The sequence below is a fragment of the Parus major genome, chromosome 1 (assembly GCF_001522545.3).
Source record: "Parus major isolate Abel chromosome 1, Parus_major1.1, whole genome shotgun sequence".
NCBI lineage: Eukaryota > Metazoa > Chordata > Aves > Passeriformes > Paridae > Parus > Parus major.
The window spans coordinates 8595084-8667172 of record NC_031768.1 but is presented as its reverse complement, the minus strand read 5'-3'; the positions used below and the strand labels follow the sequence as shown (position 1 = coordinate 8667172).

The window sequence follows — 72089 nt, the reverse complement described above, 5'->3', positions numbered from 1 at the left end:
TATTTCAAATCAGATTTCAAGGACATGTTCTGACTGTTCTGTTAGCAAAAATTAGGAAAAAAAAAAGTGATCTTCTTTTTGATGTAGTGGATTTGGTAAATCTCCTTACTTATTAACTAAAAAGTAACTGAATGTAAAACGGCATAAGTTTTGTGACAATTTTCCTTGGAGAAACAAGAAATGTTGTCACTTACCCAATATGTTTGATAAAATACTGTTACTAACTATGAAGAGCATGGTAACACATCTCTTTTTGTTACAAAATTTTGATATTTTACTAGCCCTGAGTTGGCAAGGGCCACCTCAGCTGAAATGTAACAGTTGACAACACACAATATTGCTGGAGGGCTGGAAAGCAAAATAAAATGTGTTTGCACATAGTTGCCACTGAATGTTTATAAAAACTTGTTTCCCTTGGCGCCACAACAGATAAGAAAAGTGTTACAGTAAACCACCAAAGTTGCACTGGGGGAATGATGTGTAATAGCAAAGGGTTGGGAAAATGCAGCTGCTCCTTTTGAATGCCGCCAGTGGAATTGCTCCAGGTCCACCAAGTCCATTTCTTGGCAGGAAGCTGTACAGGAAATCTCTGAGCCCCCAAAGAGAAAACAGAAGCAGGAACTGTTCATAAAGCTTATTGGGTATCTAATTCTTTGGGACTGCACACAACAACAGCTAAAGACAAAACACTACATGGCTTTATAACAGATCTGTTTTTTCCACCTCCTGCTCTGAACACCTCATTACACAATGCAGTGGCATTAAAGAGAGTGCTGGGGTTGTCTTCAATAATTCTGAGAGCCCTTTCTTCTAACAGGTAAGCAGTCTTATCAGGGATACCTCAAAGAATCATAAAGTATCCTTAGCTGGAAGGAACCCACAAGTACAATAAAGTTCAACTCCTGGCCCTGAACAGAACAGCCCCAAGAGTCACACCATGTGTCTGAGAGCACTGTTCAAACAGCCCTTGGCCTCTGTCAGGGTGCTGTGACCACTGCCCTGGGGAGCTTGCTCCAGTGCCCAGCCACCCTCTGGGTGAAGAACCTTTTTCTAATATCCAACCTAAACCTCCCCTGACACAACTTCAGGCCATTCCCTGTAGTCCTGTCACAGAGCAGAGATCAGTGCCTGCCCCTCCTGTTCCCCACACGATGAAGCTGTAACTGCAGTGAGGTCTCCCCTCAGTCTCCTCCAGGCTGAACAGACCCAGTGCCCTCAGCCCCTCCTCACATGGTTTCTCCTCCTTCATCATCCTCACTGCCCTCCTTTGGATGCTTTCTAATATCTTTGTATCTTTCTTATATCATGGTGCCACAACAGGCATTACAAAAAGATGTCCAAACAGTCTGTGTAATTCAGGGCTTCTGAATATTATCCATCCCTGGAAAGTAGCCTGAGTTCACATATACAATATATGTATGTAAACTGCCCAATATAATACTTTTTGTTTGTTCCTGTACAACCTTATCTCCTATTTTTTCCAGTTTAGCAAGACTATTGTTCATTTGAATCCTATCTTCAAGCATACTTGCAATTTCTCCACATATTATCTAACAAGGTAATAAGTAATTTTTTTCCCATTTTATTGCTAAATGGACCAGGATGACAGACAAATACACCAGAGACTCTTTGGACAGAGAAATTTTGGTCACTGCTCTCCATGCTTCTCTTGCCCTTCTCTTTCACTAAATACTAGAGAAAAAATTTCCAGTCCTCCTCTATTCATTAACATGGTTACCTTTTCTGTTGTTTGCACTCTCTCTGCATATTGCTGCTCTATAACCTTTTGGTTAGATCCCTCACACACACCATTTTTTCATACTCATCTTCACTCATCTGACAGAGTTTCCTATTTCTGTACTATCATTTATTCTCTTTAAAAGCCCATGATTTTGTTAAGGTGGTTTCTTACCAGTTTTCTAGATCAATTGTGGAGATGCAAATTGTGGAATGTTTATCAGAACAGTTTGTAGCACTGACCATTGGATCCAGCTCCAGTGTAGTCATGAAAAAAGAATGACCTTTCTCAGGGTTGCTGGATATTGCAAATTAAAACAAGGTGAGAAGGGTGCATCTTTAGCTTGAAGATTAAACTACCTTTCCTCCTGCTCCTGACCACCCATCGGTTATTTGCTAATATGCTGTTAGCTATGTAGAAACAAGTTATAATGAAACTGCAATAATACCCCAGGGTGAGCCTATAAATCCCCCTGGCTAATCCAGAAACAATAGTTAAGACATTTCAAAACAGAGAATGATCACATGAAGGTCACTTGCTTTTGGCAGTGCTAAGTAGGATAAGCCAAAGGTGAGTGTTTACATCACTGATGCTGATACAGAAGCTCAATCCTTGTGATTCCATGCAGGCCTGAGTGCAGTCCATGGGAAGCCTCTCACGCCCTAACATGTTTCTAACACACATCATACAACTTGGTTCAAAACACAGGACCTGCCCCAGCCCACCACTGTTGTCCTCACCCTTCACAAAACTCACATTTACATGGAAGTGATCTGGAGAAAGATGCACAAACCAGCTGGTGCAGGAAGATAATGCTGGAGATCTTTTAGCTCAAAACTGCTCAGAGCAGGTTGCTCAAGGTCATGTCCAGACAGATTTTTAATATCACAAGGATTGAGCCTCCAGAGTTTCTCTGGGCAGCCTGTTTCAGTGTTTGACCCTCATTGCAAAGAAAAGATATTTCAGTCTACACCTTTGCCTTTTTTCCTGTTCCCAGGCACATTTGACAGGAGTCTGACTTTGTCTTCTATGGGAAAAACACCCCATAATTTTACCCATGGATAAGAACCCCCTGAACATTTGATTCTACATACTGGGCAGTCCCAGCTCTCCTAGCCTCTCCAGACCCTCAGCTGTCTCCATGGCCCTTCTCCAGGTGTGTCTCACCAGGGCTCAGCAGAGGGGTAGGATCACCCTCCACCAGCTGCTGTGGACACTCTGACTGACACAGACCAGGATGTTTTTCCACAAGGACACACGGCATGGTCAGCTTGTGGTCCATTCACCAGGACTCACGGATGCTTTTCTGCCAAGATGCTTTCCAGGAGGTCAGTTGTACAGGGTAATTCCTCCCCAGGGACAGGAATTGTCATTTCCCATTGTTCAGCTTTATCAGACTTCTGCTGACCCATCCCTCCTGCAAGGTCTCTCTGAATTGCAGGACACCCATCTGGTCTGTCAGTCATTCATCCCCAGAGACCTATTCTACCCAGAAAATAACTGGGGTCTTCTAATCATATCTCTCAATTAACTGAATTATAGCACAAGAGGGATTTGTCACCATTGTGTTGTGAGGAAATTCAAGATATCTACTTGAGGAATGTACAGAATAAATGTCTTTTAGACTTTTATTTACTATCAGAAAGCACAAAGGTCTGCATCTTATAAGATCATGTCAGTGGAATTCTGACAGCATGAAGTAACAAACCAAGTAAGTCAATTTCCAGTCATTTACATTTTTGTTGCCTTTTATACTTGGGATACTTGCTCTTTTTGTATGTGTGCCTTGTCACTAAATGTGTGTATCAGCTTTATATTGTCAACAGCAGAACAGACTTTAAGGTAAAAAAAAAGCATAGCAAGGGTTCTATTTAGTTGAGTTGTTCTGGAAAGACTACAAACCACAGAAAGGAAATCTAAGTTGCTTGTGATGTTACAGGGATGTTGAGATTGCTAGAACAGCTCTATTAAATGTAGCTGCTTATTTATTTTTTATATCAAATGGGCTTTCAAAAGCATTGCACAGTGTTATAAAGTAAAAAGTCACTCATTTATTTCCTACTCTTCTTCTCTTAAAAGTATGGAAATACATTCCAAAGTCATAGGGCAGGGTTTAGCAGTGTGAATCCAAATAATTTATTTCCACAAATACCATGGGAATTGGAATTTCTCTAACAGTTTTCAGTCTCTCTTTTAAGGATGGTATTACTTAATGAGCTATTTGTTTTTCTTCAAGATGTTAAGAATATTTGGAATATTTTCACATTTTTATTCAGTGAGAAAGAAAGCTACTTGCAATCCATGATTAGGAAATTGCTTATTTTGCTGCTCCAGCCAGGATCTGGGCACATAATCTTCAGTTCCAAGGTCTACAACTGTCTTAAATAACCTGCAGGTTCATGTCATACTGTGGTGGGAGTTTGTGGATGCTAATATGTAGGGAAGAACTGTACAGCTGAAAGACACAGTTTATTCTTAAATATTTCTATTATTTGCTTTTCTTTTTCCTGTTTGTTGTTTTTGTTTGGTTTTTTTTCAACACAGAAGAAATTATGAGATACAGAATTAATCAGGATCAAAAAATAATCATGTCAACTTTCCCAGGTGCCATATGGAGGCCACCAATCAAACTAAAATATACATTATAAGAACAATGGTATAGGACTTATAGACAGCCTGCTCTCCATATCAAAGTAACAGAACAGAAATACATTTGCAATTACTTTGTACTATTTGGCTCAGATCAATTGCACACTTGTGTGATCTACAGTGGTTCAAGTGACCACCTTCACAGATGCAAAATGGTGCCTTCTGAGCAATTCACAAAACAACTGGAACACACATCAAATCCTGTCAATGTTTTCAGAGGGAGTGGAGCAAAACATAAATTAATTTTTGAAGGAAAAAAGCAATTTAGATGTGAGCAGTCATTCAGAAAACTAAACACTCCTATGTTGCTTTGCTGGAATAATGAAGGATTACTAAAAAATCCAAAATATTTGAATTGAGTTAATGTATTACACAGTGGTATTTAAATGCACTTGAAAACACCCCAAGAGTGTAGAATTTGTGTGTGTGATGTTGAGCTCCCAAAGTGCAGCAGGAGATGCTTAGTGCAGCAGCAGCAGCATTGGGGTCATGATGAGACATTGAGAACATCACTCACCAGGGTCCAACTCCTCCTCTGACTAAAAGGTACCTTTGATGGGCTCTGAAAACCAGCTGATTTACCCTATGTGATTGAGAGGAGACTGCTTCAGTCCAGATCCCAAGGCAGAGGAACTGGACAAAGCAAATGAATATGCTGAAAATATCATGCAGTCTTTGTTCCCCACAGCAGTCAGCATTTCTTTGCATTCTTGCATTGAAACATCTGAAGTTTCAAAACTGGATGGCAAACTAGAATGAAGGGATAAAAGGAGGAAGGAAAATCTGTATTGTTTTCTAATCATCAGACTAACTCCTTCAGTGCTGAAGTTTTTCATGTGCCAGAAGAGAAAAAGTCACAGAGCAGGAAATACCAAGCAGTAAGGACATTGGATTGTGTGTGACACGGCACTTCAGAAGCCTCTTGGCTTTACATTTGTTTGCTTTGCTTGATGGCAAAGAAGCAATAAACCAGTTACATTCGTGTGAAAAGTGTGACATTCAGAGAAATGTTCTAGTGCAAGGTGTACATCAGCTGTGCAAACACAATGCACAGCATAGACGGGAAAACTCATATGTGAGTTTAAAAGGTTAAATAACTCATAATAATCCTTGGCAGTAAATCACACTTTATATTAATTTTCCCCTTTGCCCATTCCAAGCAAGTTCTGTATCTTTACTTATAATGTATTACTCATACAAAAAATAAGACTTTGTAAGGCACACTTCCTTTATACGTGTACTCTGTGCCTAAATTTAGGGTACATACAACAATATATTTTTCTAGAAAACAGTAGAGTATCACAGCTATTGTGCTGGGACACAATTCTGCTTCCTTCCATTTTTTAAACTTGTCACGTCTTCTACTGCAATAGCTTTTGAATTTTTATCTCTCTTCAGCCAAAATCCTTGTTTCTCCCACTCCTTGTCCTGGTCCTGGGTATCATAAAGATATTTTTTTCACCCCAGAAAAGTCTGGCTGAATTCTCACTTTTGTTTCTGTTTCATGTTAGGAGTAGACACACTGAAGGTACCCTGGAGTTAGAAGCAAATGTGTAATTGTCTATGACAATCTTTTCAAAAGGAAATGACCATTTACTCTTAGAGATGAAAGCAGATATGACCTAAAAAATATATTTTAATATTAGTTGTATTAAAATGATTTCTGTATCATGACAGAATTTGGGGAAGAAATGAGGTTTAGGACTATGAACACTGAGTGCCATTCAAATTCTCTAAATTGGAGAGAGATGTATTTGAAGAGTGGACTGTTAGATGGATAAGAAAGCGGTTGGACGGTTGCACCCAGAGAATAGTGATCAGTGGCTCAGAGTCCAAATGACATCAGTGACAAGAGGTGCTCATCAGGGTTCTGTTTTGGGGTCAGTGTTACTTGATGTCTTCATTAATGTCATAGACAAAGGCATTGAGAGTACCTTCAGCAACAGGATGTTAGGGCCTTCTGGTGGGTTTACTGCTGCTGTTCTCATGAATATTTAAGTACTTACATGAAGTAAGACATCTCCAAGAAGTGGGACCCAAATGTTACTCCTTATGTATGCAAAGTAGAAGAGCTGGGATTTGAATTAATTTTCAAAAATCCAAGGGAAGTACTTACACAGCAAAACTATTATCCATACTAATAGGCTTCTTTCTGTTCAGAAATTCCACCTTGGACAAATTAAGTAGTTTAAATTTTATTAAACTATATCCTTAAATATTGACAACAATAAGGTTCCCCAATGACTCAGCTCATACTCAGTACTCAACTATTGGTCTGTTTTCATGCCTCCACTCCTTTCAGCAGACTCAGTGCCAGTTTTCTCTCTTCCAATATGGCTGTGACATTTCTTGTCCTCTGTTCCCAGTGTTTTCTAACTTTTTCATTGCCCTTTTGAGCTTTTCGCCCTAAGCCTTCACAAACAAACTGTGCAATGCACCTGGAATCAAGGAAGAAAGTGCTGCATAATTATTAAGTTAAATATTGTCTCCTGACCCTTATAAAGAAACTTTTCATCTATTGCTTTTCCTGGTTATTTCCCAACCACTTGCTATTAAGATCTGGTTGAATACTGCATATTCAAACAACCAGTAGCAAATATTTGTAAATTATTACAGGAAAACTCCCTGCCTTCCAAAGAAAAGCAGATGTAAATTCAATTCTCTTGGAAACTCTGATGGTGTGTGCCTCTCTTCACGGTCACTGCTGATCATTTGTTGTCAGAGCCTCAACAAACTTTCAGTGAGCAGAGGTATTTTGTCTCCCACTGACTTAAGACATTGGAGTTTCTAGATAATTCTGTCAAAGAATTGTCAGACACATTAATGTAATTTCTTTTGTTTAAAACCTGATGGTCTCAGCGTTGGTTCTCAGCTGACCTATATGGAAGCAGTAACTTTTACTATAGGTCAAGATTCATTAAAGAAGCTGAGACATGGCCTGAACTATTGCAAACTGTGTCTCATCTTTCCATTCCCTCAGTTTCTCTGTGACTGTAGTGCTACCTCATTTCTTTTCTGCTCATTGTCAGTTGTCTCTTAATATAAAATAAAGTTTAAAAGATCTGGTATACACCATAGTAACCCACCAAAATTCTGAGCCACAAAAATTCATAGTCATATTCTTTATATTCATTGAATCTGAAGACAGAAGAGATGTAAACTTAAAAAAAAAAAAAAAGCCCACTACATATTTATAGGGAACTTCAATTCCATTTTCACAGAATAAATGGTATTTTACGCTTCACACCATTTAGACCTCAATCTCTCTTCTGGCAAGCCAAGCTGTTATTTTTTGTGGATTGTTCCTAAGTCATTTATAATCAGGCCGCAGCACCGCTGACAACAGCACCTTTGAAGTCAGATAGGGATTATTAATTTGCTTTGAATTTTCTGAGGAGCTTCATCTTCTTTCCATACACATCCATTAAAAGTTGTAGAGGCAAAAATGAAGGTCCCAGTCACAAACAAAATTAAGCTATCAAACTCTCTGGTTTCAAATTAATTCTGGGCAGTGGGGAAAGCCAACCAACCTTTACTTTTTAATGTGGAACATGACATTTTAGGGTTCCTGAAATGCACCTTCCAGAGAGTGAGGTCTGAGAGCACCCAAAGGCTCAGAACTCTGGGCAATGAACCCCATAGCTCCATGCAGCCACCGCCACCTTGGGGGCGCATGGAAAGGGAAAATCATTACTTGTGGCACAATTTTTAGCTCTTCATCAAAGAGCACAATTATCAGTCTGCGTGTGTCTGTCTGTCTGCGCGTGTGTCCTCCCTACAAGAAAAAACTGTGACTATCTATACAGGCTGGGTACTGTGAGGAATTTCTTCACAGAAAGGGTGACTAAACATTGGAACATGCTGCTCAGAGAGGTACTGAAGTCGCCGTCCCTGAAGGTGCTCATGGAAAGACTAGATGCGGCCACGGTCCGGTTGACACGGTCGTGTTCGGTCACAGCTTGGACTCGATGACCTCTGAGGTCTTTTCCGACCCAAATGATTCTGTAATTCCGGGATACCGATTCAAACTTTAAGACTGGGAACACCTTGGCGGGGAGACTGTCAGGCCACGGCGGCCGCGCCCGCGTTCCTGACAACCGGCGAGTGCTGAGCCCTGGGCTGCGACCGCGGGGAGATCACCCTGCCCCGGGGAGGGGGCCGATAGCCACCCTGCGGGGCCCCTGATCCCCGGGCCAGCTGTGAACACGGACACCGGGGCAATGGGCGACGGGGCACGGGCGGGGGCGGCGGGTCGCCCTCAGTCCCCCCCGCCTCACGTCCGCCCTCGGGCTGCTGGGCGCATGCGCGGAGGCTCCTCCTGCTCCGCCGAGCGCGCAGCGGGCGTTGGGGCAGCGCCGGCCGTGCTCCGCGCCCGGGCAGCGGCTGTGAGTGCGGGCTGGGGCGGTGAGTGCGAGCAGAGGTGCGGGGCTGGGGCGATGAGTGCGGGCAGAGGTGCGGGGCTGGGGCGGTGAGTGCGGGAAGAGGTGCGGGGCTGGGGCGGTGAGTGCGGGCAGTGCGGAATGAGGTACGGGCTGAGGCGGTGAGTGCGGGCAGCGCGGGGTGCGGGCGGGGGCCGCCGGCGGGAAGGGGCTGCCCGGCGCGGGGACGGCGGGAGCGGTGCCCTCAGGGAGCGCCTGGGGCGGGGGTCCCTCACGGGGACCCCTGAGGGGAGTGAGGGTGGAACGCTCCCCACTGACCTGAGCCTCTCGCCTCCCTCCGGCGGCCGGCAGCCACCCGGGAAACTCCTCTCCAAGGGTTTGTGCCATTTCCAGTAAGCTGGGGGTGAAAATGTGTGGAGTGTATTAAACAAAGGAAGAATCCAGCGGGATTTTTCTTTTGGAAGAGGTTAACGACTCTCTCCAAAGTAGGCAGCTGATACATTTTTCTCCGAAGTTTTAAAAAACACCATCCCCCAAAACAAACCCGCAGAGCACAGCCGCAGCCGTCCGAAGCTCTCGTATTTCTGTTAAAACTTTTTCCCTGTCGGCAGGGTCACCCAGAGGCCCCGTCTGCGCTGGAGCTGCGGCGGCCAGGACAGGCGGTGAGGCTGCGGGTGCTGGGATGGAAAAGATGTGTTTGTCGGGCTCATTCCCTCGTGTTTGGGAATGAGCCCGAGCCTCCCGGGCTCTGGGGGACTGCTCCTTAGCTCTGGTGCTGGCACGGGAACAATACATCCACATCCACAGGAAACAGGAGGGGCAGAGGGAGCCTCAGTGTTACCACAGTTGAAGCTGGGATTGAATGTTACATTGGTTGAGGAGTGAGAGAGCAGGCAGTGATTTGGCTTGTTTGGAACACAACAGAGGGGAATGGAGCCAGTGAGTAAAAGGAAGTGTAAGCACTTGAAAACACTTAAAAGAATTTCAAGTTTTCATAGAAAAGTTCGTGAATAGGGACAGTTATGCAGATGTTGGTGTTCTAGATTAAAATCAAGACCTTAAATTTATTCTTACTATTGAATGCCACTGAAAAAAAACCCCTAGTTATACTTTTTCTGTGCATTACTACCTCCCGTACCATCTTCTCCCCATGCTGGCACCACTGTTGATACAGGGGAGCGGGGGACGAGTGGCAAGGAGCATTACCCGCAGACTCAAAATGACCTTTTAAACACTTTTTCTGATTAACCTAGTTAGTAATCACATCTGCTTCCCTCCACTGCCGTATGCATGCTTATACTGGCACAAGGAAATGTGGTTGGGAAGGAAAGAGCTTTATTTAGTTGTACATAAATGAGTAGGTATGCATGTAGAATCCCTGTTTTTAATGTACATGTGTGTATTATGCACACAGACACACACCTGTGTAGAGGGATTATGCAGCTGGGAGGTTGAACATTCTAGCCCTTGTGTTGAGCAGAGGGTGTGCCATTGATAAAGCAGTTGTGGGGGAGGTTTACAAGTGCAAGAGGTGATGAGCAGTCTGAGGAGACTTACCTAGTAAAGGTGACTGTGATTGCAAGAGTAGTTCTTGCTGAACCAGGGGAGTGAGATTAGAAGCCAGAAAAGAGGGGGCAGGGAATTTGTGTGTTAGAGTACTGCATGGAAACAGGAGATTTTTGCTTATCTCTTCAATTTCAACCGTTTTACTTCAACCTCTTTTAGAATAGAAAACTTTATTTTCTAGTACAGATTAGGCTAGAACCTGGGATTCTGAGTAACTGTCTATTCTTGGAACTAGAAGATATCAGGAAATCCCTGGATGAAACTTGGATTATCCTTTTCTCACACAAGTTCATCTAGAAATTTGTGCCCACCTGGTGTACTCAAAACAGCAAAGCATTGCATCTGGTTGTATTACATGCAGGTGCTGATATTATAAGTTGGTGATACCAGTTTTCTTTTGAGAGAAGTGGATAGTTACGCACTGAGTAACTGTACTAACAGTGTCATTTCCAGAAACACAAATGGAGAACTGAAGTTTTGAAGTTAGCTTTAATTCAGTCTCTTCATACATCTAGATTGAACTACAGTTTTCTATTAAGTAATAACATATTGTTCCTTGAATAAAAAATCCTGTTGTGCACAGGCTATTAAAGAGATGAAGTATTTTGGTCTCATCCTCCTTACTTTGGTTGCGTGATGTTGAGACATTTACTCAGTGTGACTCAAATCAGCATCAAATTCAGCTTTGACTATGGAATTGCAAATTTCTTTGTATCTTCTGTTGTGCTTGTCGCCTTAGTATCTCAGTAGTCAACTAATTCCCCCTTTAATTGACAAAACTCTCCTAAGACAGTAAAATCATCCTCCCATTTCACATAAGGACTGAAAGATAAAACTATGGAGGCAAATGGTCCAGGTAGGATCTGATTTTTTTCAGGGTATTGAGTTTGGTTGTCCTCATTTATGTTAAGTGCACAGGTGCAAATAAATTGAATGTCTATTCTAAACCTATTCTGCTTTTGCAAATCAAGCAGTCAAATTTTGGGAGATGCAAAATAAAATGTATGTAGTTGGTGTCCACATTGGAACAGCATTTTTAGGTAATTTCTCTGGAGTCATGAATAAATTCTGTGGCAAAAATCAGGATAAAACATACTTCAGGACAGTGCTAACTTCAGACTACAGCAGTGTGAACCGTTTTTGTTTGCTCTGTCATTTTAAACAGTTCCCTTTTCCTGTGATCCTCTTGTCCATCACTTTGTTCTGCCTGCTGCTGTGACCTCCCTCACTTGATAGTGTAACCATTTCCATATTCTTTTGGTGAGGCAGATTACAGGATCGATCAGATTGAAAACAAAGACTTATCTGACTTGCTTTTGGCTCTTACTTGGCTCTTAGAAACAGCTGGATAGGCAGGGAACAAGAGATGTGCTTAGTAGCACTTACACCAGGTATGAGTACTGGGGAAAAACTAGCCCATTTTGCCCCTCTGCTTCCCTCTTCCATTATTCCAGTAAATCTTATGTGTCATTTCTTCCCATTTACTCAAAAAATTACACTAGATTCCTATAGGCAAGAATTCTAATTTTTTTGCACCATTCTGTTAAGAGCTTTTGCTTTCAGTTTGTCAGCTCAATCTTGAATTTTGTTGCTCATTTGCATCTTGCTTTTTCATGAATTCCCATCAGCTGTGATTCCAGGATGCTGTCTGGTCTGGCTGGTGTTTCTTTAATGGTTGTTTTGTTTCAGCCTCCAAAGACAATCTACTTTCTTGCCTTCACCATTGCTTCCTCTCCTCTTCCACATTATAAACAAAAGCACTTGCAGGGTGCAGTAGAGAACCCTACAGAGCTGGCAAGGGAGTGGCCTGAATGACCTAATCTCGTCTGTTCTCCTGCCAGCTGAGTTCAGATGTTGGTAACTATTTGACCTTTTAAAATCTAATCTGACCATACCCAGTTCTTTCCTTGTTTACCTTTACTTGTCTTACTGATTCTTTTTAAGTAAAATGTGATACACATTTGTGAAATCTGAAGTACACTTATATTCTTCTCTTGCTGACAATTTTGATGACACTGATTATCAAGTAATCTGTGTTTTAATCAAGGTTGCTGAATACTATTACTAGAATAGCTACATTTCAAAATCAAAGCCTGTCTTCATACTGACAGTTAAAAAAATTCCATGCTAACCACCTAAAATCACACCATGGATGTTGGCTTGCTAAGAAAGCACATCTGTTGAGAGTTCTTTTGTGCCTATTTCAGGCTGTTGCTTATTTTTAATAATACATAATCACTATGTAAAATAACTTTAAAGAAAAGTTAGGCATCTGTTCAGAACTACATTTATAAAATCAAACAAGAAATACATTTGCACAGCCCAGTATACTGGAGTTGGCATCCAGGGCTGACATGCATGCTGTGGTAGCACAAGTGTTGGCCATTTTCAAACCAGGAATGCTGCTTTGTGTAAGCAGATTATTTTTTTGACCATAGGTGTTTTTGGATGAGGGAGAGAGACTATCCTGCCGTTACAACTTAAAAGACTTTTGCGATCCCTCACATTTTACACATTTGCATTTTACTTGCTCAGTGAAGTGTTTCATTAAAAGTGTTTGAATCAGCCTTCTCTGTTGCTTCCGAAGTTACTTTTGAAAGCTGACATCTCATATTTGAAGACCACACACTTAACATACTTCCAGTTTTGCATCTTAGTGGTCATGAATATGTAGTGTATGAATATGATTACACCAAGCGTGGTCAAATTAAGTGACACTAAAATCCAGAGGCACCATGTGAAGTGTAGGACAGGAGTAATTTGTCGTACGTAAAACTTAATTCCAGTGAAGTATTCATTTTGTCACATGAAACTGCAGAAAACTGTATTTGCCAGAACTTCAGGGTGGGTCAGATTTTTTTGTTTGTTTGTTTACACCAAGAATGGTGGTAATTCTGGATATTCCTGTTTTGCTGAGCTCTTTGTTTTCTTGTAGTATAACAATGGATGGACCAGTTTCAAGATTCACTTTATAGCAATTCTTCATTAAAATTCCAATCACTAAATTAACTGTTTAATATAACTGTCTAAATTGTAATATTTTTTATAATCAGCTGTATTTGTAAATGTTTCCTACTTGGCACTGAAAAATGACTCAGAAGGTGTGAATTTGTCGGCTCACTGGTGTGAAGGCAGATTATGGAATCCTAGCAGGAAAATTCGTAAATAGTAGCTTCATCAGATGTGAACTTTTGCACCCAGCTATTTCTCTGGGTTTATCAGTGAGCTGTTTACTAACCTTGTGTGTATCCTTCAGCTTTTATTTGCAGACTGTAACTCTTCAAGCTATTTACTAAATAAATCTAGGAGGAGAAACAACTTTCTGTTTTATCTTTCTGTCCCTCATCTCCATAGTCATGGCTATGGGGAATGGGGAAGGGTTAAATGAGGTTTCATTTGTTTCATTCAGTGTCAGAATTAGTTAAATCTCCTGCTGGTTTTCCTATAGATTTCTCCCATGGCAGCTGAAAGGAGCACAGTCTGTGATATTTTATTTCAGTACTGCTGAACACTTCTGAGTATCAGAAATGGAATGAACTCATGTACTATTTGCTGTTTGCTGCTGTTGGTTGTCAGAGCTGTGGGCAGCAGCAGCAAAATAAAGGCACGGCCTATTGGGTGTGCGGCTGCGTAAGAGGCTTAACTGATCTAAGCTTCTCCCACTGCCTGAAAACAGAAGTTCTTCCTTTTCCACTCCATCCTTGCTGGGTTTGGCATTTTGACTGCTTCCCTGGTGTTCTGCAGTCAACTACAGCAAGGACCTGATCAGTTTTATTTTGAAACAAGTGAGTAGGTAAAAAGGTGAACAAACTGGTCTTTTATAGAAGGGCCGCTTAGCGTAAAGTGCCCAACTACAAGCTCATCAGATCTGCAGTTCTTAAAAATTGAAGTATCAAAGCACTTTCACTGTGGCTGTTTGTTAGGAACTCTTGGCAAAGATTTGATCAAAGATTTCATCTTGGTGTAAGAAAGAAACCTTTTACACTGAGCTCAGTCATCACTGGAACAACCTCCCCAAGAACATGGGGGGGTCCCCATAACTAGAAGGGTTGTTTCTTGCAATTGGACAGGATTCTAGATAACTTCATCAAGGCTGCCTTCCACACAAAAGGTTGGACCAGACAATCTTTTGGCATTCCTTGGCTGCTCTATGGTTCTATGAAACTGTACGGGTGAAGTGATCTACACCAGAAATACACAAGGTGGAGATGCACCTGCTGATGGGCAGAACTTCTAGGATCTCTCCAATGACTTCTGCAGTGTATTATATATGTGAATGAGAGACCAAAAAAATATCAGTGGTGTATTTTTTGCATTAGAAGACTCCTCCACATTTTCTGTATCCTGGAGTAGGTGTTCAGCTTTGTGGGGGAATAGGGGAACATCTTCCAAGAAAAAAATGTTAGATATATTAGATTCTCTAGAGAATCTGTCAGTTATGAATGAAGTTTTCAAGAGCTAACTTTATCTTTTTTCTGTGTATGCTTTTGACACAACTAAGATAAATCACATCTTCAAATACAATTAATTGCACACACAAATTTGACACATCAGTTTGGCATATGAATTTTAGAAAGTTCAATATGAACATCCTCTGAATTTTTTCTATTACATCCATTTTTGTGCTTCCTACTCAGACAGAATGGGTGCTGTACTGACTCACTTCATAAGGAGTACAAGAGCAACAATAGAATTACTGTTTTAGTTTTGGGAGATGCTCTAATGTTTTTACAATGTTGGAAAATGCAAAAAATTGTTTTTAAGTATGACCTAGATACTAGTAGGTATGGATTTATTCTGTGTGATTGATCAGCTATGACTTAGAACTTCACTGTGATTCTTATTTCCTCATAAATGACAGCTTGAATTAGTGTTAGTTCATCTTCCAGAGTTTTCTCCAGTTATGATGTTCAGATACCTCCATCCTCTAGATTAGTGTGCTTCCTTTAGGAAAACTGCCATGAATTTAAGGTTTTCTACTGCTCCATAGTAGTTGATTGGAAGGGACCATGAGTAAAATTGTTGGACTAGAGATCACAAGGGTTGCAAAACTAGCTCCCTGAGAGGTTGTCTTGGGTGGCAGGTGTAGTCTGGAAAGTTCACATTTCCTTTCTGTGGCTGTCCTGTGGAGCAGAGCGGCACAGGAGGAGAGAGAGATCAGTGGGAGAGGTGATGACAAAGCTGAAGTGCAGAGCACAGAACTGCATCAACCACTTCAGGGGGCTGATCTCCAGTAAAGTGTGGGTGGCAGTGGTGGGAAAGGAGGAGAAATTCCTTGACTTCTCTTCAAGGCTGAAGTCAAAACATGTTTTGCTATACCCTAAATGTGTAAAAGAGCTTCACAGCTAGGTTTGTTCAAATCCTACTCAGAAAAAAAATTAAGTGCAATGCACTAAGAAAATGTCTGCATCTTCATGTGTCTGGAAATTCAGGAAAAGTTATGTGAGACATAATGGACGTGAGTGTTGAGAGGGAAATAAGAGTATTTAGTATTTAAAATTTATTATTTTTTTTTTTTCCCCCTCTGGTTTGTAGGGCTCTTTACCCTTCTGTTTTACTGCTTCTGCTCTGTGGATTCTGGTGGTGTACAACTCTCTGTATGCTCTCTTTATGCAATTCCCCAGTATGACAGAAAACTTAATAAAATCTCTGAAGGAGTTTTGCCTCATTATCTTTTGCCTAGTTACCATATAATTCAATAAGATGAAATACGTGTTTATGATTCTTTCATAACTTCTCTGCAATTTGATTTTTGGTTGACTGGAAAATCCCATTAAAACACTCTGAAATGTTGTCATATATGCATTGCTTCAGGGAAGGACAGGCAGGGTGGAAATTTATATTAAAACATGCTGACGGAGCGTAAATGCTTGGAAGAGAAGGCTTTGTTTGCACATTTCTCTGGCACTTCACAAAGGAATTACTGGTTTTGGTTTGGGTTAATTTTTCTAAATTAAATGGGGTGTTAGACACTGGCCTACCAAACAAATGCTAAAAGCAGTTTCTTTACAGGGAATAATGTTGCCTCATCACAGAAAAACAAAATAAACTTCATTAAGTAGTAATCTTGTGTTTGCTGTAAAATTATTGTACACAAAATAAAGTTACCAATGTGAAATCACCCAGGTTCCCTTTTATTGCAAAAATGCACACTCTGAGATCTAGAATCTTTCTGGGGTTTCTTAATAGCTACTTGAAGAATACTGGTAGTTTAGAGGTAGTCTGATTTTTAAAAGTAGCTGTTGCTGCTTGTCTTTCACAATATTCCAAAAAAAACTTCAGTGAGTTGAGGAAAATTTTTTTCAAATATATGGAATTGTCAGGTCTCTCTTTTTCTGTGAAAAGAGAAGACTTGAATATTGGGTACAGATTAATAGAGTTGGAGGCTGAATCTTGTACAACCAGTTTGTGTTATTGGAAAATCTGTAAAGGTATTATTTATGACACTTGGGTCATGGTTTTGCTTTATAAGTTGTGTTGGGGAAGAATGTATCTCTAAGAGTTTTGGAGGAGGATAAATGGTACATTGTTAGCTTTGATCTTGTGACCTTTTCTGAGCAGACAAACACTGTACCTGTAATGAAATTACATTTTTGTGAATGGACTGTGTCCAGAGATTGTTCCTTGGCCCTTGTCTCACATGTCTAGAGAGATATAATCTAAAATAAAGGTAGTACTTTTTACTTTTTTTTTTCCTTCCCTACCTAACCCATATATGCTTTTAAAAGGCAGAAAACATTGCTGTACTCTACTTTCTATTTATTATGAATGCTTTGATGTGTTGATTTGGGAGACCAGAAAAAGAGAGATTGTAGGTAGTGAGTAGGATCCTTAGAGACCACATGCCATGTATCAACTCGGTTTCTAGTTGTGTCATGGCATTATGTGCTGATATTTACTCCCCTGGTCCTAATCCAGTTTTAAATCACTTTGGAGAGGAACTGGACATAGTTACCCATTTCATACTGGGCACTGGATTCCTTTCACAGCCAGGTGGTTACCAATAAAAGCTATATCTGAAGAACTTTTGTCCTGAATAGCATCCTATGGCAGCAAGTTGCATGAATTATACAAAATGTGAAATTTCAGGTCCTTTGGCTATTTACATCCATGTCAGCTGAGGTCACTGGGTACCCTCCAGTTGCTGGTGTTTTGAGAAATAATGGCTGACTGCAATGTATTGCATGTGTTACAGTTAGATCAGCTGAATGTCTGCCTTCTCGGAACTGAGAGATTTGTTACACAGTGATTGTTTAAGCACAAAGGATATTTTCCTTCTTTCCAAATAAATAGCAACATGTCATTTTTAATCCACATACAATGCAGTTTTCAGCTGAAGTTGGGAGCTGCTGACTATTCCCCACTTTGTTGGCTGTGAAGCATCAGGAGATGGTCTTAACTACAAAATCAAAGCTGGCTTGTTTGTAATCTAGAGAACAGGTGCACATGTTTCATTTGTGTGAAAACAGGGACAGAATAGGGGAGGAAATAAGATGAATGCACATTCAAAACTCCGAATTTAGGGCTGTGTGTGAAAACATTCTCCATTATTCTGATACAGTTCATGTGGGGTTTTTTCTTTAAAAGTTCTAGCAGGTATATTGATTATTTTATCTTTCTATAAATTAAAAAAAAATACATGGTAGATATTTAATAAGCAGCTAAAAGTTTGCTAGTATAACATAGGTTTTTATCAATACATTATTTAACACTTCAGCCACCTGTAAATATGTAGCAAAGGGATTATGTACTTTCTCTCACTTATTATGTATTGATGTTGTGTGTTACTTTATAATTTTAGAAGCTGGTAATGTTTTGGAGAGAAATTTATTGAAAGTATCAGTAATGGTGATCATAAACTAGATGTTAATTTTGTTTTCTGTGATTGCAAGTTTCCATTCCTTAGGGGTGTGTGGGAAGAATGAGTTTGTTTTGTTTGGGGAGGTGAGGGCTGGCTAGGTTGTCTCATAGCTCCTGGATTAGCTGTCTCTGTGTGTCTCTTTTTTTCTGGTGTTTCTGAGAAACTACTCCAGCATTTCAGGTTTTTAGCCTTAGATTGGGCCCTGTGGTGTCCTGTGTATTAGCAGGGTATAATTTCTATTTCAAGATCATAAGTTTTGAAGATGAAGACAAACACAGAGACTGCTTCAGAAATATCTTTGACTGTGGTGAGATTTTTTTTTTATTTTTAAGAAGTTTTCATTTGTTTTTTAGTTTGACAGAGGACCTCACATTACCTTTGCTTTCATCGACTTATTTATCAGAGTAATTTTGTAGCCTCACAGAAAGTTTTTCTCAAACATTCACTATCATCCCATAACAACCTTTGGCTCTTTACTGAGAAATCATTTTTATAGAGGTTTCTTCTTCAACTACTTACTGCTGTGAGTGTGGTCATACAGTGCATGTTGGGTGTATCTGCAGTTGCATTTTGGTACAGATTAGGAATCTTCCAATTGTTGCTACTTACTGTGCTTTGGTTTGCATTGCAGAAACCTTTCAGTTCACTCAGACTGAGATATTTTTGGATGAAGGTAAACCAGAAGATAAACTCCAAGAGCTGCAGTCCTACTGCCAGACTGTTCTCAGCTCATGAAAACAAATTAGAGCTACCCCAGAGTAAAATTATTGACCTGTGTTATGTAAGTGTTGGGTCCTCAGCACCAGCTGTTTAGCTCATGTGCACTCCTAGTGCTCTGCATTCCTAGCTAATGTGAGTGTAGTCATGGATAGAGATCATTATTATGCACTTAGAGGTTATTGTTCATGGCCACTGTAATTGTTTCAGATAAAGAGTCTCACTGTTCAAGCCTAAATTAGAATTGATGATATCCAAGTGGCTGACAAGTTAGATTTGGCACCCAAACACTAATTAGGTCAGGGAGCACCAGATGTGTAGTGAAGCTGTGTTCCTGTCTCTGTTACCTTTGCACCATTCCCACTATTAATCTGACTTCCCCTCCATTCCCTATCATGCTTATCCTTGTTATCCAGCTGCTACCCCAAATCACAATATTCTGACATCTCAAATGTGCTTGCTGGCAGTGCTCTTTACCTGTTCTCATCTCTTCAACCTACTTGTTGTTCCCTTGCAAAGGGCTGTGGAGCTGTGCCTGGTCCTGGACATGGTGTTTGCTTCTTGACTGCCCACTTCCTGCTGGAAAAATAGATAATGATTTCCAGCTGCCAAAGGCACCGTCAGTGCTGAGATAAATGCTGCAATTGGTAAACCCATCTTCACTTCACTGAAGAGCATTAATGTGTTTTCTCTGTTCTTCTTGGTCATTGATTTTCATGGAAAATGTATGGGAGCTTGGAAGAAATCTCAGTGTCAGATTTAGTTAAAATGTAGTGGTGGAGGAACAGAATGTGGAAAGATAAGTGACATAGCATCAGTTTTGTGTCCAAACAAAATCAGGATAAAAACACATCCTACTGTGAAAGCTTTAATTGTTCATCATTCTCACTTGAAAAAGGAGAGGAATTGGTAATTGTTATATCAACATTTCAATGGATTATCAAGTTAAATGCTCTAAATTTGAATTCCTAAGGCATAGGAAATTGTATAACCTAAAGCAATGTCTTGTGACAGTAGCTTACAGAAAAGTGAGGTGTCTAAAATTCTCCTCCACAGGCTGCTCGGAAAGACATGGTCTCTTGGGGATTTGTGGAATTCTGGTTTCCACACAGATGGTTATGTAAGTGTTCAATTATGCGTCCCAGGAACTGCCTCACATGGTCTCCAGGAGTTTTGAAACAATGCAATCCACCAAAATTCTCACTTTCTGTAAAGAGTTTGGTTACTTCTCCTGCCAAATGTCCTGCTTGCCAAGATGTATCAGGAGAATGTTCTTATTTGGTTTTTAAAGGGGAGAGGAAGGAAGATAAATCTTTGCTTATAGCAATTCCCGCTTTGAACCTCTGGAAGTATCCAGAAAATAACCAGCCAGAATATCACCACAGCTTAAACAGAACAAAAAACACAGAGTGAGATGGGTTAATGAAGTTGAGGCAAAAGGTCAGACTCAGTCTCTCTAGCTGTAGTCCTGAGGAACTTCCTTCTCTCTGCTAGCAGGGTGGTGGTGTGCCCTATGCCTGCTCATTCTGTGAGCAATGATCTGTTTCACTGGGTTTAGGGTGCAGTGGCAGCTTGCTAAGTACAGGTTCCTCTGAGTGATCTGGTTTGTGGTTTTGGGTGCCTAAATTAATGATGATGTTTTATAATGCTGTGATCAAATAGAATACACAAAGAAGGTTTTACAGATCTCTGTTTTACTTTTATTCTTGGCCCACATAGTCTGAGGTGGGATAAATATTTTGCATTCTTGTCTGACAGAGTAGTTTCCAAAGTGTTCTATCCCTCTCTATTCCCCCCAAATTCCCTAGGTAAACCTTGCTTTTGCAAGCAAACTGAACATAAAAAATACAGGGTTCTCCCATATCCTATGGAATTCCTGTTCAGAGAAAAATCAGTTTATTTTTCCAGCATTTGAATCAATGAATTCTTTGGTAGGCTTTTCCTGGGGAGAAAGCTCTTTGGAAGTAGATACAGTAGATGAAATTGTAGTCTTTCCAAGCATGTAAAGGATGTGCTGGGAGTGGGATTTTTAGGCAGGCACATAATGCATTCTGTATAAATGGCTGTCAGATAATTAAATAGCTACACAGGAAGTCAGATTGATAATGTTTTAGTATTTCTTCTAAACAAACCTTCCCCAGGAGTGTTTCAGTTGTTGCTTTGCACCTGGCTGGGGACTGAGGAGCTAGAATGGGGTTTATTTTTATACTGAATGTCTACTGATGTTTTAGTTAAGTGTCTCTGGAATGGACCTGCTTTCATAAAAAGCTCCAGAAGAATCTAAATATTGATGGCTTTAAGAAATTATGTAGCTCTTTGGCTTCATGAATTGTACAGATTACAAAACTAAAGCTGTACCACTTGTCAGAGTTCTGTTGCAGAATGGAAAAGGAGCCACTTCCCTCTTCCCTACCTGAACCCTGTTATGTGCATCCCTCTCCAGCTGGGAGAAGAGCAGGGGGCCTTGCAGTATTTTAAGTCCCTTTTAGCACAGCAGGTGAGAAACTAGGCGAGGCAAAATGCTGCTGCTGCTTTACATTAGCCTTACTTTCCCTTCCCTTTCTCCTGCCTTCCCTTAAGGACTCGCTTTGTTCTCGATGTTCTGTATCCTTGGAACACATGACAGTGCTGGAGAACAGTACAGGCAGTTTGTGTGCCCTCAGTCAGATCCTCTGTCCTTTAATGGTACGTGCTGCTTGGAGTCAGGAAATGTACCCAGAAGAGGTGTGTGCCTGCCAGCCAAAGATGGTTATCCTAGTAAATGCAAGAATATTCTGCAGAACCACTCTCTTAAGACAGCAGCTTTTAATGCTGAAATTAGTTACCTTTCCAGTTTGAGAGATTGCCACTGCTAGAATGTAATTATCACCTTTGGAAATATTTATACAAATATTCTATGCTTTATGCTTATCAATAGTGTATGCAAGATTTGGGTACTTCCAGAATTGAGATAAAGATTATTTAGGTTAGTTGTGGAAAGAAATGTACAGCTTGTTTTGTTATTTCAGTATTAGTTCCTCTTCCATGCAAGATGCTTCTCCTTGCTAAGAGGCTGCAGCCTGTTGGTGGTGAGCAGGGTACTGCTGGTAAATAGCAGGGGTGTTGGTGTGTCTCCTGGGGGGCTCCCTCACAGGCTGTAGAACTCAGTGTTTGCCACTGGGTCATTATAATTCCTACTAGAGGTGTGTGGTTCATTGGTTTTTGTTTTGGTTTTTAACCATTCTACTGACAGCAAGCAAGCAGGAAAGGTCACGTGTTGGTTGGATCAGCTGCCATTAACTCAGGATTGGACAGTCAGCATGGGTGTAGGGCTACAGAGCTGTCCACTGTGTTGTCACATATCTAAGGTGATGCATAACCTTACAGAGGATGGATAGAAGAGGAATTCATGGAACAGCAAATTTTGGTGTTTCCATAAGGAAAGCAAGAAACTAAGTAAAGAGTTGGACAGAGGAGTAAATGAGTCAGTAGTAAGGCAGGATGTTCCTGTGGTGTGACCAGCCCTCTACTGCTTTATTAGCTGGCCTATGACAGCAGAAAAGATTTTTATACTTGTCTTTGTTCAATCCCTTCTTCCAAGCCACCTTTGAACTATTTAGTCAGTTTGAACCAAGAGTGTCAGAGTAGAGGACTAAACTATAATTAAACCCCTTCCCTTTAGGAGAAGGGACTGTTTTAATAAAAGGTAAAGCTGTGGTTTGTGGGAGCTTGGAAATGAAGAAGTTTGAGAGAAAAGTCAGGAGAGCATAGAAAAAGCACATTTGTCAGAGAATGGGTGTAATTAGTTCCAGGGAGCTCCAAATACTTTAACTGCTGTAAAAATCTAATGTGGATTGATGAAGGGAAGCTTCTGCACTACAGCCACTAACTGAAAAGCTGTACTTGATATTTCCTAGAGAAGGGCATACTGTTTCCTTTTGTAATGAAGGTGGTAAGATGAAACATTATTTGTGTTCTGCAGCCACTTCAGCAACTCTTTATTTTGTCACTAGCCCCTAATACAATTTTGTTTGAAGAAATTAAAAGATATTCTACGTTTTCTGTTTTCTTTTTTCTTCTCTTTGTGTTTTCCCCAGTTTCCCAACCTGTGTGTCAGTGTTCTGGTGTTCATTCCCAGAGAACATGATATGCTGAGTGCCAGATGCCAAGGCAGAGGCAGCGACTTGCTCTGCTCCTGGTGGAAAACATCCTGAAGCAGAGGGGAGGCAAAGTCCCCCTTTTCCCAACACTGTTCCAAGTAGGCAGAGCCATCAAAGGGATTGTGACTCATGGATGTGGATTCTTGTGTTCTGTCTTGTTGTTGTTTTATTTTGAATGTTGCAGAAATTCACAATCAAGTTTTGTTAAAAGGATGAAATGTTAAAGACTAACTGAAATTTATTGCAGAAAGAATGACCCCATTCAAGAGGAAATGTATGTTTAATTCACTGCATTGCTGCCACAACAGAACCAGGGAGCACTCCTGGGTGCTGCCTCTTCTATTGATGTGTGTTTATCTGGGGGGTTGTTGCTAAACCAGCTGTCTGAAACTGGTGGGTAATAAATGGCAAAAGAAAATAATAATGCAACAGATGAAAAAAATAGACCACCAGCTAAATCTTTCATGACTTGTTTATTTTAGTAAATTTAGCAGTTTCTTCATCACAGATATTTGGGTTGTGACAATGTGATTAACCATTAAATGACACTAACTTTATTTTTATTCAAGAAGCAGAGGACAAAGGTCATTTGTTTTGGCATAAAGTAGTCTGTCAAGAAAAATTCTGGCTATTGAAATAGGTTTTATATATATTCTGAAAAAAAAAGTAAGCCCTCTGCTTCTGTCAACCTACAATACTTAGTAACAACAAGCTAAACACTATGGTGGTGAGATTTCAGAGTGCCTTAATGTCTGCTCTTTATTCATATTTATTTGCTGCTGCCTTTACAGAGATTTGATGAATTTGCTTTAAAATCAGTTTGCTCCTTCATCCCACATCTTGTAGTGCCACTCCTACAGTTTTGTTAGCAGGCTGGGATGTCTTCATGGAGCACCATTCACCTCAGCACTGCAAGTACTGCAGTCTGCTCTTGCATGATGAGTTACAGTGTTGGGCAGGCCAGGCTGGGAACGTTAACTTTCCCTCTTTGCTTATTACAGCAGCTGTGGCCGACCTTTTTTACAGAAAGTTTTGCTTATTTTGGGTTTGGATTTATGGAAAGTGAGGACATCTGTGTGGTGTGATATGTTGATGTATAACCTTGTCTCTGAAGACTGGTGCTAACCCTTCAGAGTAGGTAATTTATTAATAAAAAACCTTTTAACCTCATGATGTTCTACTGACTTAGGCAGTTGCACCTTTCTCTTACTTTGTTGAAAGCCTTTATTTTCCTGACTTTTCCCATGCCAAGAAAGACTCCAAGAGCTGCACTATTCTTGCTTTCTCTAGATGCAGTTCTTATTGGTTCTCTGCCTGGTGGGTGCAATGAGCTTCAGGCACTTTCTTAACTGAGAGCATCTCCTGTTTGTTCTCTTTCCAAGATGAGGTACAAAGAACATGTGAGGTCTTGTAGTGCAAGTTCCTTTGCCAAATCGCAGGTCTTGTTCTGCCCTTGAACTTTATGCAGCCATCCTGTTTTAATCAGAACCTCACTCTGAATGAATTTCCATGTGTTCATTCTGATTTCAAAAAATCTGATCTATAGACTAAAGATAATGAGTTGACTTGATGATCTCTGCAGAGTGAATTTAAATGTTAGTTAAGGTATAAGGAATTATAGTGGAGAATGTAATACCTTTAAAGTTCAATTAGGCAAAGCAGGTTGCGTTTTGTTTGAAATTATACACATCCTCTTATTTCATATTAACATTTTTGCTACTCTGAGTTTGAAAAGCCTTGAAAAATGTTAAAGCATCCACTATTTCAAAGGTTATCTTTTTCTTGGATAGTGTTCCTATACTCCTGAAATCAGCTGGCATGCAGTACTGGTATAACTCTAAAGAGGGATTAATTTTGATTCTGGAGTTTCTAATACTGATGTATTTGCACCAGTATTTGGGAATCAAGAGAAACCTGTCCAAATTGATTATAATTTGCAAACTCATCAGGATATTTCCTCTTTTGTTCACAGACTTGAAATTTGCAAGTTCCCTGCCTTGACAGCAATCACCATGGATAGTGGTAAGTTTAACCTACTGAGTGTGCATTCTGTATTTCCTGTGAAATGGACAGTAACACACCCGAAAACTGCTCATAATCCCAGTCTCTTTGCACAAAAGATGCCCTCTGGCATTGAACTGACTTTGATGTTACAGATGATGCAGGTCTTTGCCCACACTGAGCTGGAGTCATGCAACTGTTCTTACAGAGCTATTATTTGCAGACCATAAAAATAATCACAGACTTATTGCGGGCCTTTGAAAGCTGGCTGCAGAATGGAGACCACAGAGATGAATTTCCAGCCTTGAGTACTTCAGTTTTAACTGGTTTTAAGTTTGTCTATGTAACTCGTGATTCTCAGAGCAGAAGTCACTTTTTAAAGTTTATAAATAAAAGCACAAATCATTTTTCTCCTTCCAGCCCTAGCCAAACCAAATGGATTTATTAAGATGATCTACAGAAAGATTTAATAGCAGCAGAAGCTTCAAATTTAGAGCTAAAATGTTTTGTTTTTTTTACCATTTAGTAGTGATTTTAGCATGCTTAGATGTTGTTAAGGAGTCAAAAAAGGAAGCTCAGTAATGGTCTCAGTAGAGCTGGTTTAGGTGTCCAGGCTGCCCTGGGCTTTGCTTTGGTGGCACTTCAGTGTCTCAGAATACTTTTCCTATGCTGCTGCTCCCTGATCCCTCTGTCACTACAGACCTAAAGCCTGTTTCCTTTCCCTGTGACAGCTTCAGCTGGCAGGCTGCAAAATATTTATCCTCTTATGTCTGTGCCTGGCTCCAGTTCTGATTGAATTTCACCTTGCTAGAGTATCCATTCATGACTAGGATAGCAGACAGACTTTCCAGAGGATGTGTAATAAATTGATCTGACTGTATTGTTCTCTTCAATAATAGTAAGTGCAACTAAATCTTTGGAAGCTTTCTGATACAGAAAAACTTGGTAAAAGCCAATTACTACAGTTACATACAGAGCACAAGCATGTCTGAAGAAATGATTTATTCAAATACAATAAATGTGGTAGTTGTATAACTTCATCTATATCCTACAAAAACTAAGGAAGTAGAAGAGACTTTGGATGATTTGTGTCTTATATAACACCAAAATAATGATTTTGACTTATCTATTTGCTAGTTAATCTCCTTAACAAAGTGAAAAACTGACTTATTTTGCTTCATTCCTTTATTCTTACCACATTCAAGTCTTCCCTGATTATGTTCAGCTCCACAGTAACATTTGCTGTGCATTTAGCCATGCTGTGGCTTAGCTAGATGGGCATCCAACCCAAGTGGGCTTTTTGCACACTCCTATCCAATTATATCTGAATATCTACGTCATTATGGTCCTGGGATACTAAGAAGTCAGAGTGGGTTCTGCAATACAGTTCCATTAGCTTTTCTTATAAGATTCATCAGGCAGTGCCTGATTCTCATTAAATCCCTGTATTTCAATTGCAGGTTTTTATTTCCTTGATACATTTTTATTGACTTCTCTATAGTATTTGAAGTCACTAGTATTGTGCAAAGCATTAAAATTGTCACGTCCAAACAAACAGGTTAATAGACTTCATTTTTATTTCCAGCCTTGCAGGGTTAAAAGGCATTCCTGATCTGGACTAGCCAGAGATTGTTATTTATCTGATACATTCATAACTAATAGGGGATGCAGTTTATTTTCCTCAGCAGGCTTTTATTGTCTCTATAGTATGTGCATTTTGTATACTGTATTGTGAGAGAAGACTGACCTGAATATGAATTGTTAAAGAAAAACTCAGGGGGGTTATATTATATATAATAATATATAATATATATTATATATAATATAATATTATATATTGTAGTAATATATTGTCTATTCTTGAACTGAATTAACACTTTGCTGTTCTTCATCAATGCATTTCATAAATGTATCATTATCTCCTTTTGGAAAACTAAAGTATTACCTAAAACCTCATACCAATATGTATCAAATATATTATTTCTTTACATACCAGCTTTTAAACATTTATTCTCTTTGGAAATTGGAAAGTACATGCAGAAACAAATATTTGTATCTTGTTTCTGAGAGCCCGAATCTGTAAATCAGGGTATTTTCAGCTACCTGCATTTTCCCATGTTTCTTTTCCCTCTGCATCTGATACAAAGCTGTCATTATTTCTCTCATTGCTCTTTTTGGGAATGGATTCCAGCGGTGAAATGAAATTCTCTAAGTTTTATCTGCTGGAGGGAGGGAAACTTAATTTACAGTGCATTATCTACCCTTCAGTGCCTCTACATATGGGCACTCTTAGAAGAGTCTGGCCTGACACTTGTTCCCTTCAGGAATGCCTACAAGGAGGTGGGGGAAGTAGGAAAAGCACTTGCAGTCCATCCCTAGGCATGGCTGTGTGCATTCCTGATATGGATGAATCCTTCAGCTCATCACCTTGAGGTGATCACTGAGGCATGAGGCTGAAAGAAACCAAATTATTCAGGCCTAGAGGGAAGTGAGGTCAATTGTGTGGGAAGTGGAAAACAGCCGTCTTTTATTCTTTGCTTTTTGAAGAGACTTCTGAATATTAATGTCTATGTTACTTAGTCAATGAACTTACAAAATAGGAGATGTCCATGTGTTCACCTGTGGTGCTGAAGAAAACCAAATTTGCAGTAGGTGCAGTTGCAGAACTGGATGCACTGAACCCCTAGCATCCTCATGGCCTGGTAATTTGTGTGATGCAAAAACAGTTTCTTTGCTGCCTTCCTTTTATAACATAAAAAAATCAGATGATTAAGGGGAAAAAAAAACCTTTCAGAGTAACTGCAAATGAAGCAATGCACAAATGATTGTGTAGGCCAAGAAAGTGCTACAAATGCATTAGTGTGGCAGTGCATTCAATCATTATCCCCTCTTGCTGGCACTCAGAGCCCAAGAACAGCGTAGCACTGACTTGATGTTCCTGCTTCCTGACCTGAAATACCTGGAGAATTCCTGCATCATGCACTGCAGATGTACCTCCTGGATAATTCAGCCTGATGGATTTCAGTGTTCCCAGTTACTGCATATGTAAAAATCATTAGGTCAGTGAGTTTGATGGAAAACTGGAACATCAGAAGGAAAGAGATTGCCTCCAGCTCTCTTCCTTGGACAGCAAACTAAGGGAAGCAAATAAAGAATACCTGTGTCAGAATACTGGTTGCATATTAAGATTGATTCATTTGATTCATGAAGTAAGGTGAGGTTTTCTGTATGGTTCAAAAAAATAGAAAGAGGCTACTTCCCCCCCACACCCTGAAAAGAGCACCCATTTTATTGTTGAGGGTTCTGGAGTGAGGGGACCAAGTCTGCTTCAAAATTGCTTAAGAAAACTTACAGACTTAAACATGGATAAATGCAGCTGTCTGCTGCTTGTGACTCTGGGTAATAGTCATGAATATTTATATCAAAAACTTCAGAGCATTCTGGTGTGATGCCCTCAGGCAGTTGCAAATATCATTTTTGATGTTGACAAGCAGGATTTGTTTGTTCTGTGTCAGCTTCAGCTGAGCATGTCTGTCTCTTCCAAGGACTCTTCTTGGGCACCAGCTTCAGTCTTGTTTCACCACACATGACTACAATGCTGTGGAGTCTGTGCATTTATGATATTTTAGCAATAACTGCTGAAATTGTAGGCCCAGCTGCTTACCATGGTGAGCAAAACTAGGAAAGGCCTTTTATCATATCAAATAAAGGGGAAGACTTTGAAAAAACTTTTACTCAAAGGCCTATCTTCTTGGAGCAATTCTAGCAGGAGGTTTTGGGTGTCTATTTTAGAAGTTGACCTTTATTGACTCTCCTCTTCTTATTCAGTGTTCTTAACAGAGGACAAAGCCAACTCTGTCTTAAAAAGATACCCAAGAGCCAACACGTTTCTGGAAGAAATAAAGCAAGGTGACATAGAACATGAATGCAGAGAAGAAATCTGTAGCTATGAAGAAGCAAGAGAAGCATTTGAAAATGAGGAAAAAACGGTATGTTTTGTGGTGTATGTAAAGATGAGTAGGGTGTATTTACACTAAACTTTGGGGTGTGCTGAGTGCTTGTGTGTTTTCCAACATTGCATTAGATATTTAGATTTGGTTTTTGTACAGGGAAATTTTACTGGCGAGTCCAGTGATTTAGTGGCAGCACAGGGAACCTTTCAGATTTCTTCCAAAATTTACACAGATGACACATTCCACTCTTCAATGGCTGAGCTCAAAAAATAACAGTGTATTAAGGCATACTGGGCATTTTAAGTTCTTGGCATCTTTTTGTTGTTACTGATGTGTATCTCACACATAGCTGGGGAGATGGATAAGGCTGGCATGAGAATTTTTGGATTTATTAAAATGAAGTTGTAGGACATGTGTCTTTTCAAAGCTGCTTCTTTCTGAAGCTATGAAGTGCCTGTACACATGTGTTTTTTACCTCCCAAGCTTGACTTGGCGTGACTATTCCTAATGATAGCTCATTGTGTAACTCAAAATAATGTGTGCAGTGAGACAGCTTGTATAAAATTCTAACCCAATATCACTTCTGCTTTTTGTTCCAGTCACTAGAGAAAGCATAACTTAAACATGTTGTCTCTCAGCTTCTTTCTCCCATTTAGAAACATTTTATGCTGTGGTAATTAGTATTTATTTGGGAAGTAGTAAAATATAAATATAAATAATTACATTTCTTTACTGCCACAAGTGGTGTAGGAGCTTCCAATAAGGTCCTGACCTTTTATCCATTTCCACTACTGTATCATTTTTCCCTGGCTGCTGTATTCTGCTGTGGGGAGTTGCTAATGGGCCAGGCTCTGCTAATGTGCAGTGGTGCCTGACCAGCCTCATTTACTTGGGCTTTATTTAGTGCATTGTCCCCCAGCAGTATCCATCCACACAGCCACTTAGTAGTACTTAACATCTGTGTCCCAGGGGAAGGGAATGGATGCACTAGACTGGGAACATGATATAGTATATTCAGAGAAATGCAGGATCATAACTTTCATAGTATAGATAGATTGGAATTCAAATAAGAGCTTGTAGCTTATTTGTTTTATGATAACTTTTTGTTCTAATCTCTGTCTTTTTTTTTTTCTCTCTTCCACTTGCTTCTTTGTTTTTCTGCAGTCTTCTGGGCAGGTCTGCAACATGCAGATCTGTAACATTAAAAGAATATTGAGTGGTTCCCTCAAGTTATTTTTGGTGCATGAGTTTCTAATTAGCGTTGTTTATGTCAAGTGTGCATACATGCCATTCAATATTTCCAAGACAGGCTTGGGAATTTTGACAGATTCAGAATTATTATTTAAAACTATAAAGTTAGTTATAAAGATAAAACTCTTATGTTAGGCTAGAGCCAACAGGAAAGAATTTGCAGAAATTTGTGGGCAAAATAGAATATGAAATTCTGTGTTGACAAATGTAATGCATGTGGAGAAATTTGGAACATTCATTATAATATATGATTGGCTCCAAACAGAATTCAGGAACAAGAGCTGGATTTCAATCTGTGAAGACTTCAATTTAATGCTGAGCAGTCAAACAAAGCCAAAACAAAAAACTCTTGAGTTCTAAGAATCTGAAATAAAGGAACAGGGATCAAAATAAAGAGCTTACCCACATCTTGAGTGTGTACAACTCTCATCTCCCTATCGCTTTAAAAGCAAATTAGTAGGTGAGGAAGGACCAGAGAAGTGTGGCAATTGATCAAAGATATGAACAGACTTGTGTAACAACAATATATCATAAAATAATTGAATCAGGGAATATGTGATGATGCCTGTGAGATGAGGGCTGAGCTGAGGTCAGTCACTTGCCATCCTTCTGATAGCAGAGTTAAGAGGGCCTCAAAGGAAACTGGAAAGGTGCAAGTTCAAAGCAAACAGAAGTCTCTCCTCATCACAGCTAATGGAGCTGTGTACTGCTTTGCCACAGGATGTCTCAGATCCTGAAAGCTTGTATAGGTTCAGAGAGCAGTGATGTAAATGAAGGGAAGATGAATCAGTCTGGAACCATTAATTAAAAGGAATCAACTTTGGCTAATGGAAGTTCTTGAGGTTCAAATATGTGAAATCTAGGAGAGGGTCCCTGCCTACTTGTGTTTGAACTCTTTCAGCAGTCTCTAATGATTACTGTCAGAGAGAAGTTAACAGATAAGGTGAGCCCTAGGTATGATCTTGTAAAGATGTTTATTGGTGGTGCCTGTAGCCTGCAGGCAGCACTGCATGTGGTCACTGGTCAGATGTCAGAGGTGAGGCTCAAAGATTTATTCAAAGGTTACTGTATGAAGTATCCGAGTGTGACTGTAGCACTGACTTTATTTACTTTCCATTGACTCATTTTTTTAAATTAAACTGCATGAAGTTTTTAAAAGCTGAAAGTCAAAGATTTTCATTCCTGTTGCAAATTTTCAGTGAATTTTAAATATTGCAAAAATTGCCAAGTTCTCTCTGTTGCTTTATTCAAACAAAACAAACAAACTACTGCTAAAAAGATTAGTGAGCAACTCAAAACTTGTCAGCACCAGATCTAAAATTATATGATCAAGTAAGACTTCCAGTGTCTCTCTGTGTGTAATTATGGATGCTGGATAAATACTCATAAGAGATGTGAATCTTTTCCTGCTACTTGAAATTGGGGCAGACTGGATGGGAAGAGTGTAGCAGGTGCACTTACTTCCCCTTAGTACTCTGTTCTCACCCTCTGCCTGGCAAATACCAAGCAGTCTTCTGACTGGCTTATTATCAGTCCACCTTTAAAGCAAGTCAGGAAATTGACAAAGAATCGTTTGAGGATGACAATGCTGCCAAATGTAGTAAAGGCATTTCCCTGAAATTCTCAAGAGAGTGTGAGTCTTGACTTCCTTGTGGATCCCTTATTTTATTCAGCATTCAGATCCAGCTAACTGATACTGACTCTGTTCTGAGGAGTATTCCAAATGAAAGGGAAACTGAATTCTGGAAAATTTTGCTGTAACTGTCTTTGGGATGCCTTTGAGAATTCCTTTTCATTATTTCAAACTGGATTTGCCAAAGCACTAAGGTACATTCATAAAAATAGCTCTTGGCAGAAATATATGTTAGATGTTTTCCAAGTCTTTTCCATTGCAGTTATCTGATTCTGTGGCCTGCTTAAGTTTTTCAGCCTTATAAGGCTTTTACACCTGGTATTCCCAGTTGTACAGCACTCAGGGATAAATGATTACTGAAGTGCCCTTTTCATTAATCACAAGTTAGTAATTTTGTCATGCAGAAAGTCCTTCCTGTTGTTAAAGATACCAGCAATTGTGGGAGGTATGTTTGTGCTGTGAGTTTTCCAGTTTATAAATTACTCTTTAACTTTCTGTGTGAGTTTTACAGATACTTTGTAAATTTTCAGTCTTCCCCCTCTTGGTCTTTTTCAAACAGCAGGTTTTTTACAAACAGCAGCTGTACAAATCCTCACACTGTACAAACTCATCTAAGTTGCCTGTGGCTTTGTTGGGGAGGATTTGATTCTGACCAGATGTCTTGTACTCCTCCTGCACCATCCCTTTACTTTGCAGTGTAGCTGTGGGGTGGCAGAGCAGAGGGAGAGCTTGGCAGCTGTGCAACTTAGACCTGAAGGATGAATTTCCTGCAGTTCCTGTCAATTGTGGCATTCTGGAGCTAAACGTCTTTGTGCTTCTCTTGGAGAGCTGACTTGCAAAAATGCAAGCTGGGAACACGGGATCTAATATGACAACAGGGTTATTTTTTGTGGGGTTTTGTGGAGTTGTTTTTTTAGTTGGTTGTTTTTTTCTTTTCCCATGAAGAAGAACATTTAAAGATTTATCTATTTTTTAATGACTAAGCAAGTGTTTCTTTCTTAGTGTTTTTCATCTGTGTGCAGAACTGTATTCCTCTGTCTCTGTAAGACAGTGTTAGACCTAAAGTAATTTCTGACCGGGGAGCAGGGAATGTCTAAACTGCCTTGAATTTTCTTTGCCTTGAATGTAAATGCAAGAGGACATTAAACTACTTTCATCCTTATGGAAGTTTAAACTCTTTAAGTTCTTTATGCATCTGTCTGGTCACATCACCAAGTCAAACATTCCCAAAGCAGCACACCCTGTTCTGCACTAAGTGCCTGCCACTCTGGGAGAAGAGGACAGATTTTCTGCTGCATTGCCGAGTAGCAGAGTGCCAAGGAGAGATCTTGCTGTTTCAGCTTTCTGAAGATACAGAGACATTTTCTGCAGCACATAGATCTGACCTAGAAGTAACATAGAAACAATAGTTAAATACCAGTCACTACTTGCTACCCTTCTATTGCAGGAGATGCATTTCCTCTGCAGTCTGCAACACAAAATAGATTGTTATAGGGGAGAAGTCTGATTTCTTCTTTTTCATCAAAACTACCTTTCTCCTCCAGAGAATCTTTAAAATGACATATCCTTGCACAGTATATTCAATGACTTTTAGTAAATCTTTGGTCTTAAAAACAAACATTGTATGATTTTATTTCTTTGCTGCCATTGAGGCCACAGAACAATGATGTGTGAAGTTTGGTTCCAGCACATACCAGCAGCATTTCACAATCCTAATTAATCCTTTCCTGCTTTTTTTAGTTAACATTATATTATTTATATGTATTTTATGTAATCTAGTTAGCTGTATCCTAACCAGATGCAAAAGTTATAGGTATGCTTAATTGCCTGGTAGTCTGGTGGGAAGAGGGTGAGATGTTTGGTTCTGCCATGTTTACTCATGCAGAGATCCCAAAAGCCCTCAGTTGTGCAGCTAATGGCATTTTTCAGCTACTTTTGTTAGTTCTCTGAAAATACATTTTTCTAAACTCAGAGTGGTTGGTTTGAAGTTCACTGTGAAACACATGTCAAGGAGGGCCCTTGTAGACAATTGTTTAGAGTCCATCTTTCCAGTCTTTCTTGCTTTGTTTGAAGCCAATGCCACCCAACACAGCTTAGATGTTTTGGATCTGGGTTCACATGAAAGAGAGGCATTGTGACAACCTGCTTGTGGTGTCAAGCCTTAAAATTTAGGGGAAATGTCAGATCCTGGATTGGTGTAGGAGTTGAAATTGTTTTGGTTTTTGAATTTGCACATAGATGTAAGAACAACTGAATTTATCTTTGGAAAACAAAATTTACAGGAGAGTCAGTTGTTTCATGTACTTGTTTTGTTGCTCTTAACCTGAGTAAATTCTGATCCAGAAATGTTGATAGTGTGTGTTTTACCCATGGTGTCCTGGTCCTGCCTTTGCACAAGGAAGCCTGACCTCCATGCTAGAGGGATTGTGCTGCTTCTGGACTCAGGCTGCCTCTGGGGTCAGTCAGTGGCATTTTCTGTTTAATGCTCATCATGTGGCAGCAGGCCTGAACTAAAAAAACATGATGGATCTGATTTGTCTGTGCACAAAGTCAGCCTGCAACCTAAATACATCATTTACTAGCAACTGAGCAATTACATTTTCAATTCTACCAGGTGACTATTTTATAAATAGTTGCATGAAATGTGTGCTGTCATTTAAAAGTAAGGTGACGCTGGCAGGAGAATGAGGGGGTCTGTCCACTTTTAAAGAAAACTAGAGTTCAGAGATTCTGGCATGGGCTGGGGTGTCATTAATTACAGCTTTTTAGAGGTTGGATTTTAAATTATATTACAGTATACTAAAATATACTAAATTATGACTATAAAACTCAGTGGAAGTGTTTCATAGTAGGAGAGACTTTACAGGTGAGAATGGCTACTCTTTTGAGACAGAATATGCTTTTCTTTTGTGCTGTTTCTTCATAGCATTCACTGCAGAAGAAATCAGAGGGTAACATGATATTTGTGCTCCCACTTGCTCATATTAATACAGCAAAGAGGACTTACAAATATTGGTGTCCCCCTTCATCTTTGTTTTTTGCTTGTTCATATTTTCACTTTATGTTCCATTTATCTGTAGCTATGCTCTTATGGTTTCTAAAATATAATAACCCGTGTAATAGTCTCATAGTTATGGAGCTATTTTTAACTGTAAACAGAGGATCTGGATCAACTCAAAATAAGCTGACAGCAATTGCTGTATGAGCCAGAGGGTGGGGCATGTCTAAATTATGATAAAACAGTGCAGCATAGTTGTACTTTGCCAAAATGATCTGTCATTGTGAACCAGTGTTTCTATGTCAAATTGTACTAGTGTATTATTGCAATTTTTAAACAAACCCTAAACTTATTCCTTGGTGCTGACAGATTCTGATCCACCAGATGGCTGACGTGCATGCTGATTAGGCAGGGGCTTTTGAGATTTTTGTTTTCATAGTTTGTTTTGTGATTGGGTTTTTTTCTTTCCTGAGTGTATTATTGCTTAGTTCTGTTTCTGCTGCATGTTTGTAAACACTAAGTGTAGAATGTTAAAAGTGGTGAGGAGTTTGTTTGCAAAAGCAAATCCCTTTTGTATCACTGATCACATGAAGAGAAAAATTGAAAGTCTGTGTGTGCTTATCCATGCCAGTTCTTATTTTAACCATCAGTATTTGAAATGCCTTTTCTTTTTCCTCATTCTTTAAAACAATTTGCTGACATTGCTTGTTTTTTATTAACTGTGTTATAGTTTCTGACATATTGTGTCTTGCTCTTCTAGAAGGAGTTCTGGAAAATCTACAAAAACGGACTCCAGGGAGAAAGTAACACAGGACATAGCTGGTATTCATTTTACCTTGCATTTCCATTAATCATTGGCCTTTTTATTATCCTCATTGTCATTTTTGTCATCTGGAGATGCCTGTTTAAAAAGAAAATGCGTAGGCAGTCGGTGTACGTGCACAGGGGAGCCCACGGAGCGCTGGGCGATGGTGCTGATGGCAGAGGGCCCCTCCCGCCGCCTCTCAGCATTGTTCATTCCCCACAGGAGGAAATGTATGAAGTCAGTGGGCTCTCTCCAGGAGGTCTGAGCTATTCGGATGCACGGTCAGACTCAATCTCCACAAGGCTCTCAAACTGTGATCCTCCTCCTTCCTATGAGGAAGCCACTGGGGAAATCACTGTGAGAAGAAGCGAAACTGAACAACATTTAGATCCACCCCCACAATACGAAGACATTGTGAATTCCAGTTCAGCCAGTGCCATCGCACTAACCCCCATTGTCACCAGTACAAAGTAAAACAGTAAGAATGCCATGGACCTTTTAAAAATCGTTAATCATTTTGTAGCACTTTATCTTGGCTTATTATGCATTTCTGTAATTTAACGGACTTGTATACAATGAATTTCACCTTTTTTAGGTTCGCTCATTCTTTGGGTTTGGGGTTTTTTTTTCCCCTATTGAATGTCTTAAAAGATAAGGAATCTTTATTAAGAGTGTAGTGCAGATACAGATGTGGTGCTCTGTTATACTTCCCAAAAGTACCTCTGTTTTGAAGGATGTCACTTGTTTTATTCCAAACACTGTCCACATTCCCTACAAGATTTGTGGGATCCCCCTCCCCTTTCTTACTGCAAACTGTCAGAATTCCCTGCAATAGGGAATCCTTAAGCAACATTTTAATAGTTATTTACACTAGAGAGGACTGATTTTGCAGTATTTCCTCTTGTCTGGTTGGTTCCTTTTTCTCACTTGGGTTTTTGTTACATGCTGCACCCTCTCCTGGCCCTCAGGAGGCTGGGAGCCTTTGTGTTCAAACCAGGATCTCATGTAGAGAATGCTGGTGTAAGAGCAATAATTCCAGAGTCCTAGCAGGAGAGATGTATTCTAAAGCTTACGCTATTACAGCTCAAAATTCTCTAAATCCTTAGAAGCTGACAATTCAAGACACTAATTGGTGAATTTAATGGTGTAAGTTTATGTCTGTGTTCTGCCTTTTCTGTTTTCCTATCAGGTTTGAATTTTGTATTTTAGGGGTGAGAAGTGTGCATATGTTAACTTCAGAACTTGAAAGTTCGTGCAACAGTAATAGTGAAGTACTTGAGAGTAGATAAAATCCTGATCATGGACTTCCTGTGATTTTCACTGGGACCAGGATGTAATCTATAAGCACATACACCCAAAGGCATTAATTTCCTTTTTAAAGGGGGAAAAAGGAAAGAAATTCAGTGTCTGTGATTTCCTTTTTTTCCCCAGCTATGAACACCTTCCTCAAGGTTTTGCCAGCTATAAATCCCTTCCTCAAGTTCTGATACTCTCTTGCCTATTGACTGTACCTTGTGTGCACCTTGTACTGGTGCCTGTGGAAATTCTTTGCATAGAATACAAATATCCTTTTTCAAAAGCAAATAAATTTATTGCTTATCCATTCCAACAAGGAATTCTAAGAACACGCGGGCATAACCCCAAGCATTAGTGTGGAGTAACTTTTTGAGGCTGAAGAGATGGATGAAAGTTACATAGAGGCTTGTACAGAATTTTATCCACTTGGTTTACATGGTACAAATTCTAGTGTGGTGATTATTCTTTCACAGGTTGATTTAAAAGTTAATTGCTCGCTTTAATTTCTGAGTATTAAGTTTGCTTTCTTTCTTCCCACACCAAGTAGCGTGGCATTAGCTTAGTACTGTTCTGTGTTCTACTAATCAATTAACACCAATTGAAATGTGTTGAGCCCTGAAGAACTGAATTATGTTGGCTTTCTTACAACAGAAACCCAAACTGTCTTGTTTCAAACACCCCAAATGAAATGCCAGTGCCATCTGTTTGAAATTGCTCTTAATGTCCTTCTCATGGGGGCTTGGCCTAACTGTTCCAAGGGATTTTTATGGAAGGAGACTACAAGGAAATGGATGGTTATAGATGGGTGTGTAAGTGCACACTTCAATAAGAATATGATTTAACATATTGACAAGCAGTGTCAGGAGTTCTCATTTTTGGCAAAGAGCAGGTTGCCTTTGTTGCCTGCTGGGGATCTTCAGCTGCTTAGGCAAGTTGTATTAGAGATGAACTCCTGGCCAAACTCCTGACTCCACTGCCAAACTGTAACTTGTATTAATATATAATAGATATATAAGATAAGCACAGTATGTTTTGGACACTTGTAGTAAAAACTGCCTGGGTTTTGTTTGTGTACTGTCAGACCTTTTCTTTTGAAGTGGTTTTAGCTCTTGTGAATCCTGAATTGCCACCTGTGGAAATTAAAGCTCCTTTCATACCAAGCAAGAGTTAATAAATACACTGCTTTAGGCGGATTCACCAGAACAAAGTGCCTCATCCCAGCGTGCAGGAACCACCTCAGAAAGAGCTGGTACTTCAGTGTCTGTGCCATATTGGCACCTCCTGTGCCTACCAGCACAGATAGTAATTTTAGCAGTAACTTCCTTGTCAGGATATAGGACTTCCCTGTAGGAAATGCATGGAGATCACCCATGTCACATTAGGTTGTGAAGCAGCTGTCATCATCCCTTGAATGTGGGCAGTCTGCTTTAGTAGTTCAGAGATGAGCTGGCTTTCCCCTTTTTTCTGTGTTTTCTTTACTCTGTATTCTACTACCACTTTTAAAGGGTTTGTTTCTGGCTCCTAAGTTGAGTATGTTGCTTTATCCTGTTACTGTGTCCTGTAGATACTTTTACGTGCAATCCGAAATTGATGTTTGCCATTCCAAAAAAAGTCACAACCAAAAGCTGAGTGATCATGAGTTGAATTAATTGGACAATGCCTTTTCCATGAGTACAGGAGTATGAAAGCCATTGTGGGCAATAAATTTATGTCTTGGTGAATAAATTTAACATTTAAATGAAACCAGTGTGGGACAGTTGTGCAAATACATTTCCTCTAAAATAAGAATAGTTTTCTCCATGTTGGAATAATGTCAACTTACAAATTGTTTGTTCTGTTTTGTGAAATGTGGGAAAATAGCTTAGTCTTGTGGTTGGCTTTTCTAACCTGATTGAAAAATAAAATTTTATTTGTACTGGGGTTTTTTACAGCTTTTTTTTTCTTGTTGTTTTATCTATCCTGTAATTGCGTTGTCATGCAATAAATATAAATTCATAGTTGTACCTCTCTAAGGTTTTGCAACTCTGAATGCAGTGCTGTCTTGACTGATGACATGAATAGTCAGGAAACTGCCTTTCCCACTTCTGAATGTAACATTGAATTTCATCTTGTATTGGGATTGAAATTATTTAGCTACTAAAATGAACTTAAAGGTGGCACTGTTTTAAGAAGTTATGGAAATTAATGATTTGCTTAGATGATATTAACATAGTGAAGGTTGTTCTCTCTTCACTGTATGTAAATAACTTCTGATTACAGTATTGTATATTTTAAAGGGGTTTGGTTTACATTAAATTATCCTATTTAAACATTTTTGCCTATGTTTATAGAACATTTTTGTAACACTTGTTTTTCAATATGCTAAATAAAAATTTTTAAGATACCTCTAATATTTCAAAATACCAATTCTACACAACTGCAGTGAGTATTAACTTTGTGTATTTAAGTGATCTTTTAATTTTCATTGTTCTTTGGACTTAATCAGTTTTATGAACGATTGTTTTGATGATATAAAATACAGATATTTTGTTAGTGGGTAAGCAAGTCTTTTAAAATTCAGGCTCAATTTTTATCAGAGTTATGAATTTGTATTGTTTCCTATTTAAAAAAAAAAGCCTTTAACACTGAAATGAGCTCATTTGCTCAGTCTGGTGTTCCTAACACCAAGGTTGTGGGCTCAATCCCTGTATGGCCTGTTCACTTAAGAGCTGGACTTGACAATCCTTCTTGGTCCCTTCTACTCAGAATATTCTGTGATTCATTGTAGCCATAGCTAAGTAAGTCACAGGCTGAGGGAAGGGAAACTAGCAAAAAATGTTGAAGTTGGAGGACTAAATTTCAAAGTTCCCCTCAGCCACTCAGAAGTGATTACCAAATTTCATGTCAGCTCTAGGGACAATGAATTAACGGAGAACAAAACCAAGCCCAGCCTTGTGTATTGATCCCAGCTGGAAACTGAAGGTCTCCATTCCAGGCAGCACAAAGTGGGTGTCATCCCTTCCCTCTCTGGTAACCAGGATAAAAGTATCCCTGGGATTGCTCACCAGGGCAGGGCCTGTGGGAGAGGCTGGAGAAGCCCAGAATGAGGTTTGTGCCTCAGAGCAGTGAACTCAAGTGCAGTTTTGTGCTGCTCATAACAAAAGGGCAAAGAAAGGTACTTGAAGCAGCAAAGGGCAGTGACTTTCCAAGCTGTCAGTGCACAGTGCAGCCCCGTGCTCCCCTTGGGAAGCTTTCATTTGTGTATCCCAGGCCAGCACCATCCAAACAGGATGCTCTGCCCTGGGTTAGCTGGAGCTTGCTGTGCACACAGATGCTTGTGTCGTGCCACACATCCATCAGCAGGGGCTGGCATGTGCACATGGTTTAGTGCATGGCTTTGCCTGCAGGCCTGGCTCCCAGCTATGGGAATGTGGGGGATGCGATGCTGAACTGGTGTCGTGAATCTCAGTGTCTGTAAAAATCAGATCATTGTGCAGGTTACCAGTGATGAATGTTCATTATTTATTGTTCCTCGTGCCCAGAGCTCTGTGCTGGGCTGCTCTAAATCACACTCATAGATTTCTTTTTATTTTCTGCATAATGTGAGCTTTGTAAATGTCTCCTAGTGCCACTTGCTGATTTTTAAAAAGAAGGAAAACCATGTTCAGCTGAAAGCACTGAGGTGACATCTGTACTTTTTCATTGCTTGCTGTGCACACATTTGATTGATTTGCTACAGGGTAATTGAACTTTGAGTTTTGCCAGAAAGTTGAAGTGCACTTTACTTCTGTGGGGGTATCTCAGTAATTGTATTTTTCACTTGGCAGTGAGTTATTGAATGCTAAGTAACAAGTCAGTGCAAGAAAGATCTTGCTTATACTCTTGACCATATCTGTCTATCTATAGATAGATATAGATATCTCCAGCACATGTATTATACAGCATATTATACAGGACTTGATTCCCATTTAGATCTCTGCAAATGTTTGCTGTAATATTAGAGCTGTGTCCTCTCTGCCTGTCCTCTCTCCGTGTATCATGCAATAAAGACACACTGACTGCTGTGCTGTTTTCCCCTTTAGAAACAAAGCCCAAGAATCAAAACGACAATTTTCAGTGTGCCCTGCTGTTTCCTTCTCCACTTGGAAGCACTGTACATAACTGTGTGGCTCCCAGGGTTAGCTGAGGAGCTTAAAGCAAGAAGGGAACAAGTATTTAAAAAATTCATTTTGATAATGCCAGCAATGAAATCTCTGCATAAGGAATAATCTGTACCAGGCTGTTTCCCTGGCCTTTCCTATGGTGTGGGATGTTTTTTCCCACACAACAGACCTTGGATCAATTCCATGGGTCAGAGGCTCCCAATTTGATTTTTCTGTATTTTCTCACTCAGCTCTTGCCGCTGGCAGTGGCACAGCAGCCACTCTTGGCTGTGCCCAGGGACTCAAGTTGTTTGGTGACACACAGCTGTACATTGGTGTCTCTGGGACCCAGGCTTCTCTGCTTTCCTCCTCTGACCTTGCTGGTGTGCTCACACCCAGGCCAGGCAGTGTTTCAGTGCTGGACAAAGAGCTGAGGGGATGAACTGGTCTGGGACCAGAGGCTGGTGTCAGCCTGCTGTGACACACAGTGAGGCACAGTCTGGTATCACCTCTGGCCTTTTCACTACCAGTCTGAATACAGCTACCTCATGTGGGTTGTTCACAAGATTAAAACCACTGCGGGCAGCACTTCTTGCCAGGACCTAATACGAAAAATGGTCTTGTCAAAGGAAAGCAAGGGCAGTGGGACCAGATCAAACATTTTCCCCAGCTAGTACCCCTAAACTCTCTTGGCACAAGTAATGTTATTTCCATTTACTATTAGAATTACTATTTTATTTTTTTCCTTATGCTTTTGTTGTGTCTGCTTTTCTGTTCACGATTGTATTCTAACCATAGGTGTTTCCTTACGGGTGGGTGAAGGTAGAATATACATGTAATCATGAAAAGCTACATGTTTCTTTTTTTTTTCTGTTTCTGGGTGAGTTGGGTTTTCTCCTCTTAGCTTGCTGGTTTTTTCATTTCGTTTAATAAAAGTGCTGAATAATGACACCTCCTTTTTCTGCTCTCCCTAAAATCACATGCTCCTTTAGCAAAGGGCTCCTTTAGCAAATATAACAGTTTATATTTTTATTGTGCAGATTCCCTAGAAGAAATGTAGCTTTGAAAATAATTTTTAATATTATTTTCTCTTCAGTCATTTTTTTCTAACTTTTGAAGTGTTACTTGTAGCTTAATTTCCCTGTTCTTGCCTAATTGTGCTTCAACCCTCATTACCTTGCAGCGTTTCCACACAGGCAGCTTGGCTCCATGAAAACACTACCATCTTCTCTACTGGCAGGAATGTTTAAAAAAGGAGGTTTTTGCTCTGCAAATTGCTTTCAGATTTCAGCATTTACTGTTCTGCATAACCTAGCACTGACTTCCTGAAACTGGTTCACAAAATCCTGATCCCAGTGCCAAGCTGTCAGCACACCCCTAGCCCCTGAGGAAGGCTTGCTCTCAACCCTGACCTTCACCCACAGCCCTGGAGCAAGGATTTGAACTTGTGTTGCCTCCATTGCAGGGCATTAGGCAGCTTTGAATATTAGACTAAGCTTGCAGTCTTTATCTTCCTCAAACTTCAAAATCCTTTGAAATTCTCTATATTATATGCCGATCTCTAGGTCTTACCTACTTAACATTGACTTAATTTACTTACTACTAAATTCTTAGGGATTCTTGCAAATTAGACCAGTATATTTCTGTTATGGGATATCATAGGGTGTGGGTTTGAGCTGCTCTCTTGGGTTTTTTTGTATGCTGGTAACACCAACCTTGGTATTACACTTTATGGATCACAAATTTCATCTGGAACCTGAGAAATCTTCACCAGTCTAGGTTTTGTTGCTTGTTTTTGTCAAAACTGACAGGGTCCCATAAGCAATTTTAGCTTCACTGAATTATTCTTCAGTATAGAAGTGTTTATTAAAAAAATTCCTGAGTAGCAGCAGTTGATGGTTTTATGATTGACCACGGTGATGTCTCCTAGCAACATGACTGAAAAAAGATCATCCTATGTTGCTCATTTGTCCAGAGATTTCCAAATTGCTGTGTTTATCTTGATGAGGCTAATTCATCTCACTTCACCAGTACTCTCTGGACCACATTTTGTGTCAATTTTGTGTTGGAAAGTGTTCTCCAAAGTCACACCAAAGGTGTAAAGCCTTTTCCCAGAGTCCTGTTTTGGGATGTGCAAAATCCCCTCCAAGCAGCTGAGTAGTGCTACCCCACATCCCCAAAGCATTCACTTCCCTTGGCCTGCCCTTTCCCTGCAGCTCTTGTGTGCCAGGGCTTGCAAAGGTTGGAGGCCTGTGGAGTTCACTTCATTGTCTGACACAGGATTTCAGAGCCAGGTACCCTGTGGTACCATCTGGCACCTCCTCTGTGCTCATGGTGATGACAAACGAGTAACTTGCTCATAGTCAACATCATTTTGATAACCCTTTCTTTTAAAGAGATTGCTGTTATTAATAGTGAACAAGTGCTCCTCTTCCACGAGATGTCATAGAGGCTACCCTGCAGTCCCCCACCTCCTCATGGCAGTTCCCTCTGCTTTCCCAGAACCTCCTCTGGCTGGGGGGACACTGTGTCCCCACCACAGCTGCTGTGTTGGCCTGAGGCTGGTTAGCAGGAGGTGATGGAGGCATTGCTGGGTGGGAGGTGGCAGAGGTGCTGCCTTTCCCCATTCCTGGAGGTGCCCAGCGCTGCAGAGATGTGGAGCACAGGCTCTGTGTGCCCTGTGACACTGAGCAGCCACGCTGCCTGGCTGCTGGCTGCGTGTGACCATCAGTAATTAATGTCTCTGAGGAGCAGGCACTGTCCCTGTTTACAGCCCTTTTAGCTTCAGGATCAGCGTGTAGCACCGTGCTCCACGTGGCCAAAGCTGCTGTGGGAAGAGCTGCCCACTCCACGTGGGACACCACAGGGCTCCCATGGCCTGAGGTGCCTGTTCTGCTTTACAAACCCCTGAGCTGTCATGGAGCTCTCACTGGGGACATCCCTTCTCTCCATGTGGGTATCCCAGCAGCATCTTAGCTGGATTTGTGCTGCAGAGGAGGCTGGGTGAGCATCACAAGTTTTCCAGCTCCTGCCCCTGTCTCTCTTACTTGCATAGCCTTAATTTTAATTTCCTTGCAGCAAGTTCTTTGCATGTATTTTACATGGCTTTGAAGGCAGCTTAAACAAATCCTATGAAGGTACCTTGGGAGTTTTCCCATCATCACTGTCCAGTGCCCGATAGAAATTGTGTTCTTCACTTTGTTATTTAAACTGCTGGTAGGTGAGTTAATTAATTTTAATAGAATTCTACAGGGTGAGTTTTGCAAATCTAATTATTTGAGGGGCACTTAGAAATGTTAAAAGGTCTCTTTTAAGGACAAATCTGAAGAAAGTGGTGCAATTAAATAATAGTCTAGTATTTTTCGTAAAAAAAAAAGAAAAAGAAAAGGAAGAAGCCAGTTCAACTGAAGTAACTACTTTTTTAGTAGTAATTGTTTAAAAGTCCTCCAAAGCCCTTGGCTTTGCTCATGTACACATCTCTGATACTTTTATAGGTTTGTTTTCTACATTTGGATCAAGTTAAATGTGCTTCTCTGTTTTGTCTTTCTCTGCCTGCCTTGGTGCTGTAGTAGGTATCAAGACACACAGCAAATCCTCAGCAGGGAGATCAGAATGGGGATATTGAACCAGTCACACAGAACCAGCCACCCTGCAGAGCAAGCAGAGATACAGGTCTGCTAAACTGGATCGGCCAGTGCAGGCACTGGGGGAATCTGTGTGAAAGAGCCAGCTACCAGAGAGGGTTAATCAGAGAGGCTTGGTGTGCAGAGAGTCGTGCAGGAATGCTGAGGTTATCCCAGCAACCTTGCAGTGACTGTCTCACCTGATAGGTGTTTTCATTCCTTAGGATCTTTTTAAGTCACCTCTCTGCTCCCTTGATGGTGTGAATAAGGTTATCTCTACAGGCCATGCAGATAAAGTGTCCCCTAGAGCCAAGAGATTTGCGGTATTTTTCTTGTCATTTCCCTTTTAAGCCTCTGTCAGTAACAATTGAGTTTGGCCTGCTCTATTCACATTAAGAAATCAAGAGAGTGGATTTCTATGAATGTTTCTGTATTCGTGTATCATCTCCACCCTCTCTGGGTATGAGAATCCCTCAGAGGTGAGAGTAGCAAACTCCTGTAGCTGTGTCTGGCTGTAAATCATTACATGTGTTGAGTAGCTAACTCTTGTGCTTGAAAAGCTCTGATGAAGGACTGTAAGGAGTTAAATCCTGCTGTATTTCAGGTTTTCTCCCTTTAGTCACGTTCCTCTTGAACTGAACACTCTTCAGAATATCTCTTCACAGATTAGACTCTTTTTTTATTCACACCAGTGCCAAGATAAATTTGTAACAGAAGTTTTCTTTCACTTGTGTATAACCCTGAGAAAGATTCTTTCAGCCAGTAGTTTGACCAGCCTTACAGAGAAAAGAATTGAGCAATTTTGTCTAATCTCATCATGTTGAAAAAGAAGTACTAAAAACCAAAAAGATTTAAAATGCAGTGGTTGTGCACAAGTCCATTCTCATTACATTTTTCCAAGTAACCATTTCAAGGTTTTATCTGTTGTTAAGCTTTGATTCTATCGCTAAGAAACCTGTATGAGACAAATAATGAAATATTGATTTACCAACTTGAAACTTTTTCAGCTGCCATTTTATTCAGTGCATCCATTGGCAGCACAGCAGAATGGAGGTTTTATTGCAGACTGAATGAACCCATTGGTTTGAGCATGACGCGGTGAAATTGTAACATAGCAATAAAATCTCAGGGCACATTTGTGCCATCTGTTTCGTAGTGGAAAAGCAAAGAACATTTTAGTGAAGGCCTCAAAGAATAAATCTGGACTTAGAAAAGAAAAATAATTGGAGCTTGTAGTGTTAGGAGCAGCCTAAGATGTTGCACGGCCTCCTTCCCGGTGCTGTTGCTCAGCTGCGAAGCTCCCCCAGGTGTTCCTTGGTTTAGGCATCCTTAGCTGTTATAGTCTGCTGGGTTAAGGGCTCAGAAAAGCATCTCTAAGTCATAGAACACTGATTCAACAGATGTTTGCCTCCTCCTATCTCATCTACTGCTTTATCAGCTTTCCATTTTTGGAGTGGGCAGACATGAAAGCAGTCAGGTTGCATTGCTCTGCCATCAATCAGTGATAGGAAACAAAGCTATAAGGTCAGAATCGATGAGCAAGAGGCAAACATGGAAGAGTTTTGTTCAATATTTCATCAAAACAATGTAAAATCTGAGACATGAGCCCAGTATTATCAACAAAAGAATAATTAGATTATTGTAATAAATGTAGAATGTATAGAAAATGTTTTTTCCTTGGGAAATGAGTAATGTAAGACAAGAGAGTTCTCTTCTTCTGTTCTCTCATCAAATATTTGATATTGTGGTCCTTGTTTTTAAGTAACCTGTGACCTGAAAGAATTCTCCAAAATGTAATGTCCTTGTAGCTGTTGAAATCTGTAGATGCTGAATGTGACTAAGATGAGTAATGAGTCTTGTTGTTAATTATATTTGTTGAAAAGTTATAAATGTTATGGTTTATCTACCTAATAAGAAATTAAAAAATGTCTTTCTTCACAGTCAGACTGGAAGAGAATAGGTTTGGATTGGATATTAGGAAGAAGCTCTTTACTGTGAGAGTGGTGAGGCCCTGGCACAGGTTGTTCAGAGAAGCTGTGGATGCCCCATCCTTGGCAAGGCCAGGCTGGATGGGACTCTGAGCAACCTGGGATAGTGAAAGGTGCCACTGCCCGTGGCAGGGGCTTGGAGCTAGATCATCTTTGAGGTCCCTTCCAACTAAAGCTGTTCTGTGATTTTATCCTATGATTCTTTGATGGATGGGATCTCTTGCAGGGAGTTTCTCTACTGTTTCTTATTGTTTTCTATGCCCTCTTTCCAAGTCTTCTCTGATGTACCTGGATGACCTTTTTGATGGTATCTGTCCAAAGTCTGCATAGTCCCTTATGCAAGAGGAAAGGAGGAGACAAAATATGTCAGGGCTGTTGAAGCCACTACTTTCTGGTCCAGCTACTGCACTGTGGTGCCTCAGGGCATCTGTGCACACTTCCAGTGTCAAACGCCCTCACTGGCATGTCCTGCTCTGTTCAACTACCTCATCCCCAGTTCCTAGTCCCGGTTTCTTACCTGCAAAGAGTCTTGGCACTTTCCTACAGCTCCCCCCACAAAATGCTGCTTCACAGGGTAACACCTTCAGAGCTGATTGCCCTGAGTCTGCCTCCAGCTTCTGTGAAGGAGGTTTACATCCTCACCCAGCTCTCTCCAGTAGGCACCTGATTACCTGCCTGGCAGAAATCTGTGCCTGTCAGATATTAAATGAGAAGGATGGAAGCAACTGGATTTGTTTGTGTTTAAGCCACGGAAGGCACAGTTTCCTTTTTTTTTTTTTTTTTAATGGTGTTTTCCAGTTTTAGGATGAGATCTTGAAAACTGTCATTAAAATAAAGGATGGTCACAAGATAATAAAGAAACAATCTTCTTGCTTTAATGACTTGAGCTAAAAGCTAAATGACTGTAGCAGCTCAGATTGTAAAAGCAGTGGGAAATTTAATGAACAGTGACCCCATAGGAAAGTCAATCTGTCTGTTAATGTTTAGTTTTGTCATTTCTTCTAAAAAGTAATAAACCTCTATTATATAATCTATTGGTTACAGAACCTGGGGTCAGGCTCCCATTGAGCTTAACTCTGCCAATCTGTCTCAGCTGAAATTTCTGACCTTCCCCATGAAATATATAAACATCCCAAGCAGGAAATAACTGTGCAGGTACTTGGGGAAACAGCTTTGGTTGTGGAAAAAGAAAATTATCATGAACTTAACCGAAAAGCTCCTATTGGTTTGCAAATGCCCTTAATGATAAGCTGATTCAGCCAGTTAAGTTATGTAAAATATAATTAATGAAACTGTGATTAGTCAGTAGTGGCTGATACCCCAGTTCTGTAATGTCATTCATCTGGATGCTGTGGAACACTCACTGCAGATCTTGAAGCAAAGGTGGCAATCAAATAAGAGATAAAAATGTGAGCCTCTTTGCTTGTGTTTAGCCACTGAGAATATGTATTTACTTACACAGATAGTGGGAAGAGGCATGTTGAAAGCTGGGTCATTTAGAGAAGTGTATTTTAACTGCAGCAAACTTTGGATAGCACCAGCACAGATTGCTGCTGTGAACACAGACCAGGAAGAGGCTGGAGCAGTCTGCTTCTGTCCCCTGCCATAAGACAAAAACAGCCTTGTCCTATAAAGTTCTTCATTTGGGCTAAAGTTTCAGCTTGGCTTCGTTTTAGTCTCATCTACTTCTTAAATCAGAATCTGATCCTGTTTGTTTGTGCTTTGTCACCAGCACATTTCAGTGGCTTTGCACAGCAGCTTGTGCTGTGAGAATGGGACTGTGCGTGGGTGGGAGGTCACTTTGGAAGTGGCTGAGCTGACAAAACTCTTCAGGCTTTGCCTCTCATCTTTTTTTTCACCAGTTAAACAGTGGCAATTATCCAAAATCCAACCTCTGCATGTGCTCATCCATCACAGTGTCCAAATTTAACTGGAGATTTGTGAATTGTTTACAAACTGCATGTTACACTAAATCTGTACTTTCTTCTTTATGATGCTTTAATAAAAATTGAGTAGCCCTATTGACATATGTGTCTTGCAGGTAACATTTCCTGTTAGTCCACTCAAGTTTATTTTTGCTTGAAAGTCTATTGCAATTTGCTGTCAAGTATTTAACACAAGTAAACAATCACATTTAAAAAGTCACTGAACTTTTTATAATTTCCTTAATTTTTTTCCTCTTTTCTTTTTTTTTTTTTTTTGTTGCTGGCTTGAATTTGTTTCTGAGGGCTGGAAAAACTATTTTTCTCAATGGTAATGTCCTTTCCCATTGAGCAAATATTGTTGTAAAAGAAATTTTCCATCCAGTGGTTTGTTAGTGCTTAAGTACACTGAAAAGTTGGAGCAGCTTAGTCTGGAAAAGGCCATAGTTTTCATGAAAAGAAAATGAACCTCTGAATGGTCATACTGGTCTCTAGGCTGTTTTGTCACTACAGCAGCCCCAGGGCAGAGCCAGGATGGGAAATGTGACCAGGGACCACCACAGACCCAAGGATGGCTAGCCATGGCTATAGGACAGTGCTGTGGCTGAGCCAGGGCCCAGCAGAGTCTGCCCCAGACCAGGACTGAAGCCCTCAGTGCTCTTCAAGGCTTTTCCTACTGGAGCCAGCCCTGGGCAGGGGCTGCAGAGCCCCAGGCACCCTGGCCCTGGGCTGGGCAATGGCTTTGGTCCCCATAAGAAGCAGGATCCTGTTTTTGGTGCTGCCTGTTGCCTTCTGCTGCCTCTACAGGGCCGTGATGGGGCAGACAGGAGGATGGCAGCCTCCCAGCCTGGCCCCAGTGTGCCCTTTACCCCTTTGGCACACCTGATCCACGACTATTTCCACTCGTGCTTTGATCTGCCTCACATTCTCATCAGAAAGATTTTGTGTCTCCTGGCAGCGTTGAGTGTGCTCTGTGTGTGCAGCCAGCAGCAGCTGCTCAGTGCCCTTGGCATGGGCTGTGCCCAGCCTCGGCTGCCCTGCTTCCTCCTCACCTTTTTCTGGGCACAGCTTCCAAAGTCACTCTGGAAAATACAGACTTATTGAAGAACCCTTTCAAATACACCCTGTGGGGAAAGATACCACATCAGGTTCCTTCATGAGGGTACAGTGTCTCTCCAGCCAGCAGAAGAGTTTTGGGAAGTAACAGTGCTCCCTGACCACCTGTGGTGTCCAAAAGGACAGCAAAACAAAACAGAGAGTAAATTAATTTTTAATTTTTCATGATGGCAGCACAGCCACTTCTCACAGCAGGGCACAGAATCATTAGGGACCGATTTGTCCTCATCGATACAGAAGTTCTTCATCCAGGCAGTGTTCTGAGTACAGTTTTTTCCAATCTTGTAAGGCTTGCTCCCCTTTCCAGCCCAGCAATGCTGCAATCCCTGTGGCATAAATGACTCTGCTTTCCACCATCCTCACTCCTGACCTGGGAGGGTGGCAGCTCATCTTCACGGGTGATGAATGCATCTGCCTAACACGGGCTGTGCAGGGACACGTGCACCAGCCACCATTTCACAAACAGTGACTAATTGAGCTACTTAATTCCTCCATTCCAGAGCTGCCCAACTGTTTATAGCAATTAAACAGCAAGAGATGTGGGAGAAGCACACACAGTAATGTCTATGCCATGCAAAGAATGTTGACCCTTTTGTGGCCGTGGGCCTGGCAGGACCTGTGGCCCAGTTGCTGCTCATGCTGGCACAGCTGGCTGCAGGCTGACACTGGAGAAGCCAGTGCTGCCAGGCATCCCTGCATCCCTGCATCCCTGCATCCCTGCCTTCCTGTCCTCATCATCTGCTGCTCATTCTGCTGCAAACAGTGCACTCACAGCCGGCAAGGTCCTTTATGTCACCTATTCACTCATTTTAAGCAGCTGCTTGTAGGAATGTGTTTCCTCCTTCCCAGAGCGTTCCTCACAGCATTGCTGATGTGGTTCTTCTCTCATTTACCTGTCAAGATGTGCTTAACGACTCTGCATTCTCCTTTCTAATGGCTGGTGAAGCTGCAAATCACAACCACAGCCTGCAGCTGGCCAGTAACTTGTGTGTAGTGCAAAGCAAAGAGAAATCACTCAAACTGAATCACTCAGAACAAAATATTTCAGCTGCATCTGATAAGACAGCTGCAAAACATACACAGTCTTTTGGAATATAAGACAGAATATGAAATCTGTAGGGGAAAAAGCATTTTTGGTTGGCATTATCAACACTGTTTAGCACATGGTAAGCAATTTCCAGTCAAGGGGAAGATAAACCTTTTGTAGACCGCAGTGATTTGCTGTCAGTGGCACTTTCAAAAAGCTCATTTGGATCAACCAGGTTAGGAGGTGACACAGACATTTGTCAGCCAAACAAAAGAGATTACAGACCCGAGGGTCAGATACAAAATAAGGTATTTAATTGCATAAAGGTCAATGAAAGTAACACACAAACCTATAGTATTGTACTCAAACTGTCAGATCTATTGAAGCAGCTGATAAATAGGCTACCCCCTGAGGATGAGTTGTAGCTCTGAGCCTCCAGTTTAATTGTCTGATAGAGTGTCCGAGATACGGGGAAAAAAATGGTTTTCTTTGGATGTTCAGGTGTCCTAGATTGCCTAGCAGCAGAGGACCATATCAGCTCCTGCTAGATGGATTTTAATGCAGACTAATTATATTTCACTGCTATAAGCAACACTTAAAAGAGTAAACGCTCCTTCTATAAATACCAGACATATATCGTAGCACGGAATTCCCGTGTGCAGAGCGCGATCCTTTCCTTTGAGGGAGGCAGAGGGATGGATGCTGCTGCATTGCCCTCTCGTGGGACGAGCCTGCAAACAGCAGCTGAGCGAGCCGGAGCTGCCACCCCGCGACACCCACGGCTTCCAGCGGACAGCCAGGGGCTGCTCTCCTGCGGGGAGAGAGTTCAGAGCTCTGCACGTGATAAATACTTACTCAAAAATCCATTTCCCCCTAAGTCTTCTGTTCCTGCATTTCTGTAGGACGCAGCTCCGAGGCTATGTCCCTGCAGGAATTGTGAAGATTGTCCCCCAACAAGAATAAGCAGCATAAATACAGTACCACTCCTATCCCAAATCTCTCTCTGCAAGACTTGATGTCCCAAGCGAGAATTAAAGAGCAGGAGGATGAAGTGTTTGCTGGCACAGGGTGCAGATGAAGCCCGTGCCAGAAGTGAAGGGAGCATACCAGGGCTGGAAGTCTACGCACAGATCCATTTTACTGCACTGGGAATGATGCCATCTATCACACAGAGTGCTGCAATTGCCTCCCACAATGCTGGATCTCATCTCTATTCTGTCCTGATCTTCTGGGAATTTTGAAGAAGCGTTTTCCTGTCTAGCCAAAGCACTTTTGTCACCCGCACTGAGTTGTCTGAGTACTTCATAGTCTCTGAAATATTTATCCTCTCACTTTTCTTGTCAGGTAAGAAAATTCTCCATTTTGCAGATGACAAAGTGAGCACATGGATTAATTCTCAGTTCCAAAAAGAGATTTATGTATGCAAAATGGTGCTTAGGCAGAATTTAAGAGTCTATATCCAAAATGTACATTGTGAAAAGCCCTGTTCAAGGACTCAAGGTACCTGGTGGCATGCAAGGAAGCTGTCAGGGAGTCCCCTTCTATGACTAAGAGAGAAGGAAAGTGACAGCAGTTCAATTCCTTGTTATGAGCCATTCATTTCTGTATTATGAAATAAAATTTCCTAAAAACTGGGTTCAGATAGGACTTCACATACAGGCTGTGCTACTTGTAAACACCTTGGGGTGGAGGAGGAGGAGGAACAGCTTACAGCACTCCCAGTGGGGAAGGAATCAAGGTAAGACATTGTCCTACCCTGCTGTTAGAAGCCAAGGGAAATGCTGCCTTTCTTGTTTTATGCATCAAAATCCTCAGGGAAAATCTCCCCTGAGAGCCTCCTGCAGCACCAACAGGCATGGCAGAGGCCCTGGCTGAGCTGAGCTGACCAGCTAGGCTTATGCTGAATCTGTGAAGCTGTTTGGGGCTTGACCAAATTCAGAATTCATTTCACAAGTCTGAACTATCCTGGAGCTCATTTAAGACTTTATCACAAAACATGATGCCCTACTTCTGACTGATAACAGAGAGCACTGCCATGGGAAACATCAAACCTGCATCCTAGGCTCTTCTAATCCCATGGAAAGTTGAGCCTCCACCTCCCTGAGATTATGAAGATGCCCTGAACATTAGGTGCTGCATATTTGGGGTGGGAATGATCCTCATTACTCTTGGGCCACTGAGAAAGGCAGGACTGCAGCAGCAGAGAGCAGCCATGGCCCAGGGCTCTGTGTTTCCTGGGGGCAGAACTCTGGCTTCCACTCTAGGAAGTGTTATATGTGCTGTGTTTCATATTTCTCAGTAGCCTAAGGAACCATACAGTGCCCATCCCTAGGCTAGGTGCCTACAGCCAAGGTTACTGATCCAGTGCCCTGCAGGAACCCTCTCCTTCTGCTTTCACAATTTCACACTTCTAACTATAGAGCAGTCTGAGTTCAGTAAGAGGTGACAATCACCTCTGTGCAAAATGCCCCCCTGAACTGGCAGCTTTTCTTGTAACACAGAGCCATTTGTTCAAGTGACAGGAAGGGTGATGCTGGCTTGGGAATCAGCCTCCAGGGCACGTTTTGTAATCCCTGTTTATGGAAGAGAGCAGGCAAGACACTTTAGACACTGAATCCCTCTTTCTCCAGGGAAACAACAATGACCAGTGTTTCGTTCCCTTCGTTCTCAGTGACAAGTTTAAAACTCGCCTGTGCTCAGCAGTTTGGCTTTTGGACATTTCCACCTGGAAGCCTGATTTTCCTGTCACTCCAGCTGGGGAGTGACTGTGAGCCCAGCAAGTCACCCCTGCAGATGGCATGGCAGGGCAGATGCTGGCAGCAGCTGTGCCACAGCTGCTCCTCTCGGCTCCTACAGCCCATTGCTGGCTGCCTGCTGAAGTGTTCTCAGCTGCTGAAAGCAAACAGCCACAGTGGACAGAGAACTTTGTTTTCTTTCTCGCATTTGGGACAAATGGTGACTGTAGGAACCATCTCCCCTAAAAAATTCCATCTGACAAAGCTTATTCATGTGGCTTAGTAACAGCACTTAAAATTAGGCAGCTAATTTAGACATCTAAACTGACAGACTGTCCTACTTCATTTTCTTTGTCTGGTGTGTGGAGAAAGAAAAACTCAGCCAGGAACTTTTCAAAGCTGGGTCTAGAAGTCAGAAGCTGTTTAAAAGTCAGTGTTGAGTTACTTTAAAATGCAGTGGAACATCTGGATCTTCTGATTTGCCCTCTAAAAGGACTCTGTCCTCTGAAATGGTAGGAATAGGCACATACAAGACTAGACAACTCCTTCCATTAAATATTGTATCAGTCTCCAAAATTTGACTGTGTGAGGAGGAATAGCATTAGCACTTTTCTACTTGATAATGCAATTCAGCAGGAAGGGAAAATGTTACATTAGAAAACAGATACTGATTTTATGTAGACTACAGGTATCTTCTTTGTAAGCTTCATGCAGCAAACCACTTGGAAGTTGATTCAAAGTCCATAAAAATGAGATCACTTCTTACTACGTGCATGTCTTACTATGTTTATGTCTTCAAGGAGATGTTTAATCTCTATTCAGCAAAACACACTAATGTGCATTTAAGTCCCACTGAAGGCCAATACTCCCCCATAAACTTATTATTAAAATGCAATTTTTAAATACAGCATCACCTATGTTTGAAATCTTTCCTCACTTTGGAACTCTACTCTTTGAGAAAGAAAAGCCATATGGAACTAATCATGCACATTTTGTCTAGCAGATAGGCATTATAGCAGATTGTGTTTCCCTTCAAGTACTTGTCCATATGAGCATGCAAACTGTGGTGAGCATATAGCTGAACATGCAAGACAAGATTTTTAGCCCTAACAACATCCATACTGATGTACCTCCTGCTTAGCTGCATAATTATGAGATGAGCACACTCATCACTGCCTATCTGCCAGCCAAATGAAGCTTCTTTTCTTTCTTCTTTTCTTTTTCATTTTCCTTTTCCTGCCCTCACAAAAACCCTACTATTTTTTAGTTTGTTTTCTTCTTATTTTCTTTCGTTTAACAATTGGTCTTTCCCCCTTGTCTGCTGTCTCCTCACTCAGAAAAGTAGAGCTCAGATTACAGGAGAGAGAGTTCTCTTTCTGGCAGATATTCCATACAGCAGTACATTGCCTCACAGAAAGCATGATCACAGAAAGTAAATGATCTCATGAAACTTCAGTATCGGCTTACAGAGAACAAAGAGAGGATGAACACTGCAGGATTTCTGCCAACCATAACCCCAGGACTGGGTAGGAGGCATCAATCACCACTAATCCTTATATGTTGAACTGTGTAAGTCAGTAAAGACCAAATAGCAAAGTTTAATCAGCTCAGAAAGATCTGTGGTTCTTTGTCTTTAAAAGGTGATGGGGATAGTTCCAACTCAAATTAGCAAAAAGTCTGACACTGTGTCATTTTTGTTCATGTCACAGCACTGCACCTACAAGGCAAATTCATCTCAGTTCTTTTCACTTTAGGCTTCTTAGCATGAGGCATTCTGAGCATTCTTTGTTAAGTTGTTTGGACTCTAAACATGTCATCCCAGCTCTTGCAAATAGACCTAAGCACTAGGTCATGACACAAATTCACACTTACCAAAACACATATGGTACAGATAGGTGTGTATATTATTTTCTAATGAAAAATCAAATTTTAGAATATGTGAACAGTGTTTAGGGAGGTGAATATTTTAATCCCTCTAAGTGTAAAGATTTGCATTAATCTTTGTCTGTAAAACAAAGGAGAAAGAAAATTCAAGATCAAGACAGGTAAAATTTCTCAAAAGTGTCCTAAAGTATCCTCCTATGCACTAGGCTCCTCTGTGATTAAAGCTGTATATCTGAGCACTCCCCAGTTCTCTAAACTAGTGGATATACAATCTGGGAGACTCCAAAGCTCTTTGTTCATTAGCATTTTATCTCTGAATTGCATTGCATTAATAAATACTTGTCCAGAATGAAATATTGAATGCCAGGAGAATGTAATATGGAGGAACTTAAATTTCCCACAGGGCAGATGGATATGAAGGGAGAGGGTAGGAATTTATGGCAGGGTAAAATCTGAAACGTTTTTGTAATGGCCACCATTTGGATTAGACAGAGGATTGTAGTGTCAAATGGGCTTCTAGCAGAGTGAGATGGAGAAGTTTGGGGTTTTTTAGAGCACTAATTTATCATATAGCTGTACTTGTGAGTGGTGTATAGCTGTTTCCCTCATACATATGTAAGAGAATGAAAAGGGTATGTTACCAACATCATAACCAAGCATTCATATTTTACAGTCCCAGCTGGGACTGAATGAATATTTTATGAACTGAAAAGGTAGTTTGGGTTCACTTGGCACAGTTCACATGGCAGATGATTGGGAGCTGGCCTCAATTTGAGCTGTAAGGTTTGCAGTGAGTGAGAAAGGAATCGAAGGCAGTAGGTGTGTGTACTTCCACATACACTGCTGCAGAACCTGGCCTTGAAAATTCTCACTGAGGCTGCCAATTTTATATAAAATACCTTAAAAATAATAGACATAATGACTCAAACTCATGTTTTCTGTCAGCAGGTCAGCTGTAGGTGTGATTACACCCTAATTCTGGCCAAAGAATTGATTTACTTCACCAGGAACAAGCAGCAGTGGTGATGCTTGCCCTTGCTTCATGACTTGTACAAGGGTGGGGAATAAATAGTCTTTTGAGAGAGAACAAGCACTGACCCAAATCTGAATCAGCTCTATTAATCAAGTAATGAAAAGTGCTGAAAGCAAACTGTATTTCCATTTTTCAGTGGTCTAAAATATAGGAAGGTGGGGCTGATTTGCAGTATTTTCATTGTTTGGCCACTTCAGTGAGAAATTAATCATTTGAAAAACATGAGTGATTAGAAACTCTCGGCTGGCTTTCAATTAATGGAGAATAGGAATATGGAAAAAAAATTCTTCTAATGTTTCAGGTGAGTTATGTTATATATTTTAAACTGCTGTTGAATTTGATCATTCTGACAACATTCTCCATAGAATGCAGAACCCTCCTCAAAGAAGAAATATTAATTCATCTCCCTTATAGAGAATAAAAAGAACAGCAATGGTTCAGCATATATCTGTGAGCAGAAAAAATGTGCTGCACTTTCTGAGGGTGTGAAGAAAACAATGCCTAAAGGAATTATTCTGGAGCGATTAAATAATTGTGAAAGATGTGAAAAGTATTATTTTATCTTGGTTGTTTTGTTTACCTTTGTCTCATTTTCCTGCACTTATTCAGTACACCAGAAATTTTAAACAGCCAGTGTGCCTATGGGTGTATGTGTTTGACAAACATAAATAAAATTTATATAAAATATAAAATTTATATTACAAATTTATAAATAAAATTTTATTTAAAGTTTGTTTATAGTTCTAATTGCAATCCTTGCATTCCTTGCAATAAATACATAAAAGCATGACATATTGTTCTCGTTCCAGCCATTACTCAGTGATGTTAAAAAAGTCAAGTATGCAACTGAAAGTGGCAGATTTATATCTTGTTTGAAAAAGCTCAATATCAAGCCAGAGGAATTCAAATAAGCCCCAGTTTGACTTGCAAAAAATAAAACGTCACTTTCATATGTCGCAACGATATTTCACTTTAAATTTAGAGATATTGTTGCTCTTTATCATGGGAAATTAAAATATAATAAAATCACATCAAGATTTCAGAATATTTTTCACCTGAGCAGCCATCAGGTCCCGTGAGGGAGGTCCTGGGCCTCCTGCTCTGGGTATCAAAATGTTGAATCTGGAGAGGGCAGGCCTGGACTGCCTCCTCTGGGACAGCTGATGCTGAGGATAACCTTGGATTAAATTAAAGAAAAACAATGCCAAACAACCAATTAGAAAGTTTTAGCTATGGAAGCAGCAATTTAAACTTCTAAACCTTATGATAGGTTGAACAGTCCACGTCAGCAACAACTCAAAATTTCTGAACAGCCTGCAGCATCATGGAGTTAAAACAGCCTGTAACAGCAGCACATTAAACTTTTAAGGAGAGGAAGAAATGAAGAAGGAAAAATATGAAAATTGGAGGTAAAGGATCCATGTCACTACCCAGGGTTCCAGCACCATCTCTGGTGCAGTTCCTGTGGATGGTGGGTGCACACACAGCCCCCTCAGTAGTGCTATTTACCAAACAGTCCTCATGCAAGCTCCTTTTGTTATTCTCAAACTTTTCAGAAAGTTTGGGTTGTTTCATAGTTTCAATCCCCCTGTCAGAGACACAACTGCAATGCTCTCCAAATCTGGTTTTAGAGATAGTTACCCAAGGTAAGGAAGGTGGTCTCAAAAAAGCACTATTCTGCCTCCAAGACCCCCTTTCTTAACATCACCTTAACTCATTGGCATGGTAACATTCCTTTTCCCCTCTGCCCAGTGTTTGAGACATGAGCTCTTTCAGGTTTACATTAACTCTTTCAGGATTTCAGCCTCTCACAGCAGCTCTCCTCTTTAGGATGAAAACCGCATCCTACTCTCCCTACCCTGTAACTGAGAAATTGCCACAGACACTGAAAGCACACAGCAAACCCTTGGCTAAGGCAAGAACTGAGACGAGATTCTCCAATTTGTGAATCTGTGTTCCAACCACCTGGTTAGGTAACTTTTATTCCAGAAGCAAATATTCAATCTCTATTATGTGCAGTACAATCTAGGAAACAACAAAGAGGGCTGAAACCTATTGTTTTAGGCACTCTGACAACACAAGCCAAAAATACAGTATAGCAGGAGGAAATGGAAGATGGAAGAGCAGTGCACAGGAGCATATTTGTTTCTTCTGAGGACGTTTTTCCTTGGTTTGCCACATATCCTGACAATACTACAGCCTTAAAATGAATTTGAAAGACTTAAAGTGTGTTTGGACAAACTTTGGTTCATGAAATAATGACTGAAATAATCAGCGGACACACAGAAGACACACAATGGTTTGGGGTTTTTTTACTTAAATATATACATACAAAGATATATGGAAAATGACTCAAGTTGTCAACTGAGAATCGGGTTAGGATTTGCATTGAGCCTAATTATCACATTAGACTGCTACAATAGAATCACAGACTCAAGAAATCGTTTAGGCTGGAAAAGCCCCTAAGGTCCAACTGTTAACCGAGGGCTCCCGAGTCCAGCAATATACCACGTCCCTAAGTGAAATATCTACATGTATTTTACATGTACACCACGTCCCTAAGTGAAATATCTACATGTATTATACATGTACACCACGTCCCTAAGCGAAATATCTACATGTATTGTATTTTACCTCCAGGGATGGTGACTCGGCCTCTTCCCTGGGTTCTTCCTGCTGTAATGCTTGACAACACTTTTGGTGAGGAAAATTTTCCTGAAATCTAGTCTAAACCTCCCCTAGCAGAACTTGAGGCCATTTAATTTTGTTCAGTTGCCTGTTACTTTGGAGAAGATACCACATCCCATCTGCCTAAAACCTCCTTATAGGTAATTGTAGAGAGTGACAAGGTCTCCCCCAAGTCCCTATTTCTCCAGACTAGACACTTCCAGCTCCCTCAGTCACTCCTCAGAAAACAGGACTAGCCCCAAAGCTGAGCCCTGGGAAACATCCCTGGTTTCTGTCCCCAGCTGGATGTGGCTCCATTCCCCACCCCTCTGGGCCTGGCCCCACAGCCCATGTTCTACTCAAAGAGCACACCCACCCAAGCCACGAGCCATCTTCAGGAGAATATTTTGGGAAATGGAGTCAAAGGCTTTACTAAACTCCAGGGAATCTGGACCCACAAACTCTTTCTCATCTGCCGAGTGAGCCATCTTGCCCTGGGAGGGGATCATGGTAGTGTAGCAGGCCTTAGATCAAGTACTTCAGGTCTTCCTCCTCCTCCTTTGTCACTCTGTTTCTCCCCATCCATTAAAGGCTGGAGATTCTCCTGAGCCTTCCTTTTGTCACCAATGTACTTATGGAAACAGTTGTTATCATCTCTTATGGCACTTTTAGGGCCAAATTAATTTAGAGCCAGGCTTTAGCCCTTCTGATTTTCTCCCTGCACGACCCCATGAAGGTTGTGCAGTGCTCCTGAGTGGCTGCCCCTTCCCCAAAGGTCATAAACTCCCTGGTTCCATTCGAATTCCACCTGAGTTCCATCCAAGGGCACAGCTGGCTGTTGGGGTGTGGCCATGGAGCCCTGGTGTCTGTGACATCAGAGGGGACACGTCCCCAGGTGCTGTGGCTGCGGTGTCAGCGCTGCAGTGCGGCTCAAGGCAGTGGCCAGTGCGGCTGGCAGGGCCAAGGCTGGGCTGAGTGAGGGCCAGGCCAGGAGCACCAGCACTTGGGGAGCTCCCAGGGCTGGGGAGAGCGTGCAGAGGGTGCAGAGAACACCTCGGGTGAGGCAGGTGCCACCATTGGGGTGAGTGCCCTGTCCCCAGGCCCTACATTTCCTGCCCCTGCTGCCCCAGCCACCCTCTCCCTGCTACCTGACCCCACTGAGCCCCTTCTCTCCCTCCTCCTCCCCCAGACCATGGCTGGAAAGATCACCAAAATCCTGCTGGTGCTGGCTGTCCTCCATTATGCACTGAGGGCAGGTGCCCAGGCAGCGCAGACCACGGCAGAGGTCCTGACACAGCAAGAGGAACAGCAGGGCCAGATGAGTTGGCTGGTGAGAAAGATTGTAAATCACTCAAGTGACTGGGCAGCTGGGATAACTCCTGCTCAGTCTGTGAACAGCAGAGCAGTCATCCTCTAGCGTGGGCTGAGTTTAACAGTGCCTGCATCCTGCTGGGGTGCCTCTGCCCAGCTGCTGTTTCCTGCCTGCTCCTCATCTCTCTTTTCCAGTTCAGGGTACATGAAGAACAACTGACCTTACTCTAAAGACCGATGCAAAGAAGGCATTAAACACCTCAGTCTCGTCCTCATCCTATCATATTATATTTCACCTCCATCCAGTAAAGGATGGAGATTCTCCTTAACCCTCCTTTTTGTTGCCAATGGACTTATAAAAACATTTTTTATTCTCTTATATGGTAGTTAATAAATAACCAGATTAAGTTCTATTTGGGTTTTGGCCCTTCTGATTTTCTCCCTGCACAACCCGAAGACAGCTGTGCAGTGCTCCTGCAGTGGCTGCCCCTTCTTCCAAAGGTCATAAAGTCTCTGGGTCCATGTGAATTCCATCCAAATCCCCAGCTGACTGGACAGGGTGTGGCTGTGGGGCTCCAGTCTCTCTGACATAAGAGGACGGGGACACATCCCCAGATACCCCATGGCAGTGCCACTTGAGACAGCAGTGAGTGGGGCAGGCTGGGGGAAGGCTGGGTTGAGTGACAGACAAGAAACACCAGCATGCAGGGGAATTTCTCAGGCTGAGGAAAGGGTGCAGGGGCTGTGGAGATAGTTTTGGGAAGGGCAGGTGCAGCAGTGTCCAGGGCTGCCAGCTACAGCCAGTGCCTATGGGGATGTGCCTCCATCCTCAAGGAGTTCCTCAACCTTTTCCCGGCTACCTCCTCTCCCACCCATCCCTGGGTCCTTCATATCCTGGCCCCGTTGCTCCAGCCATCATCTCTCCATCACCTAGTCCTATTGAGCCCCTTCTCTCCCCATCCTCCTCCTCCAGGCCATGGCTGGAAGCATCACCCAAGTCCTGATAGCAGCAGGAATCTTCCAATATGCAGCGAGTGTGGATCTCCCAGCAGTGAAGGTCACAGAAGAGCTCCTGAGGAAGCATGAGGAGCAGCGCAGCCAGGAGATGGCCAGACTGCAGAAGATGAAACAGAGGATGCAGGAGCAGAGTAGACCCACCCAGGAAAGTGTGCTCTACTCAGTCTGCCAGCAGTGGTGGTTCTGGAACTGTGTTGAAATGATTCTCACGCTTTTTGGGATCTACTGGCTGCCCAGTAAGAAGAGAGCTGGTTCTGGCAGTGGCAGCCAGGAGGAAACCACCTGCAGTGCCCAGGAGGAAACCACCTGCAGTGCCCAGGAGCAAGATGGCAGAGAACTGGGAGGACAAGTCCTAGGATAAGGTAGGAACCTACACTGCTTTTGCCTTGTCCTCCCCACAAACAGCGTTCTGACAGCTGCATCCAGCCATGGGAGCTGGCAGCACCTGTGAAGTCCTGAGCTTCTGCAAGGACATCAACCACCTGCTGCTCATGCCCAAGACCAACCACTGTGCACTTTTTCCACCAGAGCCAGGCACTGGGGGAGATCTGCTGATACCACTGCAGCCATGGGGACCAGCAGCCTGAGCCGTGCTTCCTCCTCTCCCACCTGAGGAGGCAAACAGAGTCCAAATCCCTGCTTCCTGCACAGCCTCTGCAAATGGTTCCAGCTGTGATGCTCCCCCTGCCAGGAGATGCAAAAGAGATTTCACCCTTGTCCATCTGTTAATAAAATTGCTGATTTGCTTTGAGAAATCCTTTATCTGTGAGGGTCTGGGTAAGACTGTGTTGGGGGATGGCTCCATGTCCCCTCTGTAACAAAGAGATGAAGTTTGTGCGCTTGTTGATGTTTGCAGTGGTCACACTTGTGCTTAAGTACTTGGCACCTCCCTGTCTTCTCTCCTCCTGGTGTTCTTGCCATCTCCTCTTCCCAGCATCCTTTCCCATGCCTTGGAGTACCTCTGAACTTGCTTCAAAAGATTCTGCTGAAATCAGCAGTTCCATCACAGGGTCTTTTCCTCAAGCTCTTCTTTATAGGATGGTTGTTCCATAAACTGGAACAACCAAAGGCCTGCAGAGGCCATTCTGTCACCCATTTCTGACCATCAGATCTTGACCCACAGCTGGACACATCAGGTGTCAGATACCTCTGGACACAGTTTGATGGGTGCTGGGAGACAGCCTGGTGCACACAGACCTTCTGCTTTTCTCCCTGCACTCCCCTTCCAGGGTGGGAGCATTGCCTGTGTCTCCCAGGCCGCTGAGAAGTCACTCCTGGCACAGGCAGAGTGGTGTCTTTGGCCCAGGTGTCCAAGCCTGGCAGCGGTGGAGCTGCAGGGAAGGCCTGTGAGAAAAGGGAAAATGCTGCAAGGGGGAGTGAGGAAGGAGGAAAGAACTGTGAGGAACAGTGAGGAGGAAGAATCAGTAGTAAAAATGTCATTTCCAAATAAATGCTTTTAGGACTAAACTGACACGGCAATTAAGTATTAGCTTTTCATGTATTTATTATAGTTTTACACCTTTACAGTTTCATGTGTCAAGGGACCTGAGTATGGTCTCATGGTCATCTTCATGGATATCAGCCCTGAAAGCAGGCATACCAGTTCCCTGTGAACTATTCTTACAGGTAAGCTACACAATAAAATTAAAAGCATTTTCATTCTTATCCCCAGCAGCAAATGTCAAGACATCCAGAGTTTGTATGTATAATTGAGAGCATTTCACATATCAGGCTGTAAACAAAATACAAATATATTTTTAAATCTGGGAGTGTCACCACCCTATAACATCATTTGTATTTTTATTAAGATGCCTCAAAGGAAAGAATAACAGAGAACCCTGGACAAAAGGATCAAATGCATCCTAAGCAAGTTTACTGACAATTCAGAACTGAGAGGAGTGGCCAATCCACCTGAAGGCTGTACTGCCAATCTGTGAGACCTTCATAGGCTGGTTAGTGGAGCAGAGAGAAAATGAGGTTCAACAAGGGCACAAGTAGGGGAGGAATAGCCCCAAGTACGAACACAGACTGGGGACTGACCTGTGGGAGAGCAGCTCTGCAGAGAAGGGCCAGCAAGTCTTGGTGGGTGACAAATTGACCATGAACTGCCAGCGTGTCCTTGCAGCCAGGATCACCAGTGGGATCACAGAATGCACTGGAAGGAGCGTGGGCAGCAGGTCAGGGAGGGGATCCTTTCCTCTGCTCAGCCCTAGAGAGGCCACACCTGGGGTGCTGTGTCTGGGTTCCTCGGCACATGAGAGACACAGAGCTATTGGAGATGGCCCAGCAGAGGCCACAACGATGAGGAAGGGTCTGGAGGTCTCTCTTGTGAGGAGAGACTACAGGAGCTGGGCATGTTTGGTATGGGGAGGAGAAGACTGAGAGGGGGTGTCATTAATGCATGTAAATATCTGAAAAGCAGGTGCCAAGAGGATGTGTCAGACTCTTTATAGTGGCCCAGTTACAGAACGAGGAGCAATGGCCATAAAATAAAACACAAGGAGTTCTACCTCAACATGAGGAAGAAGTTTATGTCAAAGCTGGCAGGACACTGGAACAGGCTGCCAGGGATGGTCATGGAGTCTCCCTCTCTGGAGACATTCCAAACCCACCTGGATGCGTTCCTGTGTCACCTGCTCCACGTAACCCAGCTTTGGGCAGGAGGGCTGGACTGGGTGATTTCCAGAGGTCCCTTCTAACCCTGACAATTCTTTGATTCTGTGAACTTTATAATATAACATATTCTGTTAAATTCTTTTAGAAACTGCTTGTCTGTGCAAATGTCAAAGAGAAGCATAAAACGTAACGTGTAAATCATCTTTTTTCCCCTCTTTGTTGCTTTTTCTTTCCCTGTCCCCTTGCCTCTTCCTCTTCCCCAGTTCTCTGAGTCCCTGAGGGCAGTACCGGGAATGCTCCAAGTCTCCATTTCCCGAGGGAGCAGCCGGAATTTCCCGGGACACCAGGAATTTCCAGGCCCGCCGGAGGAGCCGCGCGCGGGCGCCGGGCCGGCCATGGCGGGGCCTGCCCGCCAGGGGTCGCCCTTGCACCAGGGCCTGAGGCCCGCCGTGAGGGGAAGGGGCGGGAAAAGCCCTGCCAATTCCCTTCAAATGACACTGTGACCATAAATATTGCTGAATAATCGTTCCCTCGCTAAAGAAGACTGTTTTAATGTAGTTTCTCCATTTTGAAATTATGATTTTCCTTGGAAGGACATAATTTGCTGATTAGAGATATGTTTGTTTAGCTGCGGTGCCTCAAGCTTCAAATTTGATTGCGCTCATTTTAATCACATAACTGATCTTATTTTCAGTAACATGGAGTTGTTTGTTCCAAATGCATTTAGGAATTCTTATCTCAGTTATGTCACGTGCTGGAAGGGATATTATTAATTCCTAAAATCATAAAACCCCAACTTACACAGAAGAGAAGAGCTGGAAGAAGGAAGCATCTTTTAAATTTATTTAAACAAAAAGGGCTCCATTTTAAGTCCTTAATCCTGCTTATGCTGCCCTAAGGGACAGGCTCCAAAACCACACATGATCCTTGTGCCTCTGATGTGAAAGACCTGTCAAATGTCACACACTGAGTGTCACACGGATACACTTGGCTCATGTCACATTGCCTCTGCCTGTGGCTTTTGTCTTTTGTCTTTTGTTCATGTCTTTTGTCTGCCATGTTTTACACTGTCTTCCTTCTTTCTAGATGTAACCCATCCCGAAACTGCCAGCTGCTCCAGCTGCCATCCGTTATTCTTACAGCCTACATGACAAAGGGGAGAAAACAAACTAATTGAGGCAGTGGCACTTGACAGCCCAATTTCCTGACTCCTGTCCTGTACCACCCCTTCTGCCCTGTGATCAGAGCACCTGCTTGCCCTCTGCTTGGAACTCTCTGGGACAAGAAAAACCTGAGCTTTCTCAGGTTTGCTTTGCTGCAAGGCAAGCACCAAAGAGGGTAAACATACAAAAAAGTGTTGGAGTCAAAGGCATCAAGAGTGTGCCCTTATCTCTGACACCTGGCTCTGACACCCAAGAAAGCACTGAATTTCATATCACACAGTGAAAGCAACTGTTAAATAGAAAAATTAGGAGTGTAAGTGTGTAAATTAGAGAGTTTTTTAAGTCACTGGGTGAAAAAGTTAAAGTTTGGAGTTTAAACTAGTTTAGAGAACAGAGAGACAAGATGGAGGATTCAGGGTGTTGTCTCTTGTCCTTGCTTCTTCATCTTCTTCTTCTAGTGGTTTTTGAGTTGTAGTAGGTGATTGGATAGAAGATGCCACAGTGCAGCACACAGGTGTTGAGTCATTGGGTCACTAAGAAAAATAATTTACTTGGCATCTGTTAATTGGGTAAACAGACATAAAAAACACCTTGAAGAAGATCCTTGTTAGCCATTTTGCGCCTTTCTATCTTAGTGCACATAGCTCCTTGTACCTTGTATACATGTAATATAGATAAAAGAATAATAAACAACCAAGTCCAAACAAGAGAATACTGTCTCTCTCTCATCAATCTCAGCCCAAGGAAGAAAAGAGCCCAACCACGAATGTCCTATCGAGACAAAAAAGCAAGGCAGAGAGAGGTTTTGGTGATGGAAGAAATTGCACCTGGCAGTCACATTTAACAGAATTTGTCTTCCTTCTGCAGCGTGCTCGAGACAGAGATGGATTTTCAGCAACCTTCATTTTCAGCCAAGGATTAAAGTGGGACCTACAAAGAAATAATTAACGTTACAAACACATGTAATCATCTCTCCCAAACTCACATGTTCAACAGTCACGTCTGTAGGCCATAAGGTGAGGAACAGGGATCCAAGGGCATACAAGGTCAGCAGCAAAATGTTGTTCGAGTTCCACAGAGCTCCCTTCTCAGCCCACTTCCAGCCTGCCACTGAGGATTGTCCATACTCTCCAGGATATGTGTGCCAGGGATATGGGGCTGGAAGAGTAGGAGGTTCATTACCTTGTTCCAGAAGTTACTTAGGTGCCGTTTTAGGAAGAGGTCATCACTGGGCCATAAAGTGCTTGGAAAATGTCTTCTCTCACCCTTTCTTGGTGGCAATGGCGAGGAGAATGCCAGTGGAAAATTCCTCTGCAAAATTAGGTCGCACATACTAGTTTTTCCATCTTTTTTAACTACCCAAGTAGTGAAAAGCAACTGGAGTGACAGTCAAGGCTGATCCAGACACAGCTCCAGGAAACATTCTGCAAGAATAGGACCTTGATGTAAACAGGAGCTCAGGACCTTAATGCAAATGGGAGTCACCGAAAACATCAGGCTGATCGCCTACTGAGATGGGGTTGTTCTAATCAGAAGAAATATTTGAAATCCTACTCCATCTCCTGAGCACAACAATGCCAAAATCCAAAGGTGGATATGGGAACATGTGACACCCCAGTTGGGCCTTGGAGCCTCAGAACCAGCGTGGGCTGGAAGGTGAAGTGACATTAAAGAGAGGGAACAGTTTGTACACTGGCCAAAATGCAGAGGTCTAATTTCTTCCCAGTAGGTAACAAGCACTGACATCTGTGAAAGTCAGTGTGCAGTGAATAACAAACATCCAAATGTGGGGCATCCCGAGAGGCGGCCAGTCCAGCCCCGGCAGCAGCAGCAGCTGCACTAGCAGCACAGAGCTGTCACTGCAGTGACTACTGACCGAGCCCAGCACCCCTTTAGAAGGAGAAGCTTCTCATCGACCTGTGCATTAGTGCCTGACTCGCAGAGCTGACGGCTTTGCTTCGTAATTTGGCTCTGACACAGGGAAATAGAGCAGCAAGAGAAGGCAGCAAATGCAGGGAAACCCTTCTAAACTAGCTGTGATTCTAAAAAGTACTGTTGAATCTCTTCTTTGCACAAATGATGAAAACAACGCTGTGGCACAAAAAAGACTGGCTTTACAAATGGCACAGGGGAAACCTGCAAGTAAACCAAGCACTAAATAAGCATACATAACTGGATTAATTTGTTTTTAATGAGGTGCAATAATAAAAGTAATAATCAGAGAAAGGAAGGGATCCATTTTAAAATGATTTTCTGACTTGCCACAAGTTTTATTTTCAAATTTGAGCCTATACATACATATATGTATAAAATGTGTGTGTATAAATATTACATACATATAATTTCCTTTATCTATATTGCCTTTTTTGTCATTAAAGAATTTGAATCATCTGCCTTACACAGAGAAGTTTTAATAACTATGTTTGTATGGCAAATACAGTGTTTTTTCAGCCACTCACTAGTATCACTTTGTGAAGCCTTAAGTGGCTTAAAATGTCCTTTAAACAGTCTTAATTCTGCTTACTTCAGAGAAATCCCAATTTACAGAAAGCTGGAAGAGGGGAAACTTGTTCCAGAGCAGTATTGGTATGATGCACTCAAGCATGAGCTTTATATCAAGTCTACAAGCAATAATTCTGACCCATATGGTTTACTGAATCAGAGCCTAATTTTGTAATATCCCATCCAAATTTATATCCTAGTACCTGAACATTTTTTCCTTATCCACTGGAATGTTGCCCTGCATAATTCATAAACTTGTGAATTATTTTTATATATCCTCTGCCTCTATTTTTTTAAAAAAGACTGTTTGAAAACCAAACACTAGAAAAACAAAAATGCTTAACAGTGTTCTGAAACAAACTTAGACCATGATTTGTGAACAGTACTAAGAGCAGTGAGAGATTATTCACACACACAAGATAAATCCTAGATATAAATATTTCCTTGATCATAGCTTACACATTTGAGGGTGCAAAAACAAAGAATTTTTTTTTTTTTGTTCAAAGTCCAATAATAATACTTCACATTATTTTCATTTATAACTTAAAAATACCTGTAAAACTTGTACCTACTAAAAAAACTCAAATCAGAGTATAGTACCTTTAATATTTCTGTTACCTCCCTGTTGGACGCTTAACAAGCAAAATAGCATAAACTGCTACAGATGGATCTTTAGTACAGTTTAGCAGAGCTCTATGCATCCCATCAGAGTAGTACAGAGCAGTGAAATGAAGACAGACGGTGCAATAAGTGCAAGAGCTGCAAATGAATGGGCACAGAAATTGATTTTGAAATGTTCTTGGCACTTTCCCAATAAAATATTATCACTGTATTTAAAGAGAAGCGTTCCATGCATTGTTTCAGGATTACTAAGAATAAACTCTGGGCTCCTTAATTATTTTCTCTTCTGAGACCTATTTTCAGTTCAGCTGCAACATTTACATAAAAACCAAGCAAACTTCTATGGATTGTCAAAATTAAGGGGAATAAGAATTGTATTTGAGCACTGTGTCTAGTTCTGGGTTCCCCAGGATAGGACAGATATGGAGGTACTGGAGAGAGTCCAGCAAAGGGTCACTATGATTTTAAAGAGCTGAAACACCTCTCCCACAAGGAAAGGCTGAGAAATCTGTGACTGCTTGGCCTGGAGAAGACTCAGGGAGGGAAAGTCATCAGTGCACAGAAACACCTGGAGGGAAATTGAAAACAGGCTGGAGCCAGGATTTTCCAAGTAGTGCCCACTGACATCACAAGATGCAAAAGGCACAAATGAAACAGTTCTGTCTGAACATCAGGAAACACTTTTTCACTGTGAGGGTGTCTGAGCACTGGCACAGGTTGTCCAGGGATGTTGTGCAGTCTTTGTGCTCAGATATTCCAAAGCTACCCAGACACAGTTCTGTGCAATTGGCCCTAGGTGACCTGCTTGAGAAAGGGAGGGGAGCTGGATCAGAGTGAGGCTGGACCACTTCCTACCTCAGCCATTCTGTCATTCTATATAGGATGCTTTTACCACTTAAAATGTGTCACTCAAAAAAAAAAAAAATTCTTGAGGAGACTGCAGTACCTTGAATATCCACCTCATTCATTTTCAATGTTAGTTAAGCCAACTGTTTCATTCTTTGAGTGGACAAGAACTACACACACAGAGTCAGGTTATTTTATGCTTTCCTAGATTTGCAGCTGCAAGTGATAGTGCATCAGCATTCCCTGGAGAGCAGTCAGCATTCTGCAGATTTCTAAAAGCATCTAGACCAGGCTGCTCTCAGGAGCACAAAGCTGGACCTGTGTGAATTTACATGATTCTGTGTTCCCTAACCTAGGCTGCTTACTTCTTAGGCAAAACTGAAAACAGCTGGGCTAGAAGGTTCTCAGGAAAAGTCTCATATGAAAATTTTCATTTTTGTAAACCAAACCTTGTCTTACAATTTTGTTAATTTGACAAAACAAAAACAAAACCAAAACAAACACAAAAACAAACAAAATGAAACAACACAACCCCAAACAAACAATAAATAAAAAACCACCCGCCAAAAGAAATCTGCTATCAAACAAAAAAAAAAAAACACCCCACCAAAACAAACAATAAAGCAAACACCAAAACACCAAAACACCGGGGTGAGGTTTTGCTTATGGACAATGTTGCATTTGTGTGTGTCTGCATGTGTGTACACATCATGTAACACATGGTACTATGAAATATGTGTAACTAAGAGACCCAGACTGGATTAAAGCACGGCCAAGATGGAAATTTTAAAGAAGGTCAAATGCTGCACTAATTTTGATGAATCAGAAGTTGGAAATCTTCCATTTCCATTATCATGTATCTAACTTCCTTAGCATTGTTAAAGGATAACTTGTTTCTGCAGGTACTAGCTTCCTCAAGGACATAAAAACATTATTATCATTATCATCATTAATTGTATGTAAGACTCCACGACATTTTCTTATCACACTCAGTGTTACAGCCTGAAATCCCAGCAATCTGCATCTTTCCTCAGTGCCTGTGGCTGTGCCCAAGGCCCAGACACTGTTCTCAGCTCCCTTCATCACCTCCATGGGCCTCCTGGTGAGATCCCTGCCCTGGCAAGTAGAAGCGTGGTTTGTTAATAAAAGTCTATTATTTCCATCACAGCAATTATTGAGATCAGCTAACAGCAAGGCAATAGCAAAATGTACTAGTTGACTTCACATATTGATTTTTGTTCCTGTACTTTGAATTGCTTCCAAATACCGGCTGTGACAAAAATCTTGCAATTCAAATCGTGGATATCACACTGACATCTATTGTAGAAAAGATGCACTTAAGGAAATTCAGAATTTACAATGTATGTTGTACTGACAGACTAATTAATGAGACAAAAAGAAGTATTTGGTTTAAATAACAACAGTAGAGTGCCCAGTGGGATTCTTTGCTTCCTTACTCTATCAGACAATGCCAGAGCCGTGCAGAGAACTGCAGATGAACAACTGCTCCCTCAAGCATACAAAGAGTACTTGTGTTCAGTAGAAATCACTTTGAGCATCAAAAAAATGGGATAACCTGCTGGACAAAGAAACTGTTAATTGTGACAGACATGCCTAAGAGCTCCACCACCCTGTTCATCTGAACAGGCTCGAGCCAAGGGAAGGAAAACCAGGGATAACAATGCCTATGTAAAAAAGTTCCAGATAAGGGTGAAGATACTGCTGTTTTAAAGCTAGAGTTTTACCAGTTAAGCCAAAACTCTGAATTTCAAATTTCCTGCTCTGCAGAAAGCCCTGGCGTTTGTGAACAGATGAAAAGTGATTCACTCATCACAGGTAGTTCTACATAAAGATACTGAAAAAAGCAATATTCTCTTCAGAGACTCTGTAACAGCTGTTTTGTTTCTACCTAAGCTGAAACCCTTACCAAAATTATCCTACCTCTCTAAATGGAAAATGTGACATTTTGTAATAAAAATCAAACAATCAAACCCCAGAAACTTCTAGTCTTGTTTCTTAAGGAAGAGACATGCATGACTGTCCAAGCACCTATTCAGCATTTCCTACTGTCCCATAATTTCTCATGTTGGCCAATATCTACCATATCTGGTAATTAAGAAAGTGTCTCAAAGAAATTCAATTCCTGTTAAATTACTACACTTTATCAATCTGAGTAGTAGACAAAACCTCATCGTGCTCTTGAAGCAAAAGGTAATTCAGTGCAGCACCAAAACTAATGTGTAATTTTCCTTGTGATGAAATGGCAGTGTGTGCACCAAAACTCAGGCTATGCTGAAATTTGGTTTGTATTATCAAGTAACAGAAGAAAAAGTAGACCCAGGAAAAGATTCTGTTGTGCAATGCCAAGAACATTTCATTTTCAAAACAGGAGTTCATATCACTGTCAAATTATCTTTACTGAACAGAAACCACAAAACCTTTTGTAAGTAGAGCCCATACAGAACAGGGTAGCTCAGCCTGAGAAATAAAAAAAATACTTGTGGTAAAAAACCAGAATACATTGAGCAACTAGAAAGTGCTGGGGCAATTTGGCTACCAAATAACAATGCCATGAAACCCTTAAGAGCTTCCTCCACTGCATGACTACTGGTCAGACTATACCAGATTTTGGCTACTAGCATGGTCTCTACAGGGCAGTGATAATTCCATCCCTCATCCCACATTTGCTCCCCAAAGAACCCTCAACAGAGAATGCTGGAAATATAAATACTTATTTTCTGACGTGGGCATGAAACAGCTCAGCCTAATTCATTCCTTTCTTCCAAATGCCCCAGGGCCAGCTGCCCATCAAAAGTGAACTGACTGCAGGGCTGGGCTGTAAACCCAGAGCCTCTTGGATAGGAGTGCAGATTCCTGGGTCAAAGCCTACCCAGGCAGGAAAGGAGCTAAC

At 41.4% G+C, this 72089-nt stretch overlaps 1 protein-coding gene across 1 annotated transcript; it reads left to right on the top strand.

Annotated features, from left to right (window-relative positions):
* Positions 1-22994: 22994 nt before the first annotated feature.
* PRRG1 (proline rich and Gla domain 1) lies at positions 22995-48743 on the top strand. The gene is made up of 4 exons (XM_015637729.3): positions 22995-23147; positions 25022-25071; positions 28879-29039; positions 35646-48743. The coding sequence occupies exons 2-4, from the start codon at positions 25062-25064 to the stop codon at positions 36162-36164; spliced, it is 690 nt and encodes a 229-aa protein (XP_015493215.1). The 5' UTR covers positions 22995-23147; positions 25022-25061; the 3' UTR covers positions 36165-48743.
* Positions 48744-72089: the final 23346 nt, after the last annotated feature.

Excerpts from the sequence above, each read along its gene's own strand:
- PRRG1 (XM_015637729.3), top strand. Across the intron at positions 29,040-35,645 it reads TTGAAAATGAGGAAAAAACG|AAGGAGTTCTGGAAAATCTA; the intron begins GTATGTTTTGTG and ends TTGCTCTTCTAG.